This window comes from Taurulus bubalis (genome assembly GCF_910589615.1).
Source record: "Taurulus bubalis genome assembly, chromosome: 13".
In the NCBI taxonomy this organism is placed as follows: Eukaryota; Metazoa; Chordata; class Actinopteri; order Perciformes; family Cottidae; genus Taurulus; species Taurulus bubalis.
In genome coordinates, this window is record NC_136601.1 from 16,706,010 (window position 1) to 16,776,955 (window position 70,946).

The 70,946-nt window shown below is 42.1% G+C and overlaps 7 protein-coding genes across 7 annotated transcripts; all 7 read left to right on the forward strand.

The window, feature by feature from the left end:
* Window positions 1-704: 704 nt before the first annotated feature.
* On the forward strand, window positions 705-16,506 carry frmpd3 (FERM and PDZ domain containing 3; the record flags this gene model as incomplete). Its single annotated transcript, XM_079229049.1, has 15 exons — window positions 705-811; window positions 952-1,106; window positions 1,222-1,324; window positions 1,646-1,691; window positions 2,341-2,445; window positions 5,335-5,442; window positions 7,184-7,315; window positions 8,766-8,885; window positions 9,221-9,357; window positions 9,886-10,012; window positions 10,389-10,478; window positions 10,722-10,901; window positions 11,126-11,261; window positions 12,066-12,950; window positions 13,712-16,506. The coding sequence occupies exons 1-15, from the start codon at window positions 771-773 to the stop codon at window positions 16,504-16,506; spliced, it is 5,160 nt and encodes a 1,719-aa protein (XP_079085175.1). The 5' UTR covers window positions 705-770.
* Window positions 16,507-20,599: 4,093 nt separating this feature from the next.
* On the forward strand, window positions 20,600-25,198 carry prps1b (phosphoribosyl pyrophosphate synthetase 1B). Its single transcript, XM_079228339.1, has 7 exons — window positions 20,600-20,860; window positions 21,185-21,368; window positions 21,978-22,076; window positions 22,287-22,411; window positions 22,606-22,779; window positions 22,978-23,137; window positions 23,336-25,198. Exons 1-7 carry the CDS (start codon window positions 20,739-20,741, stop codon window positions 23,426-23,428), a joined length of 957 nt encoding a protein of 318 aa, XP_079084465.1. The 5' UTR covers window positions 20,600-20,738; the 3' UTR covers window positions 23,429-25,198.
* Window positions 25,199-26,238: 1,040 nt separating this feature from the next.
* On the forward strand, window positions 26,239-27,117 carry LOC306746191 (solute carrier family 25 member 53-like; the record flags this gene model as incomplete). Its single annotated transcript, XM_079229066.1, has 1 exon — window positions 26,239-27,117. The coding sequence occupies one exon, from the start codon at window positions 26,239-26,241 to the stop codon at window positions 27,115-27,117; it is 879 nt and encodes a 292-aa protein (XP_079085192.1).
* A 1,801-nt stretch (window positions 27,118-28,918) lies between these two features.
* On the forward strand, window positions 28,919-37,157 carry tmsb1 (thymosin beta 1). The gene is made up of 11 exons (XM_079229111.1): window positions 28,919-28,989; window positions 29,447-29,564; window positions 30,717-30,748; window positions 31,447-31,552; window positions 32,034-32,065; window positions 33,149-33,254; window positions 33,805-33,836; window positions 34,571-34,676; window positions 35,590-35,621; window positions 36,064-36,166; window positions 36,800-37,157. Exons 2-11 carry the CDS (start codon window positions 29,462-29,464, stop codon window positions 36,826-36,828), a joined length of 681 nt encoding a protein of 226 aa, XP_079085237.1. The 5' UTR covers window positions 28,919-28,989; window positions 29,447-29,461; the 3' UTR covers window positions 36,829-37,157.
* A 3,410-nt stretch (window positions 37,158-40,567) lies between these two features.
* LOC306745455 (SLAIN motif-containing protein-like) lies at window positions 40,568-51,741 on the forward strand (the record flags this gene model as incomplete). Its single annotated transcript, XM_079228245.1, has 8 exons — window positions 40,568-41,187; window positions 44,248-44,384; window positions 46,309-46,431; window positions 48,207-48,347; window positions 48,465-48,788; window positions 48,983-49,126; window positions 50,312-50,597; window positions 50,748-51,741. The coding sequence occupies 8 exons, from the start codon at window positions 40,568-40,570 to the stop codon at window positions 50,800-50,802; spliced, it is 1,830 nt and encodes a 609-aa protein (XP_079084371.1). The 3' UTR covers window positions 50,803-51,741.
* Window positions 51,742-52,227: 486 nt separating this feature from the next.
* On the forward strand, window positions 52,228-58,528 carry znf711 (zinc finger protein 711). Its single transcript, XM_079229133.1, has 8 exons — window positions 52,228-52,344; window positions 53,465-53,551; window positions 53,657-53,755; window positions 54,212-55,084; window positions 55,195-55,341; window positions 55,491-55,670; window positions 55,977-56,111; window positions 56,212-58,528. The coding sequence occupies exons 3-8, from the start codon at window positions 53,677-53,679 to the stop codon at window positions 57,390-57,392; spliced, it is 2,595 nt and encodes an 864-aa protein (XP_079085259.1). The 5' UTR covers window positions 52,228-52,344; window positions 53,465-53,551; window positions 53,657-53,676; the 3' UTR covers window positions 57,393-58,528.
* Window positions 58,529-64,542: 6,014 nt separating this feature from the next.
* kctd12b (potassium channel tetramerisation domain containing 12b) lies at window positions 64,543-65,394 on the forward strand (the record flags this gene model as incomplete). Its single annotated transcript, XM_079228226.1, has 1 exon — window positions 64,543-65,394. One exon carries the CDS (start codon window positions 64,543-64,545, stop codon window positions 65,392-65,394), a length of 852 nt encoding a protein of 283 aa, XP_079084352.1.
* Between the last annotated feature and the right edge of the window lie 5,552 nt (window positions 65,395-70,946).

A 70,946-nucleotide genomic window follows, 5' to 3' on the forward strand; every position in this document is an offset into this window, starting at 1 on the left:
AGTGTATCCCTGCATAATAATCAACACTGCTGTCGTGCTCTTTATCCGTGTGTCTGTTGTAGCCCATCTGCACCATTAGCATCACAATCAGTGTCTCATCTTTAGTCAGCGACGATCAGAGTTCTAGATCCCAGATATGAGCAAAAAATCTGGCTCTCTTTACATCACACAATCATTTCCATCCATTTTTCTGCAACAAACAGAAACCCACGTGTCACATACACACTCACACAAAGTCTTTTAGTAATCTTGCTCTCACTGCCTCCCACACAGGCATCTGTAAAAGAGCATGTGTGGTTCACAGCAGCAGCTTGGTCCACACTGGGAGAGGTTGACAGATTCAGAGACCTTAATGCCTTAAATACTCTGTCTAATACTCTGTCTGAATGTTATAGGTCTTTGATAATTGCAGTTTCTCAGAAAGGCTGGCTTCAAATGTCATATGCTTTTAGACACACAATTACCTACGATTTTACTTCCATCTTGTGCATATTCGCTGCAACGCAGAACCTTGTGAGGAGCCAAATGCATCCGATTGCAATTTTTATGTTCCATTTTTTCTATTCTTTTATCTTTCTGTGCAGCAGCGTTCCAAAATGTGGTCAGGAAAGCTGTGAAAATGCTTCAAACGAGTAACATACTGTGGAGAAAACAGGGTATATTATTTCTGAGATTGTCTCCTCCTGTCTATTGTGCAGGTGAATGATTGCGAAACAGAGAGCAGCCATTGCAGTGCGACCCTGTCCCATGCTGCTCCCTCCTCTCAGGGGATGGCAAAGGTCCAGGATGGACACACGAACGCATGTGACAGGTACACTGCGCTACACATGACCTTGACACTTTTTCTCCACATAAAGACAATATTTACAGTAATTTCAAATAGGATACATAATAAAGCATGTGTATATTCATTTGTCTTTATATTTATGAATGTGTGTATGTCCTCTGCAGCTCTGCAATGTTAGAAGAGAGCCAAGATGGTATGGACAGTGGTACCCTAAGTCCTACCTCAGCTCGTCAGGTCACCATTCAGCGCCACCCGACTCAAGGCTTCGGCTTTATTGCAGGCAGCCAGAGGCCCGTCATTGTACGCTCCGTCTCTGCTGGTTAGTGTGTGCGTGTTTGTGTGATGAAAAAAGTCCTATGATGAGTCAAATTAAAACTTTCCTTTTTACTGTATGTTTATGACTTGGTATGCTGGCTATCAAATCTCATCTGCAGACGGCCCCTCCTTTGGCAAGCTTCTTCCTGGAGACCAGATCTTGGCCATTAACGAGGAGACGGTGAGCGACGCGCCCCGAGAGAGAGTCATAGACCTTGTAAGGTAACATCCTTTACTGTCCCAGGAGGGAGGGAGGGAGGGAGGGAGGGAGGGCTAGGAGGATATGATAGGGTATGGGCCAGGGAACCAGCAACACAGGCAAGTGGAAGTAAAGTGGACGGGTGAAGAGGGTGGATCAAAATTAGCATACTGTGTCTGATTGCTGGTGGTGCCTGACATCAATACAAACCTGTGGATGAGACAGTCCTTTTGCAGCTGAAGGACAACAAGGATATGGCAGATATAAACTGGAGAATCTCTCCAAATACCATGCTGTCTGTGGCATTATCTAATCCCACTCCACTCTCTTTTGTCTTTTCATAGACGCTGCAAAGACACCATAGTTCTCACTGTGCTGCAGCCCCATCAGGTAGTATAATGGGAAACTCACTCTTTTTCATGTTTCTCTCCCTCAGGAATTATCTTACTCTTCATCAGTCTTTTCGTGTCTCTCTGAATCGTAAAGAAACACTGTACAGTATTCTGTTCCAACAGTGCGCACTAATGCAGTGCACAGATACATTAGTCTTCAAGGCCATGCCTTCCATTAGAGTAACTTATTTTTCTAGTAATCCCTATAAAACAGCTTCACGCAGGCACATACACAAGACCTTATTAAATATCATATGTGTGTGCATCCATTCATATAGAATAAATATAAATATAGCTCTTATTTAGTCTACTAACTGAACTGGATCATTTTAGAAGAGGAAATACTGATGTGAAAATGCAAATAGATTCTTTTTTTTATTTAATTATTTGGAAGGGAGTAGCAGTTCTGCAGAAATTTGCATATCTGTTGGCTCTAACATCTTTATTGTTCTAAGAACAACATTTCAAAAACTATTTAAACTTTTAGCAGGTAAGTTTTATGTTGAAAGTAGGCTTCCAGTGTCGCATTGCAGCAGCAGCTCTCCAACACACATCTCTTTAGCACTGGCAGTCACAGGGGATTTTCTTTCATTTTGTGTCTCTTTATTCAAGCTGATTCAAGAGTCTCTCTCTCTTCTTATCCTCAGTCACCTAAGTCTGCCTTCATAAGTGCAGCCAAAAAGGCCCGCCTGCGAACCAACCCGCCTAAAGTGCGCTTTTCAGAGCAAGTGTCCATCAGCGACCCAGACTCAGTAAGTTCAACTAGTCGTGTCTCTCTGAAACATGTGCAGGCAAACATATCCCATTACTCTGTCCTTCTTTCTCCGGCTGTGTATTTCGTTTGTTTGATTAACAATTGCAAAGGCCTCAAGTATCCTCTCTCCGTCCTCTAATTTCAGGCTGAACTTTTCAACTATGTGAGTTTTTGGCCCAGCAGTTTAGCCTTGAAGGAGAAGCTATTGTAATGAAATGTTTTGCCAAAAAGGAGGCTCTTGTCTTTTTCTTCCCCATACGTTTTATTTCATAGGTTTTTATTAATTATAATATAAAGAGATAAATTAGTTACCTCAAAGGTTTCAATCATCTATGGGGAGATATACAGTTGCTTGCACTGTAAATAAAGAAGATGACAAGAAATGGACAATCAATGAAGAATCAGAAGTTGGAGGGCAGGCTATTCCATCGGTCCATTTTCTATTTACCTGAACTAAATGGAGGATAGAGAACAGGATTGCTCATCACACGGACCACCAGGTCTCTTATAACCTTTAGGTAAAGCCAATGCAAGGCCGACAGTGTAAGGCCGACAGCTCAAACTTGTTTTTCCATTACAGCTCATTTTACCATCCACTATAGCCTGGCAGCATCATTAGTCATGTGAACACAGACATTTCCTTTCTGATACAAAAAATGAAGACTTCAGTGGAAGTAAGAGGTATTCCCACAAACGAGCAAAGGCCAACGGCTCCATTAATGGCACGAGCAATACTGTACGAGAGCTGCGCTTCAAGCCTCCCTGATCTCTTAGAATTGTAAATCCAATTGATCATTGCTCAAGAAAACACAGGGCACTATTGATGCAAAGGTAGAAGGGAACTGTTACGACTGGCAACGATCAGAGGTTATAGCCAACACCCCCAATGCATGGCAAGATATTTCTAATCAGGAGCCACAGGCTGCTATTGATCATCTGAAGATCTGATCAGTTTTGGCCAACATTATTGAGGAAAAAGTAAAGGAGAAGGAGATGAGGCTATGGCATTGAGCTATGATTTGCCTCTCCTAACACTTTTTCTGCATGTGATGGCTAAAGCTCCCCCTCACTAACAAGAACAAAGGTAGTGGCTTGCAATGGGAAGTGATAGACCTTGTGGGAAGAGAAAGACCTTCACTGGTTCACCCTTGCTGTAATGCTGCAATATAGAGAAATAGCTGTTCACACACAACTCAGGCTTTAGTCGCTTCCAATCTGCACAGAAGAACAGCTTGTTGAGCCTTCTGAGTGTTTGAGTTCTCTAAAAACAGACTGCCGGGCATCTGTTGTGGACACAGCTCTCCATTTCAACTAAATGCTGAGATACATTGTTGCAGTAAATCCAAATCCCTTTAGTGTCATGAGTAATGTCTGCCTACTGTTTTTTCCACCATCAGATAAACAAGTGAAAGTTCACATTGCATGCATCAATGCGGCCATCATGCATTATCTCACACACACAACCTGAAATCCATTTTCAAGTTATACACCTTTTTGTTATCTCACAGACACACACCCTTTTAGTAAACTGGCATGAATACAAACACACACCTATATACACACACTCAACCTCCATGCCAGATGGTTTTATTTAGTTCTGGCCCAGAAATGACCCTTTGCTAAGCCCCTCCCCTTGCTGCTACTTTGTCAAGCTGTCAGAGCTACCTTGGAGCCCACACTATCACTAACTGCACTCCCTGAATGAATATTATCTAGTTTTCGGGAAAACTAAAAAAGTATATTCAGAAAGAAGCAGACAGAAGGGTATTCAATGTGTGTTTGATGGATCTATCTATGTCAAACTGATTCAGCAGTGAAAACAGGCTAACAATCTAAAGATAGAGACTGAAGGCTACAGATCACATGTGTAAGAGTGAACCAGAACATCACCTGGAGATTGAGACTAAGTAAAGGAACAACACTGTTGAAGTAAAGCCAGATAGGTCTTGTTTACTGACATTAAAAAGCAAAGGCAGCATGTGTATACATTCAGTATACCTGTTTGCTTGCGTAGCATAGAATGCAAACTAAAATTAACTTTTCAGGTGTTTTTTACAAACCTAAAACATAACGTTTTAGAGACATACATCTCCGTCCAATCTCTCAGTGTAATGAGTATCACTATTACACAATGTTTAACCATGACTAACTCCAAATCCACAAAGCCAGCCTGAAAATAAAGAACATCTGAGACAAATGCATGGGAGTCTATGGAGCAGAGACTGATAGTCGCCCCAATCGGAGCTGATCAATGCTACGCTATGATTGGCCAGTCTGTGTTTTGAGGGGACTTAACACAGGGTCAATTAGGAGAGATTTCATCTGGGCTGCCTCCTTGCTATGCATCCTCAATCTCACATTTAAACCCTCAAGTATATCTGATAACATGAAGATACATCCCTTTCCTCTGGTCACAACTGTGGTTCTTTGAAACTACATAATGGGAACCGAGTCATTTTCTTAAAAAGCCCTCAGCAAGATTTTTGCTGCCCGTCACATCACATCCCAGCAATAATAAACTGAACTGCATGTCATAACTTTTCTTCTAACGAAAGGTTTGAGTAACCTCCATCCACGAAACTGTCATGAATGGCATACATATTGAATGGGCAGACTGGAGAAACTTAATTAGCCCTTCTTTGATCCTGATGCAATGCATGAGGTGGGCATCCTAAGGCAGAGTTTTGCACCTTCTAGTACAGTATCTTTCCCTGTTTGCATGAGACACATCTGTTTCTTAACACTTCTCCTAAAGGACCTCCTCCTTTTTCACTACTTGTTTTGCAAAGCGTGGAACTACGATTACAGCGGATTGATTTATATTGTACAAATAATACCTTGTTCTCTTACTAACCCAAAAGGTGTATTCTCCCTCAATCTCTTTCAGACAATGCTCAAGGACGACTCCTTGCTACTCATACCAAATGTGTTGAAGGTGTTCCTGGAGAATGGACAGATTAAGTCCTTTACATTTGATAGCCGTACCACTGTTAGGGTATGTATTCAATACAGCTGTGCACATTGGAAAGGCAACTGAATTCCAACATTATTGTGATTTTTACATTAAGCAGCAATAATCTATTTTCATATTAACAATGGGCTAAATAACATGTTATGTGTAATGGCAGTTGATAGTGATAAACCCAAAGGTAATTATCAGACAACTCTGCAGTTCCTGTCAGTTCTATGGAGGATTTTAGTTAAGAATCTTTCTATTTTTGTTCACTCTACCTGCATTTTTCCACTAAATAAAAGTACAACTATAGTACCTACCCTGCACCAAATGGCAGACGGACAAAGATGGCTTCTCGCTGGCAAACATAGTGGGACATTTAGCAGCTAAAGAGCTGAATTTCTCAGGGTCTGGTAAAGGCAAAAAAAGAGCAAGATGGAGAGTGACTCCAAATGGATGATAATGTCTTGAAGAAATGTTACAACAAACAATCATTTGTCATGGTTATGTTTACAGCTTGATTGGCTGCCCCAAGTTTGCCAAGAAAAATCAGCTAGGCCTATTGTAGGTTTAACATTTTGGCGTATTATAAATACACCCAACATGAGCATACCATTGTTCCTTGTTGATGGCTTTTTCATGGATTTTTAGGCACATACTCAGGCACATATGATTTCCTATATGTCATCAACGTCTGAACACTGACCAAGTCAAGCGTCCTCATTTTCAAGTTTATATTTAATAAGTAATTGTTTGGAAAAACTAAATAGTTTAATTTTGTGAAACTTCACTTAGCAGTTTTGGGAATTTATAATCTCAGTGATGTGATTAGAGTCATGAATCAACAAATAAATTAAATCAGACAGGGGTCATTTATTTCTCTATGGCAGCCTCTAAGATGAGTCTGACATCTCAGAGCAGACTCATTAGACAGACTATTAGATTTCACAAATCTCTCCTCTGCTCATGGAGGGAAACCGAGGGAGAAGACGAGAAACACTGCAGCACTTAAAAGGGGAGATGGAGGAAGCTACTCAGGTCAGCCTAATTAAATAGAATTTCAGCATAATAAGAAGGCCCGGATCAATAAAACAATGCCATAGATTGAATCAATGGCAAAATAGGATGCCCAATTGTATGCACATTAGACTGTCTGTCAACTAAAGAGGCTTTTCTGCAATGTTTTAGGCTACAATCTGTAGGATTATGTGGCCTTAATGTTATTTAATGCAAATTGCACAGGTCAATACTGTTAAAATTGCGTATCCCCATTTTTCCGACAGCAGTTGCTTAGGTCACATCAACAATGAATGATAATTAAATAGTTCATGGTGAGCAAACCATTAGTGTACATATTTTACAGCTCTTAATGAGCCTCCACACAGGGTTACAAATTACAGCAACATATTTCTACAATAGAATATATTTTAATGTCCATGCCTCTAATATATTAAGAGGGCAAAATAATAATGAAACCTTATCTTTCGGCATAGCCTAGGGTAAGCTGTGATAAACCGGAAATCTCACCTCAGAAAGTGTTCTCTATATATTTTGAAAGAGATGAGAAAAGTTATACATCATTCATAGATACTGATCTGCAAAGGAGCAGGCATTTGCCCTGCACACCCATGAGGGATGTCAATTTGACAAACTACCCTACAAATATGGAGTTAATTCAGGGTGAAAATAGGCTTTAAGCGTAAAGAAACATGTGCACTGGTATGCGTTCTTACTGTGAAAATTAATTTCAATGTCTAATCGGTTTCCATGTGTCCTCTTCCAGGATGTGATCTCCTCTCTGCAGGACCGCCTCTCACTGCGCTACATTGAGCACTTCGCCTTGGTGTTAGAGGCAGGTGGTCTGGACCAGAACCAGAGGTTGCATCTGCTGCAGGAGAACCAGCCTCTGACACACGTAAGAAATTCAAAACAGGAAAATGTGTGGAAGATCATGAGAAAAAGAACAGTTTCAATTGGCTGAATTGTTTGCAAGATTAACAGTATGAAAGTATTAACAGCAACACGGAGCTTTATGAAATGTTCATGGGGCAGGGATTTCATATGCTGTGGCACTACTGCCTTTCTATTGGTCAGCGCATACGTCATAAGTGTTGAAAAATGTGATATTGTATTGGTCTTGCACACGTAGCAAAATGGTTGATAGCGCCCCCTACAATATTTTAAGCAGCCCCAGAATTACGTTTCACCTAGACGTACAAAATGTATTTAATATGTTGGAACATACAAAAAAGCCTCTGGAAGTTAAACTGTAAACGTAACAGGAAGGGAGACATTGAGATAAATCTGTATTCAAGGCATTTTTTTTTTTACATTTCCAGGCACTGTACTTTAAAAAAACTCCTCGAGATTTCAGAAGATCTACATCAAATTTGGTCAGAACAATCTTCGTTTTCATGGAACTATGTAGCTATCGTGTGGCGGCAAAAAAGCACATTTCACCATGAAACAGGAAGTTGTTGTAATTTCATCCAACATTGTCCAATCTGCTCCAAATTCCACTTGCTGGATAAGAGTCTATGTTATCCAGAGTCTACACATCTCACGGCCAATATTGACTCATGGGCATAGCGCCACCTCCTGGCAACAGGCTCTGTACTTTCACAGCCTTCTCCTCGCAAATTAATCAGATCCATCTCAAAATTATCCGGAAAAGCCTTAGAAATGAAACATAGAAGGACGGCTGCGATGGTGCCATCAATGTTCTTATTGCCTTCTTTGTGAGTGTGTGTGTGTATGTACGTGTGCATGTACGCATACGCCTTTTGACCTAATATGGTGAGATATAGGCACAACTAAATGTCATCTAACATGTTGATCATTTCTAGGAAGAAGGCTTGTTCACCTGCTCCTGAATGTCTCTGACGGTGGAGCCTTGATATCCCGAGAGATGTGTGTTGTTTGTTGTGTGGGTGGGACATGTGACTATAACATATATGTTCGCAAGTCGTTTAGAATTATTTTGCTGATTACAATGATTTGCCAATATTGACTCAGTCAAACCGCCACCTACTGGCTTAAGGAAGTCAGCCTCATGTGACAATCCAATGTAAATGAATTTTATGAATGTTTTTGAATGCTCTGCACTTCATATAGAGCAACATTATGCATGTTTAGCATGCAAACTCTGCAAAGTGGACACTGGAGCTGATGAAAAATGTGGAATACATTTCCCCCAAAGCCTCGCACTATGTGCAGTTTCTGACGGTCGCAGAAATAAATGACTGCCTCAACGGGCCAGTACTAACGATGTGCCTTGTTTACCTCCCAGAAATTCTATTTTGTTATGTATGACTAATGCCAAAGATGGACTTGGTTATCTAGCTGATATTGTTGTATTCCCTCAGGTGGTGCATAGAACCTATTTCCAAGGGATGAAGTGTCTGTTCCGCATCTGCTTCTTCCCCAAGGACCCTGCAGATCTGCTGAGGAGGGACCCCGCTGCTTTTGAGTACCTCTATATACAGGTAAAGCCCTGGATTAAAAGGAGGATTTACAAGGATGTCATTCAATCATGACACTGTTGGAGAGCCGTCTCCTTGAAGAGCAAGGGCTTTGCCTTCTTTAACTGATTTTACAGTTAGAAAGGTTGCATATTCCACAGTTAGGCGGGCTGAATGGGCCCTTGCAGGCTCTCCAAAAAACGCTTTTAGGTAAACTTCAGATATCCAACAGTCTTATGAAGTTGGAAGCAGTCCCTGGCAATTAAACGACTGCTAATACTTACATAATTATTCCAGTCTTTAACAGTGTTGTTTGCAGTCATCTTTGTACAAAACAACAATTCAACATGTCCTAACAGAGTCGCAATGACGTCATCAAGGAACGCTTTGGCATGGACTGGAAATCTGACATCACGTTACGATTGGCTGCGCTTCATATCTACATCACTGTGTCCTCCGCGCGGCCTAATCAGAAGATCTCTCTCAAGCATGTTGAGTAAGTGCACAAACTAAATTAGCCTTCAAATGAATTTATAAGGAATTACAGACTAACAGTGATGTATTGCATTTTACCTCATTAACAATTCTGTGTACCATATCAGTGAGTCCCACAGTGAAGTTTGTTCATTCAATAATGTCTAAATGATTAATAATTAATCCCAATAGTATTACAATTTCAAATTACTCAAGGATCATTTTCCCCAGGTCGTTATGAGACAAAGAAATCCATTGCTTTGTGAAATTACATCTCTCCCTCAAATTTGCTCATTTATTCTCCAAAACCTCAACCTTGCAAGTAATTAGCTTTTGTCATCACAACCACAGAAGCAGAACAGATCCACTGTAATAGACTTAGGGTGGCCATGTTGAGCCAGTAGTCAAAAACGGTGTATGCTTGGCTCACTGTCTTCCCGTGGGACAAAACCTTTGTGTTCTCAGTGGGGACATTTTCCCCGGACTCTGATTAACCAATCCACTGTTGTTTTTCTCTTGTGTGTATACTCTTCCATCTTTCTCTTTGCAGAAAAGAGTGGGGACTAGAGCCTTTTCTTCCCCTCACTTTGCTTCCAACAGTCAAGGAGAAGAATGTGTGCAAGAGCCTGTCTCAGTTGCTGAAGACCTACCAGCATCCACCACCGTCGGGCAATAAGGTTCATCCATCTAAAACATATCTAGGCAATTATTTGTGGAGAATTTGACTTACTTTGGGTATAATGCCATTGGGTATAATGCCTATGCATTGCAAATAAAGACCTCTCACCATATTGTCATACTATTGAAAACTATTGACATTTCAATTTCAACAATTTGCTTTGCTTCTTTAGGAGAGATTTTAATTTATTGTTTTCTCTGGTAATGTTTACTTGATAACTAGTCGTTTTTATGAGGAAGTCCTAGATGTAACTGTTGCATAACACTTTATGATCCACATCTATGGCTCAACAGTGCCCCCAGGAGGAGGTGGGAAGTGCTGGAGAAGGCTTCCTCTCAGAGATGAGCGTTTCTTATTTATTATTCTGTTGACAGGTCCCTCCTCTCCAAGGAAAGCTGCAGTATATGCGTGTACTCAACGACCTCCCACCTTTTGGTGGCATACTGTTTCACACTGTTGGACCGGTAATACATGTTTGAATCTTTGTGCACAAAAATACAAATGCATCTCTTTAGCTGTATTATTTGGTCCATTCAATTTGTGTTTTTGAAGGAGCATGTTGTTGCACAAGGAGCATGCTTCTTAAATGTACCCGTTCAACATTTGAAAGAATTATCTAAACAGCGGATTTTTAAAGGTATTATGCAATGTTCCAATATACTGTATTAAATATAGACAATTCCTTGTACACCTCTTCTGTTCAACAGGATGAGAAACAATCAGCTACAACACTACTTGTGGGTCCTCGACATGGCATAAGTCATGTTATTGACCTGAAAAACAACCTCACCACAGTTCTGGCTGAGTTCAGTAGGGTTGTCAAGATCCAGCTCTACCGAGAAAGCCAGGGAGTGGCTCGTGTCGAGGTGACAATCCATGAGGCCAAGGTATTACAACACTAAAGATGTACACTATAAGTATATCTGATTATGACAAGACACCATTTTGCAGCAGGAAAAGTATGTATTTTGTATGCCCTCTCTTTGGAGTTCAACATTGTTGAACAGTTTAATACATTTTATTTCATCAGGTCATTACAAAATGTGCAGGCAATGCTCATTGCCTGTCCCCTAAATAGTCTCCTAATTCCCCTCCCTCCCACCCCTTGCAGCCCCTGGTCCTTCTCATGGAATGGCCTGAGGCCAGTAACTTTGCATGCCTCATCTCTGGCTACTACAAGCTGTTTGTAGACCCCAAACGGACCATCTACTTCCGGACCCCGGGTCAGTCTCAGCTGACCAAAGCAGGTACGTTAGAAGGCTATTTGACTTGTAGGGGTTCATTTTAAAAACATGTTCTTCTGAATAAGCAATATACATCAAGAAATTATAGAAAATAATGTGTACTTAAAAGCGTATGATGGAACATTCATGTCACCCATTTAGAGTGTCTTTCTTTCTGCATCATATTAGACAATGCATGTCTAGCAATGTTTGGTAATCATTTATGTTTAGTCTACATGGACATTGATCTGCTTCTTCATTGGCTGAAATCATCACCTATAGAAACCAGGTTACTGGAACTACCATCCCATGGCGCCCTCTGCTGTCGCTCCTCTCATCTCAATCTTGACTCATTGGAATGGGATACTCCATATTTCTTTTCCCAAGAATAATTAACATTATGGAATTGTACAGGTCATTAGTTAGTTAGTTAGTTAGTTAGTTAGTTAGTTAGTTAGTTAGTTAGTTAGTTAGTTAGTTAGTTAGTTAGTTAGTTAGTTAGTTAGTTAGATAGATAGATAGATAGATAGATAGATAGATAGATAGATAGATATATATAGTATACTGATCAGACGTGAAAATATCTTCTGCCATCTGCTGTCTCAACCTGTCGTCCACATAAAAGAAGGATCATCATACCATCACATTCCACAAGAATTTAACTCTCCAACCTTAAACAAACTTCAACTATCAACATTCATCTCTGAAATAACAAATAATCCCCATGTGACCACCAGCTGTCACCTCTGCTTTCCCATCTGGATCTTCTCAAACGCCCTAGTTTTTACCACCTCAAACTTTCCCCTGCTCTGACAATTCTATCCTCAGATTACAGAAGCTCCCACCATGCTCACCCACGTTCTGGGGCAACCAGCTTGCCAAGTGGAGGGCGCCGAGTGGACGAGCGGGAAAGCTCACACAGGGAGTCAGGGTCTTCAAGGGCCCTAGTTCCGGCAGAGCCTCAGCATCTGGGCCTGTGTCATGTCCACCTTCGAGAACAACAGCAATTTCAAGAGCTCCAAACACACGCTGAAGCTGAACTCGACATCAATGAAAACTTTATTTCCCATGAGCCCCCTGGGCGGCCCCGCACTAAGTCAGACCCAACCCAGAAGAGTACAGAGGAAATAGCTGGGATTTTAGAGAGCCAAGCAGTGGATAATGCAGGATTCAGAATCCGATCCCAAACAATGTGTCAATCACAGAAAACTTCACGATACTTTTGTGACTCCTGCAAAGCCAGACATAAGGCAGAGGGTCTGTCAACATCGATGAACAGTAGTGGGAGCTCGGGGAAACACTGCTCCAGTGCTTGTGCCTCCCGAGATGGAGGCGCTGTTGACCTCATGGCACTTCCGCCTCCAGGGAACGAAGAGGAGGAAGAGGCAGATGGTGGTGTAGAGAAACCGCAACCACCACCACCTGCTGCTATTGCTGCCCCACCACCTGGCTTCAGGGACAGTTCAGATGAGGATGACCCAAAGAGAGGGAGGAAGGCTCGAACCAGTGCCAGCTCTGGGGTCGCCTCTGGGAAGCTGGCCCAAGCCAAGGAAGATGTGCCTGTAACACTAATTGATAATGTGGCCACGAGAACAGTCCGAGATCATGCCCAGGAGCTTGACGACGCCCTGGTGTCCACCTTACAGGCACTAGAGGCGTTGGCAGCCTCTGAAGACTACCCCCATCACCCTCAACAGCCAACACAGACTGCAGGTCAAAAGCCTCAGTCATGGCAAAGCTCACATCTCACACACAGCATTAACAGTAGTACTGATCCAATAGTGTTCCAAAGTGTTACTTTTACACAGTACCTTTGTAGTACACCATATTTGTATTATCTTGTGAAATGGCAAGACAATCAATCCTGTAATCTTTTAATTTTGTGGTCGCAATGAATGTAGAAAAACTGAAGAAAAAAAAACAAATTAAGATAGAAGGTTCAAGACAACCGAAGGTTGCTGAACAAAGTGACAAATAGCCCAAACTAGAATTATATTGAAGTTAATCTGAAAATACCATGGAAGAAACAAAAGCAGTAGCTGTTAATTACATAATGTCATGCTCTCAAAAACATTTTAAAAAACAAGCCCCCAATATAAAAAAAAAATAACTTTTTACAAATGAAAAAATGCCAATCAATATCATGAACATTGAGTAAGAACATTTTCTAGTCTTGGCACATTTATCCAGCACGCATGTTCTTTCAAGTTGGGTGAGGCAAGCTCACTGTTGTATAGATCGGTCTAGAAGGGGGTTGTATATCTGACCCCAAATCACTGATTTTGGGAACAAATTTTAACTTTTCCAAAATGTATTTTGCTGTCTTGTAACACACGTGAATTCACTCAACTGAAAATGGTTCAATAACTTACTGACTAGAGTAAATACAAATATAAACTTTCAATATATTTGTGTTATTAATATGTATTGTGTCTTGATAATCCTAACAGTGTGCTGCTTGCCTTCATCCTCAGGGCTGATTGTCTTAGCTGCCATTACACCCGAGTCATCATTGGACTCAGGCCATGAAACCAACTCTTCTGAATTGGCTGACGTTTCCGAGATGGTGTCGGCTATGAAGCAGAACCAGAACCAGGCCTACCTGCTGGCTCATCACATCAACAAAGAACGTATACTCTGCCGCCGTGACTTTCCCCTGGCTATCCCTGGCTGCACTGCAAAGACCATTGGGACTGGGACCTTCTCTGTGGGTCAGATTCGTGCTGGCTGTCCACCCAAGCAAGTCATTCTCAGCAAGACTGTTCCCTTTAAAGGTTGTCCCAGTCAAGACTCTGCAGTAGTCAGTGTTGTGACAGAGCAGGGAGGCAATCAAGAGACTCTGACTGAAATGAAAGAAGAGATGAAAGCAAACCTTGAGTCCACCAAAGCAAACATCCCTGATCGCCCTTCTAAGTCGCATGATGAACTTAAAGTGGCAGGTGCTTCACTGAATGATCAGAAGTTATCAAATTCTTCTGGGGAGACCTTGGGCCAAAATTATTCGGATGGTAAAAAGGGGAAGACAACAGCACCTCTTATAACAAACCCTAGCAACAAAGCCTTACCTATCCTCCTACCGGTGGACAGAATTGCCTCCGCCAAGATTTCTCCCACTAATATGTGCCAAGATGCCAAGACTGCCTCTAGTGAGACCATGAAGCCTTCAAGCTCTACAGAATTTTTGCCAGTTGATGACCTTTTCTGCACATGCCCAGTGCAACAGGAGCCTGGGCCTCCACTAAGGCTAAAAGACCCACAGGTTCAGAAGATAGCAGTGTTCCAATCCTCCTCCCCCACAGATGACGAGCGTCTTCGGGCCAAAGGCCTTCAGCTTGCTAACAGCAAAGAAAATGCAGTGAGAGTAGGAGCAGATAATAGTTTGGCTAAACCCAGCCCTCAAATACAAACCAAGCACTCCCCTTGTTTGCCTGTAAAGGCAGAGAGAAGAGAGGCAGCTGAAAACAAGACTGAGAGTGCCCCAAGCAAATCCCACCCCGAGTCACAAAAATACCCCGTAAAATCGCTACCTATTTTAGATGACCTGACAACACCCAGCTCCTCTGTAGAGAAGGTCTCCACTCTCCCTGCCAGAGATTCAAAGAAGCAATGCAGTGGTAAGGGGAAGTCCCAGCGCAGTGCTCCTTTCTTGAGCTTCAGAAACCTTCTTTCAGCTACCTTCCCGGCACGAATGCGAAGAGAAACAGATGAGCGAAGGGCTCAGTTGCAGAAAGTCCGCCAGTATGAACTAGAGTTCTTAGAGGAGCTCCTCAAACCCAAGTCATCCCAAGGAGAATTTCTGCCCCAGGGATCCTCACCTGTGCCCCCAGGCACTCCTTGTGCCTGCCAGCTCCGCACCAGCCCTGTCCTAAAGGCTCCAGGTATATCCAGGGAGCAGCGACGCAGCTGTGACTGTAAGCGAATGTGTAGGGGCATGCGACTACCTGACACACCAGTTGGATCCACAACAGAGACACAACACAGAGGCAGAGAAAGACCTATCTCTAAAACCCCTCCAGCCGTCTCTAAAGCACCTCACATCCAAGGTGCTTCAAGGAGACCTCAGACCTTGGAGATCAAGACCACACGAATACGTTCTACCAGTCTGGAGTCAAGAGAGCCTAGGGGAGAGCAGGCTTCCTGCTTGCCCACCTGTACTTCTCAAACTGATAGCATGGAAGCTCTACAATATAAGAAGCTCCAGAGGCGATACAGCATTGGAGAGCTGGATAACAGCACTAGCACACCTGTGTATGCTGAGGTGAGACCCAAAGCCAAGAGTCTAGAGAAGGAGATGGAGAGAGTGAGGGCCACAGGGCTGAGGCTCCCCACCCCAGTAGAGCCGGTCCACACGCAGTCTCACCAAGTAGAGGGGAAGGGTAAAAAGGGTGTGTTTTTCATTCAGGGAGAAGAGCTATTGCGTGAAAGTAAAGAAGGGACTACTGAAGTGCTGCTGACCATGCCCAGTGAAGACAGTGATGACAAGGATAAATGCTGCTCATTCTGTTTCTGCTACAGGAAGTGTGAGGCTGCAGATGAAAGCAGTGAAAAGGATGAGCTCTCATACTCCATACCCCTTCAGGTCCTTCCTGGTATGGAGCTGGACTCGCATACTTTTCCTGTTGTGAGCAAAACACTCCAGGTTCTTGATGCAGAGGATTGCAGTGTGGAGGAAGAGGAGGAGGAAGAGGAGGAGCCACAGACACAGGAAATTGACCTGAGAGCCTGTGGTACAATGGAGGGGAGCCTTGCACGGGTACAGGCTTTACAGGGAAAAACGTTCAGCTTGCCTGATGGTTTCCTAAATGCCCAGTTGGATGCTAATGAGTTGCTCGCTATTCTGCGTCAGTGTGCTAACGGCCCTCAAGCTGAGGGCGAGGCTCGCCTTCAACCCTCACAGATTGCAGAGTACAAACAGGAGCTGGCAGTGCGCTTCAAAGAATTCCGAGCATCTTGTCGACGAGTGGCAAGTGTTGAAAAAAGTCCAACACGTATGCTTGCTGTTGTCACGGCCAGCTTCCAAGTATTGTGTGAACTAACTCAGACCTACATCAAATTGGTCAGGGGGGTTCGTTCAGAAACCCAGAGGCTGCAGCTGTTGAGAAAAGTTGAGGAAGTAGCTATCAACTACACTTTGCTTCTGCGTGCAGCAGAAGAATCAATGGGGCACTCAAGCAGCTTGCCGACAAAATCAGTGAGCCCTCAAGTTTCCTCCAACACGAATAACATGAGCTCACTCACTCGACCCATCAAAACTCTGCCCGAGCAGTAAGAATACATCTGGCAGGGACGTAATGAAAATCGTCCAGAATGTGGGTGGCTACTCTATCCAAATTAATTATTTGTTTATTGTTTACAATTTTTACAAGACATGCAATGACTCATCCTCAGTAAAAATTGCAATGCAGCTGTTCCATCTCATGTTTACAGGCCCTGAGGTAGCCTCGTGGATCTTGTTTTGAAATATAAAGATACACCAAACTAATGCACAATGGAATAAGAACCCTATAACAGACTGGGTGATACAGGGCTAATCACCTTATATCAACATTCACAATATACATAAGTCATTGAAGTATAATATTTTATATGTGATGTATATTTGGGTTGTGTCTACTTAGCAAATAATATAAAGTTTTGTGAAGAAAAAAAGTGAAGAATATATTTGAAATGTATTGAGTTAAGAGAAATATAAAGATTATAATAAATCATCAAATAAATGTATGCTCTGGACAAAAATACTTCAGAAATCTCGTCAAGTAGCGACTCCTGTAAATTGCGTAGTCCAAAGCGTTGGCTGGTTAGATGGTGATGTGTTTGTTTTTTGAAAATATTAACTGTTGTAATGCAAAATGGAGATCTCTGTTAGCTATGGTGACAATATCTGGCGTAGTGATGATGATGAGTAAAAATGTAAGTGACAGTGTTGGAAAATGAAAACCGCTGAAAGACGACGATGACATTTTTAACTATATTGACTGACAGAGGCCCATTCTATCACTATAACAGTGCAGGTAGGAAACACACCCGCTCTGGGCAGACAATGTAGCAGAGACTCAAGTCAGTCTTATTCACTATACAGTAATGAGTGTCGTTACCTCACTCAGCTGTAGAGAAGGGATACCCACACTGAACTAAATAACGCACGGTATATTTTACATCATCACTGATCCATGGCTCACTTGCAACTCACTTGTCCTGAAATATAGTTTTAAATATAGTCATCCACTTGTAAGTGGGTAAACTTACCACTAGGATTTTGCACAACCTCTGAAATTAGCTCTGAAGTTGAAATATATCTTTTAAATGTTTGATTAAGTGTTTTTTATTCACACTGCTGCTGAAAACTTCACTTGAGTCCACATTACCAGTTTTACATAATCCATCACCTCAAAGCTACAGTTTACAAGTTTCAAGGATCCTTTGTTTTCATTTCAGGTTTTCAGATAAAGTATAAACTAATTTGCTTTCTATGTGCTGTAATACATTGTGCAATCTAGCAAATATAAAATAAACACACAAAGTAGTTTTCTATGTATTTTAATAAAACTAACACATCTGTTTCCTGTCTGAAATCTTCTTTGCGTCTCATCCTCTGGTTATTCCTTGAAATTAGTCAGAGACTTTATATGTATCGGCTTACCATGTATACTGGACATACTGTTAAGAGAGGGTGCTGTGAAACCAAATCAAATTGTGACGACTGGCCTGTCACAATACTACGAAACACAATATTGCCGTTTCTTGCACAAAATGTATTTGTCAGTTCTTTGGGATATAATGTGGTTGTCCAATGAACTACAAAGGTTTATAAAACACTGTTTATGAGGTTAATATCCAGCCTGGGTAATGGTATTTAAGTGTTTGTTGTTTGGCTATAAATAAATGGGGGATAGGGGGGCATTTAAATGCAAAAAAATATTGTATTTTCTAGCCAAATTATGGCTTTATACTGCTGTAAATCTGAGCCACTTTTTTGTTTTCAGCTTTGATGATCATTTATTAATATGTATGTGACTATGTGATTTATCTTCAATTTAGCAATAATACTCCCCATACTATAACACCTTTCATTTTACACAGAGATTGACCTCCAATGTATCAGTATATCGGCTTTGTTGTACTACTTTTCTTGGTTTCAGAACCCATTGGTAGTGTTCACAAGCACTCTCTTTTAACGGTTGGTCTTTTGCTGTTGATGTGGCATTTTCCAAAGGCATATGCAGCATTCTCTCTTTCACTGTACTGCATGTTTTCCTTTATATATTAAGAGTTTCAGGGGCAACTACTTTGGCCATTGAAGGTGATGATACTGATTGTATAGATCATTTTCCATTTCTAAAGTGGAAAAAACAAGCAAAAAATAAATATGTCAATGTTTTTCCAATGATATTCAGTATTGAAATGTATTATTCTACACAAATGTAAATAGTAAGTTAACATATTTGAAAGAATAAGACACTTTTGAAACATTACCTGTATCATTACGATTTATCCTAAATCTTCACTCTTTTGTAAAAAGATAAAACATGTCTGTAAGGTAATTATTTATAGTAGTAATGTAACATAGAGACTAATAGCAAAACATATATTTTAATGAGTATATATCGAATATAAAGCATGGGACATGTTTATTTTTATAAACAAAAATATCAGACAATGTTTCTCCTATGCTATTGAAGATTTTAACATTCTGATCAACATTTTCTGTGGTTTGTCATTGTTCAGTTGCTTTGCTAAACTATGTGGATTTGTCTGTGTTTCATTCACACAATGAGCCTGCCATGGCTCAATCCATTGTTTCTTTATGTGCACCTAATTCATTCCTGTCTTTATTTACTGTCAATGATCTTGTCGTCACTGTGGTCTTCTGTCTGTGTACAAAGTTAACTCATGTTTTACAAGCAATAAAGTATATAATATAAACTCTTTCAGAGAATTTGGAAATGACATTGCATGCCGTAAACTTTCCGTAGTGACAATGTGTCCATTAGAATGGCTTCAAGCCAATGGCGTCCAGGAAAAGATAAAAAGACAGAAAACTCTATTACTGGTTCTTGCTGCTTGTTGTTGACTCAACAGTGGAAACCTTGACACAACACCGACTACTGGCAATAAAATGGTTTTGTGTTGTTGACATTTTAGATATTTAGAAAATATATATTATTCCTAAACATTTGAAAAGCAGATTGAAGCTGAGCCAACCACCAGACTCTCTTGTGCCAGACTTTCTTGCGCCTCAAGTTTTATCATCTACAAAACTGGAAACAAGAAAGATAATCCACCACAAATTCAGCTGTCTGTGGTTGTGATGAGTTCTCACACACCAGTCAAAACTAAACACATTAATATACCACTGCTAATAGTTAACAGGCGTTATTGACTGTAGGCATTGTGACAGTGTCACAGCAGGAGGTCTTGGTATTGGGCATGCTGGCTCTAATCTCCCATTTCCTTGGTTTATAAGGCCTACTGGGATATTTTAATTGATGTCACAGCCATTGACGTTATTAGTAATGCCTGTGATGTTCCTCCTTTGACAGGATAAAAAAATGCAGTGAAAAGGCCTACTTACCACTTCTGCATTTTGGTGAAGGACATTTGTCAAAGTCCCAAAGTTTGGCAGGTTGTTGCTTAGGTCCTAGAAGGGAGTTGCCAGCCAGAAACATGTCATATAGATTTAGCTGTAATGACAAACCAAGGAGAATGAGCAGTTGTGTTACCTCTGAATCTAGACAGCCTAAATATAACTATATCCAACACGTGCTTTGGCCTACAGTCATTGCAGTGGAGGAGGTGAATACAGAAGTCTACATTTACTGCAGATTCCACATCTATAGACATTTTCTTAAGGCAGACATTTTGTAGGAAATGCACAGGTGAAATGTAACATGACCATGGCCCAGTTGTTGTAGCTGTCCTAAGCTTCTCCAGTGAGCCAGCATGCACCGAACAGGAACTCAGTGGGATGCTACCATAGTTAATGCCAATATACACATGTGCTTTTCCGCTGTGACATGTACAAATGTCACTCGTGTTACCTTATCTTACCAATATCCGTGTTTGTTATGAAACAATTTTGAAATTGTTCTACTAATTTTTGGCAATAACAAGAACAACTCTAGGACAATGGGCCGTTAAAACTTTGTGTGTCTGTAAAACATTGTATTAGCGTTGACTGACAATACGCTTCTAATTTGCAATAGCTTGTAGCGATGAAGACTTTCCGTGGTCGTACCTCCTCGCTCCCGCGCTCACGTGCCCCTGTTCTTGGCTTCCCCTACCGCGGAGTGACGTCACCGCGGCAGAACGTAAAGGAAAGCGTGCGCGCCGCTCCGGGAGGAAGAACCGCACGCGTGATGTGTGGGACATAATGGTGGATAGGTAGGGAACAGTCTACAGCTCGATAAGAGTTGCTTATCAACCGTTGGCCGATCTCCAGTTGTTGTTGTCTACAGCTGCCGCTACGCGCTTGGACTGAACGACGCCCTGGACCGCAACAAAATGCCGAATATCAAAATATTTAGCGGGAGCTCACATCCGGACCTGTCTCAGAAAATAGCAGACCGCCTGGGTCTCGAGCTAGGGAAGGTCGTTACGAAGAAATTTAGCAACCAAGAAACATGGTGAGTTGTGTGCAGGTGGTGCTACTTCATAGAGGCGCACTGACAAAGGGAACGTGTACCCGCTGCGCAAACGTTGTAGCCTTGGCCATACGTAGCGTTATTTTAGAAACATGGTGTCATGGTGAAATTGCCGCGCATGTTTTTCGGAACTTGTAGTCCACGCATGGCTTGCTCACAATGCTAACAAAGCCACCGTAGTCCCCGCAGTAAACTGCAGCTATAATGCTATCTCCTATTGAGTGGGGCGCTTTCCCCATGTTTAACATCACGCGCCATTGTTTACGGCACTGAGAGCTGTTCGTTTTGTCGCCTCTCTTCTGGCAGCGTGGAGATCGGGGAGAGCGTCCGTGGGGAGGACGTCTACATCGTGCAGAGTGGCTGTGGGGAGATCAATGACAATTTGATGGAGCTGCTGATCATGATCAACGCCTGCAAGATTGCCTCTGCCTCCAGGGTCTCGGCTGTCATCCCCTGCTTTCCGTATGCCCGGCAAGACAAGAAGGACAAGGTGGGGGTGAGGGATATCTGTCTAATTACTTCTGTCATGCCATTTGCCATCCAGCATCATGACATGAAGCCTGCAGCCATGCCCATCAGTAACCACCCAATAAGGCATATGTGCTTTTTAATTTGTTTTTCCCTTTCTCTTGTTCTTTCTGCTTTGCTGATTCAACTGCACTTCCTGTTTGTTGTTTTGTTCTTGGCTTGTTGCTATTTACTCCCATTCCAACATTTGGTTGAATTTGCATGAATGGAATGTTTTACACTTTTAACTACCAAATCACAATGTTTGTTTTTTTATTGTCATGCAAGACCCCAAATCATCCAGGATTGTCACGAGTTTGTTATGTAGCACTTAGTTTTGTTTTTCCTATGTTAAAAGCCATTATGCAGTTGGGCCAAATGCATTTATTTTTAACTTATTTGACTGTTTAACTGTACATGCCAGTGATATTATATATATTAGATATAGAGTATCAATAACTAATTTGAGGTCTAGAGTCTAAAAGATAACACTACTGGCATAATTTTATGCCAGTAGTGTTATTTTTAGAAACAAGCCATGCTTGCCAGTTCACTTTTTCCATCTGACTGACGAGATCTATTTTCATTGCAGAGCCGCGCTCCCATCTCTGCCAAGTTGGTGGCCAACATGTTGTCGGTATCAGGCGCTGACCATATAATTACCATGGACTTGCATGCCTCACAGATACAGGTGAGTAGTACACAAGTAGACCTAAACAAATGCATCCTATTCAGTATCCTGCTGATAATCTGTCCTTTGGGGTGATATTTGTTGACCTACATTAGAAACTTGACTTCCACAACCTGGTTTATATAGATGTCAACAAAGACAGATATTAGCCTTGTGTTGGTCCTTCATGCTCAGCTTTGGTCACCCAAGTCCATGTACCCTTCTTTCCAGGGGTTCTTTGATATCCCTGTGGATAATTTGTATGCAGAGCCAGCTGTGCTGAAATGGATCAAAGAGAACATCCCTGAATGGAAAAACTGTACCATTGTTTCACCCGATGCAGGAGGAGCCAAGAGGTATGCCAGTAACACTTGCCGTACTGTAGGTGTTCTACCCTTGAGCATCTCCTCTGGAATTGACTTTAGATTAAACTTGTGTGGGCTTTACTTATCTCTGACAAGGTTCTAGTTTGACGCGTGTGTTTACAGCGGTATACACTTTGGCATGCACACTAGCTTTGACTTGTGGACATTATTCTCTCCCTTTGCAGAGTCACCTCCATAGCAGACCGGCTGAATGTGGACTTTGCCCTTATTCACAAGGAGAGGAAAAAGGCAAATGAGGTGGACCGCATGGTTCTCGTTGGAGACGTGACCGATCGGGTTGCTATTCTAGTGGATGACATGGCTGACACATGTGGCACAATCTGTCATGCTGCTGACAAGTAAGCCCGTATATTTACCTCCTGCAATAAAAACATTAAGAACTTTACATCATAAAAAGCCTTGATCTCTGACAAGAGGGTGACTGTGGTTTCCATGGTCCTGATGTCAAGCTAACTTTGAAAGATCATTACTGAGTTAAATTAAGATATAACCAGTCACGTGGAGTATTGTATTTTTTCTCTTTTCTCTCTCTATAGACTAATTTCTGCTGGTGCCACCAAGGTGTATGCCATCCTAACCCATGGCATCTTCTCTGGCCCAGCTATCTCGCGCATCAACAATGCCTGCTTTGAAGCTGTGGTGGTCACCAATACAATCCCTCAGGAGGAGAAGATGAAGCATTGTCCCAAAATACAGGTCAGATTACAGCATTTATCATTTTGATAATCTATTTCTTTTAAGTGTCACCCAAAACCCAGAGTGAGTCGTGAATTGCATAATTGTCTAACAAAGAGTTCTATTTAAAGTTTTATAAAGCACAATTATTTCTATTTGATTCAGTAACCAAATATCCTGTCTTGTTATATTCACAACCCATCCTCTCTCCCTCCCCAGGTTATTGACATCTCCATGATCCTTGCAGAGGCCATCCGTAGAACTCACAACGGCGAGTCAGTGTCGTACCTGTTCAGCCACGTTCCCTTGTAACAGATGATGTCTCCCGTCTACGTGCGCTGTTGCACCAAATAAGAGAAGAGGGAATTCTCCAACCCAAACACACCCATTAGCAAAGATGTTCTGCTAACTAACTGTGAAGAAAAGAAAGGGGGAAAAAAAAAAAAAAAAAACTGTCATGTCTGTTAGTACTAATGCTGACCCCCTCACTTAAGTCCCTTTTCCCCTTGAGCAGTGTCCCTTTGTGTCTGGGCACCAAAGCAATCGCAACCTACCAATTTAGGCCAGCATATTTATTGTACTTGGATAAATAGTTGTTTATCCACTGTGAACTTTGCCCCCCCCCCCCCCCCTTCATAACATGTAGGTACAGAGTATCTCCTGACCATTTCACCTCTCCAGAGGGTTATACTACGAAGAAAGTTAAACGGAGCCAGGGTTGTTTGCCTTAGCTGGCTCGATAGATCAGAGATAATGGGAAATGCGTCAACTTGCTTTGTTGACCCAGGCTTTCTTTCTCACACTCCAGCATTTAGGTCTCACACCATACGTAATGAACGATCGGTGGAGATCACTTTAGATTTAGGCCAAAACAAATTGAAATTAATTTGATTGAATATTAACGGTGTTAAATGCCAATAGATTATTTTATTTTTTCTAGTGTTTTAGCAGTGTAAAATGAACTTCGGCAAATCAGGACGGAGCATAAAAACATCAAAAGCAGTAATGAAATGGTTTGAAGGAATTGTACTGCATTTCATATGCAAGTAGAGGTCATACTGATTAATAATATAGTAAACTCCTTTGGCTTTTCTTCAAGCCAATGTCGGAAAATGGCCATCAGTAGTCCAGTGAGAGCAGCAACAACCTTGAATACAATAAAAACAAACTGTATTCTTACTTAGATTTTGAACTGTGTTCAGTTTCATAAATAACGTAACGTTATGGCTCTAAAAATTCCCTCAGACAAGATTCTGTATCTCATAGATTGGCGAGTCACGGCATTGTCACTATTCCTAAAGAAGTTGATTATTTAAAGCTAAATTTATAGCAAATTGCCAGCTAAAACTACTCCGGATCAGGTTGGTTCTGCAGCATAACTTCCCATGGCGTTCTAGCCAGGTTAAAAGAGACGTCTTTGTAACGCCTTGCGAAACAACTAATCTCGCTTCCTAGTACAGCCCTCAGGTTTCGTTTCAATATCGGGTCAAAGAGCTTGTATAAATATCCCTGGCAGGTTCCAGTGGTCAGGAGATGCGTCTACCATATAAAGCTGTTACATTGCTTTTTGTTACAATGAACTTTGTTGTTCCTGTGTTCTCTGCAGTTTGAAAGAATATAATTGATGAAGTGAATGTGTATTGAACTAGTTTACAGTGCCACTGAAGCTCCACTCAACCCAAGAGTGCCTCAGCAGTCAGACATATAATTAAATTTTCCTCCAGCACCACCCCCCTATGTTACTCCCCATTTTGGTGTGTTCATCTTCTCACTGGATGAAGAGCGTTCTTGTCTGGGATGTTTATTTTCAACTCATTGAGTGGGGTGTGGCCAGGATTTTCCCTTAAAGGTTCTACTTGATGGGCTATTTATCGAGAAGCTGTCTGGGGTGGGGTTTTTAGTTTGGGGTCTCTGCAGGCTGGAGCTTCCGTAAGAAATGGTCATCTGCTTTTTTTTTTTTTTTTTCTTCATGTTGGTCTTTGTATGGAGGAAGGATTTGTCATTAATGTGCATCTCCAAATGTTTGTTTACTTCCGTTTGGTGAATGCACCGGTTATCTGAGGCTGCGTTCTTAATAAAATAAATATGCCTAAAATCTTAAAACTGGCACTTGTTTCGTTTCTGGATGAGTGCATCTTGCATGTAAGCAAAGCACAATTTATTATGCATTTAAGCTCAATATGAAAAAGTTAAATATGACCAGGACTATAGATCTTCTTTTTCTTCTAAAAACAATGCACAATAAATTGTTGTAGTGGCTAGAAACTAATTTCCATCTGCAGTCCCTGGGTATGGCCTTTTTTTTTTCTGGGATTTTGACCCTTGTGTTAAACAAATTTTCCATGTTCAGTTTTTCCCAGGCAGCAATTGATGGTCTGGAGACTGGTCAATAATGCTTTGAAACATCATTTAGACTATCATTGTTAATGTTAAATCCAAATATATTGTCTGATATTAGACCCGTCACGTCTGTGTTTGTCAAAGGGTAAACTAAATAAAAATAAATAATGGCAGTAGTAGGTCTATTGTTATGATTAGACACACCCTTGTTCCGAAGAAAGAAAACACTTTGATTGAGAGGCAAATGAACCAATCGCCAACCACGTGACGTAGTCCGTCTTGGCCAATAATTATTCTAGAAGAGGCGGGCCCATCACCGGCAGCTTAATGCACAGTGCGCCCTTTCATCTTGATACCGAAACTGTTACATGTTTTTAGATCAGGTTTGACTTCCGGTTATGTTTCCCGTATTCGGGTAGAAACGAGGAGAATTACCCGAAATTAACTCTACGCGTGCAGTGGAAGAAAGAACAAATATAGACGCCCGTGCTGCCTTCATCTTTCTGCAGGAGACGGAGGACATTTGAGCAGATAGGCTCTATATATTTAATGTTTTTTTTTGTTTTACTGTTTACTAGCTGACCAAGTAAGTAAAATGCATCTCAGATTTGTTATGATCTCAAGACTTGTTAATATGATAATACTTGTTAAATTAATATGATTTAAGTGTAATTTCTTTGGCTGTTCTTCTTCCCTCAAATTTCAGTTTTATTTCTTCTTTGCCAGTAGGCAGTCGGTGACAAGGAAATGATTTGTGATTTGCATTTTTGCTCCGCTCAAGGATGGCAGGAAACCCTGATGAACAAGATGAACGTGGCCTCGGGGATCAAATGATTCGTTTCCACAGCTACTTGCACGGAGGGACCTCCAGCTTGCTATCCACCCTCCCCACCCTCATTGTCTTCCCTGTCTACAAAACTATTTTCCGTCAACAAATCCACAACGCATCTGTTCACCGGGCAGTGGGACAGCTCCTCAAGGAGGGACCTGTAAAGCTCTACAGGGGCGTGGCCCCGCCATTACTGATGAAGACCCTGAGTGGCACGCTGCTCTTTGGCCTCCAGGACACCCTCCTCCACCAGCTCTCCCTGTCATCCCAACAAGCAATCTCCTCCTGTGCCCTGCCTGCCCTCGCTGGTTTTGGTGCAGGTTTGGTAGAGGCAGTGGTTTTTACCCCCTTTGAGCGCGTCCAGAATGTGTTGCAAAACGGCCAAAACGACCGCTGTCTACCGACGCTGAAGAGCGTTCTTGTCAGGCTGAACGCACAGAGGCCGGCCTTAGGGTACTACAGAGCCTTGCTGCCCATCACAGCCCGCAACGCTCTCGGCAGCTCCCTCTACTTTGGCCTGAAGGGGCCGGTGCGTGCTGTCGTTGAGGCACAGGGGCTTTCTCCAGTGGTTTCCTCCTTCATCTCCGGGACGCTGACCTCCATGGCCACCAGCTTGACTCTTTACCCACTCTCTGTGCTAGTGGCAAACATGCAGGCACAGGTGGGAGGGGAGGTGAAAGGGGTCATGGCTTCTTGGAGGATGCTGTGGGAATCTCGGCAGCGGAGTGTTGCTCTGCTGTACAGAGGAGGTTCACTGGTTATTTTGAGATCATGCATTACATGGGGAATCACCACTGCTATCTACGACAGGCAGCAGAAGCGTTCAGGCTGAAGAAATGCCAATAAACAAAGTATTTATTTATTATTATTTTTATTATGTATTATTTATATTCTTCATGAAAATAGTTTTTAAAACTTTTCATCGGAATTGCAAGTGCAGGGTCAAGGACATGATCCGTCATGAATCGTATCAACAAACAGAACCAATGTATCAGAATGCAGACGCAAGTTCAAGTCACCACTGCCAAGGCTTGAACGGTGGTTTCTGAGGTGCTCAATAATTTATCGCAAAGAACGTTAACGTTAAGTTAAATATATTGATAATATAAAAATGGTGCTGGGGAATCAGGTGCCTTGTATTTTTACCGTTTCATGGGGAATATTACCCGTTTACTCGTCATACTCAGGTTAGCAACAGATGAGTAATGTCCTCTGTGGCTTTGGAGGTACTTTGCTTATTTGCCATTTGTATTTTTTTGTTTTTATTAACATTTAGAAAGAAGAAATTGCAAGAGAGAAAAGTGGGAATAAATGACATCCAACAAAGGTCACCAGCTCGTATAACAGGATGTCCATAGAGTTCTCTAAACTCTGATCTGTGAGGGTGATCTCGGTTTGGAGACGATGACAATGGATGGAATAAATAAGTGTTTTCACAATGTAGCCGATTTAGAAACACTATCTGTTTGACTGTGAAAGAAACATGTCTACCACCTGTCTGTTACATCCAAGTATACTGTGAAATGTGATGGAGAAAACATTTCTATTGAGTTTGCATTTGATACTAGTTTTAGTTCCTGCCACAAACACAATAACTTGTACCGGAGCCTGCTCTCGCTCTTGCGACTCATTCCTCCTTTCTGTACTGTCTGATTCTGCAATTATTTAGGAAGTGCACCAGAGCGGCCTGTATTGGAACAAATACTGCACTTATAATTGTTGCAGGGTTTAATATCCTATCATATTATATTCAATATAATCATGTAGTGCTTTTGCTGGCAATAATCTTTTTTCACAAACCTAGTTTGTGAAACTCCTCGACCAGATTCATTTTTATGGTCAGAAACTCGTAACCTTATTGAGACAATGAAGTCACCTTTTCATCCCTTCCTTACACGCTCTCTATCTGTGCATGTTTGTGTGCTCAGGAATGGTATATAACTGAGCCCAAAACCAAAGTGAATTTGTGCTTCTCTGCTGGACGTTCATCGTTCTGCAGACTTGTCCCTTCCTGCGCAGGAATAAATGCTCAGAAGCATAACGGTTGTTGTTGGATCTCATTATTTTAAACATTTCATCCGAAGCTTTTCAGGAATTAAGAGCCCCCACCTTTGCTCTCCATGTGTTTAAATGTTCTTGTTCATGCAGACTTTTTCTCAGTATTCCTTATTTCAGTTTAAAAAGACTTACACCGAGACGGATAATAAGAGCATTTCCACCACAGAAATCAACAGGGGATAACATCATCATCATAATAATTGCAGAATACAGACTTTTCTCTCTCAAAGTGCATTTATAAATGAATCGTATCCATCATGCTTTTAAAAAGTTTCTGTGATGTTCTTGATGTTTTCGTAAATCATGTAATGTCACAAGCCGTCCACTAGATGGTGTGCGTGCGCGTAAAATACAAATAAAAACAGCCACATCCACCATAATGGAAGTTCAGCATTACGCTACGCAGGTAAGGGGAGGAACGATTGCAACATTCCTCAACAAGAACGGGCAGCTGTTGTGCATGCCCAGACACCAACATTGTCCAATCAAAACTCGTCCACTGATCTTTGGGAGCCAATAGGAGCTAGAGCATTGGTGTCCATGTTGGCGTGCAGAAGGGCGTGTTCCCTCTACTTTAAGCGTTGGCTTTGGACATATTGGACAGACGCATTTTACCTGCAAAGAACGCTACGCACTTCTGCACCAGGTACAGTTTTTCTGAGTTATCGCTGTTTATCAGATCGTACACTTAAAAAAAAAAGCATTGTAATGTAATGCAAACTTTTATGTCAAGGAAATGTGTTTTTGTTTTTTTTAAAGTTAGGTGTTAGTCAACATTTCTGCTACAGGCCAAACATTTTCCTCGACAAACTTTTCCTCCTCCGTTATACAGTGGGGTGTGGTCTGATAGGACTTCTGCTCGCAAGCTGTTTCCTTGTATGCGTTTGTTAATCACGAACAAGGGGGGTTATGTTATTTCTGGTGACTGGTTTATATAGTTCCAGGGTTTTTTTTTTTTCTTCTTCCTTTTTTTTTTTTTTAAACCCATGTCGGGTTTAGTGTGCATACCTGTGTGGGACTGAAGACTGCTGGCAACGTCTTCAGTGATGAAATAATAATAATGGGATCGTGTTTTTCTTGCTTTCTCAAACACTTTTCTCCAGGTAAACTCTTCCAAAATGAGCTCTAAATGTCCAGTCAGTAAGGAGGTGAAGACGTTTAAAAAAAGTAGTCTCAAGAGGACTGAAGTGCAAGAAAAAAACCCTCTTCCAACGACTCAGGGTACGTGTACCAAGAACCCGCCCTTCTGCCAGGTTTCAGCTTTTCCCCAGCTCCTTGTTCGTCACAGCTAAACTCCTTCCTGCCTATCTTCATGAAAGGCAACTGCAAACATTGCTTTACTGATTAACTGCAGGTGCACACCCTGCTACCTGATAGTTTGTCCTTGTTCTGTTTAATTAATGCCAACCTTTTCAAAGGAAAATGTATCAACAGATAGCTGTCTTCCCTAAGAGGCTATAGAGGAAATGGGGTGTCATGCTAGCCATTTGTGGAGTGAAACAAAAAAATTGTTGTCACTTTTTATTAGAGCAATAAATCAGTGACCCAGACAACTTACTGCACAATAAAAAGGCCTCACCTCAGATAAGCAGGAAGAGGAGTTTAAACTGTGTGTGTGGGCGTATTGTGCTCATCTTGTTGAGACATAAATCTGTTAACACAGTTGCATTGTTGGGACTCGCTGTACTTTTGGAAACGAGATACTTGTATTTTAAGGTAAGGACTTAGTATAAGGTTAAGAGAGGTGTGTGTGTGGCCTCTGTTTAGTGGGCATTTCAATTCTCTCTTTATATACATTTTATGAGTCCCAACAGGTAGACTGTATAGATATCAGCTTTGGTCTTGCAATGATGATTTTGCTGTGGCAGAGAGGCGCCCTGCTGCCTGGCTCTTTTTCAATCGGACTACAAGCAACCTCAGTATCTACTGTTGTGCTAGTTTGTCTCATAAAGGATGATGTTGGGTTGCATTATGTGAGTTAGAGAATCCAGTGCTGAACATTCAAGACATCCTATTTCCTAGTGTACTTATTAACCAGTCACTTGACATTGTTCTCAAAAGTGTAACTTTGACATAATCCATTGTTTATCTCCTTGTGTGTTCAGAGTTGAACCGTCTGTTCACCAGTGAGTGGAAATTCAAATTTTACACGCCATCTAGAATATTTGACACTGACGCTTTACATAAAAGTGCTTTAGATAAGTTAAAGTGTGGCAAACAGCCCTGGCCGTTATGTCAGTGGGGAGGAACCAAAGCACTGAATCAGGTGGCACTGCATGTCATGTCATGACATGTCAGTGTTTTTCTGAACCTACGGCTCAGTTATAGATTGGTCCCCTCATCCTTGTCTCTGTCTCTCTTGTGATCACACAGTGATTGAGGATGAGAAGATAGCCATCGACGAGGTAAGTACCTAAAACATACCTGCCATGATTGCTTTAATTCAGTCCTTTGCTGTTACCTGCTCTCCTTCCAATTATGAATCCTGTCAAATATCTCCACCTTGGTTTTCGGTGAATTTCTCAACTGTGTAGTGTTGCAGGCAAAAACATGGTCTGCTGTCTTTTTTTTTTTCTTATATTTTCTGGAACAATTGCAGACACTTTCCTTAAATACAGTGCGCAAGCCTAGGTATCATTTTGGATGCTGATTTTTAAAAAATCAGATCACCAGAACAGCGCTTTATTCATGTCAAGCAGGTTAGACTACTGCTCTATTCCCGGGATTATTCCGTCAGTACGACAGCTCCAGCTTATTCACAATGCAGCAGCCAAAGAAGTTCCAATACTCTAAATTTGAACATTACTCCTGTACTGAATAATAATGCATTTAATTTAATACGTGCCTTTAGTCATAAAGTAGGTCCATGTTGTTTCTTGTGACTGGCTGACATAATGCCAGGGTTCAGCCCAGTACTGTCTTTTTAAACTGAGGTTGAGCTTAATTTCAATACTGCACCTCCAGTGACTAAATGATGATGGGATTGTGTGTTTATTCTTTCTCGTACATTCTCTGAAAATTAACATAACATGATAAAATGTTTAAAGTATTTTGATTTCAATCATTGCTCTTTTCTGTCAAATTTTTTTTTTTCTCCATTTAGAAAGTTCAGAAGGAGAAACTCAATGAGAAGGTGGAGGAGTTCAAGAAGGAATGCGTGCTCAAGAAGACGGTGACAAAAGAAAAAAACCCTCTTCCAACTACAGCCGGTAGGTGTTTAAAATCATCTGATCCACCCTTGATTATGTTTCTTCAGCTCCTTGTTCGGCTTTGTGTTGTGCATTGCTGCTGAAGTAATAGACAGACATTACATGAAAGGGTCGATTTTACACACAGAGTTAAGTTAACGTTTCATGGAGAGTAGTCTACAACCTGTGAAAATGGTTGTATACTGGTGGTTTCCAATACCCATATTACCATACTATTTAGTATGCAAAAACAAATATTTAGTGCGTCCCAATACATGGTTTGTCGCATGCAGTAGGCCAAAAATACCAGGATGTCCTAATTCATCCGCATGCATTTTGCAGTATACAATCCAGCATTCTGACCCACAATCCTTTGCACACTGGATGTATGAGAAAGAGGGTCAAAGCTCAATGATGATCTTTGATGACTGCTGATGAACCTATGGCTCAGTTATAGATTGGTCCCCTCATCTTTGTCTCTGTCTCTCTTGTGATCACACAGTGATTGAGGATGAGAAGATAGCCATCGAAGAGGTATGTACCTAAAACATACCTGCCATGATTGCTTTCATGCAGTCCTTTGCGGTTACCTGCTCTTACTCAAATTAGGAATCCTGTCCGTCATCTCGGCCTCGGTTTTCTGTGACTTTCTCAACTGTATAGTGCCACAAGCAAAATGCAAATGTTATGTTCTCATGAAATGTTTATTTCCCATGCAGATGCACTTTCCTAAAATACAGTGAGCAATCCTCTATTATTTTTGGATACTGATCTAAATTTTTAAAATCATATCACCAGAACAGCAATTTATCACTTTAAACCAAAATGTTAGCATTCATATCTCAAACGGATTCTCAGAAAAGGATTCTCGCATTCATGTGAAGCAGGTTAGACTACTGGATCGCTCTATTCACAGTATTATCCATTCAGTAGAAAAGCTCCAGCTTACTCACAATGCAGCAGCCAGAGACATTACACATACTTTACATTTTAACATATTACTCCTGTACATGATGATGATAATAATACATTTAATTTAATAAGTGTTTTTCAAAAAACTCAAAACACAGGATAAATATTGAAAATCATAGAAATAGACACTGTACTGAAATCACTTCATTGGCTCTGGCTACAATACAGAATCAACTTTAAAATCCTGCTAATAGTCTACAAAGCACCTAAATGTTTAAGTTTATATCAATAAAATTGGCATTTCCATTCAATGACTACACATGAATGCAGATCAATGTTCAATACAGCATGTTTCCCTCTAATCCCCATATGCATGTGGAGCTGAATACCTGTAAAAACAGTACAGTGTAACACGACAACACATACAAGCTATTTGTTCATCGTGAGCCAGTACGTCATAGAGTAGGTCCATGTTGTTTCTTGTGACTGGCTGACATAACTCCAGGGTTCGGCCCAGTACTGTATTTTTAAACTGAGATGGAGCTTGCTTTAATACGGCACCTCCAGTGATGAAATGATGATGGGATTGTGTGTTTATTCTTTCGCATGCATTCCCTGAACATTTTTATCATGTCATGTTAATTTTCAAAGTCTGTTTTTGATTTTAATACATTTTTTTGCTCTTTGTCAATTTTTCTCCATTAGAAAGTTCAGAAGGAGAAACTCAATGAGAAGGTGGAGGAGTTCAAGAAGGAATGCGTGCTCAAGAAGACGGTGACAAAAGAAAAAAACCCTCTTCCAACTACAGCCGGTAGGTGTTTTTAAATCTATCTGCTTCGCCCTTGATCATGTTTCTTCAGTTCTTGTTCGGCTTTGTGTTGTGCATTGCTGCTGAAGTAATAGACAGACATTACATGAAAGGGGCACTTCATAGATTTTACACAGTTAAGTTAATGTTTCATGGAGAGTAGTCTACAACCTGTGAAAACGGTTGTATACTGGTGGTTTCCAATACCCATATTAACATACTATTTAGTATGCAAAAACAATATTTAGTGTGCCCGAAGACATGGTGTGTCACATGCAGTAGGCCAAAAATATCAGGATGTTCTAATTCATCCAGATGCATTTTGCAGTATACAAACCAGCATTCTGACCCACAATCCTCTTTGCACTGAATGTATGAGGAGGGTCAAAGCTCAATGAGTAATGTTATGACAAATGAGTATGTCCATTGAATGAATACTTGTTTTCTTGTGCTGCTAATTAATTGGCACTAATCTTTGAAAGTTGATGAACCTACGGCTCAGTTATAGATTGGTCCCCTCATCCTTGTCTCTGTCTCTCTTGTGATCACACAGTGATTGAGGATGAGAAGATGGCCATCGAAGAGGTAAGTACCTAAAACATACCTGCCATGATTGCTTTCATTCAGTCCTTTGCGGTTACCTGCTCTTACTCACAATGCAGCAGCCAGAGACCTTACACATACTTTAAATGTGAACAGATTACTCCTGTACATAATAATAATAATGCATGTAATTTAAGTGTTTTTCAAAAAACTCAAGACACGTGATAAAATAGAGATAAATATTGAAAATCATAGAAATAGACACTGTACTGAAATCACTTCATTGGCTCTGGCTAGAATACAGAATCCACTTCAAAATCCTGCTAATAGTCTACACAGCACCTAAAGGTTTAAGTTTATATCAATATAATTGCATTTCCATTTAATGACTACACATGAATGCAGATCAATGTTCAATACAGCATGTTTCCCTCTAATCCCCATATGCATGTGAAACTGAGTACCTGTAAATAACAGTACAGTGTAACACGACAACACATATGAGCTATTTGTTCATCGTGAGCCAGTACGTCATAGAGTAGGTCCATGTTGTTTCTTATGACTGGCTGACATAACTCCAGGGTTCGGCCCAGTACTGTATTTTTAAACTGAGGTGGAGCTTGCTTTAATACTGCACCTCCAGTGAGGAAATAATGACGGGATTGTGTGTTTATTCTTTCTCATACATTCTCTGAAAATTAACATAACATGATAAAATGTTAAAAGTCTGTTTTTGATTTCAATATTTTTTGCTCTTTGTCAATGTTTTCCATTAGAAAGTTCAGAAGGAGAAGCTCAATGAGAAGGTGGAGGAGTTCAAGAAGGAATGCGTGCTCAAGAAGACGGTGACAAAAGAAAAAAACCCTCTTCCAACTAAAGAAGGTAGGTGTTTTAAATCTATCTGCTCCGCCCTTGATCATGTTTCTTCAGTTCTTGTTCGGTGTTGTGCATTGCTGCTGAAGCAATAGACAGACATTACATGAAAGGGGCACTTCAAGATTTAAGAGTTAAGTTAACGTTTCATGGAGAGTAGTCTACAACCTGTAAAAACGGTTGTGTACTGGTGGTTTCCAATACCCATATTAACATACTATTTAGTATGCAAAAAATGATTTAGTGTGTCACATGCAGTAGGCCAAAAATATCAGGATGTCCTAATTCATCAAGATACATTTTGCAGTATACAAACCAGCATGCTTTTCTGGCTATTCTAACCCACAATCTGCTGCACAGTGGATGTATGAGAACAAGAGGTTCAAATCTCAAGGAGTCATGTTGTGACAAAGTAGTCTGTCCCAATTGATGCATACTGTATGCAACAGCACATACTTTGTTATGGAAGCTGCAGTATGTTCATACAGAAAAGAAGTGTGCCATTTGCAACATAGTTACAATGTCTACTTGGTCTGTCTTAATCTGATGTCATCTGGAATAGCGAGTTAGACTTGAAGACTACAAATTAATCACAGGAAGCCTGTGTCAAAAACTGGGAATATGCAGTTTAGAACCTCCTTTAAGGTTCCCAACTTTGTGACAGTGCAGTATCCTTTAACTTCTTGCACTGTAGTCTGTACAAATCTGATAATCTTCCACACCATCTTAAATATTTGACACTGATGCTTTAGATTAGCATTGTTCTGTGTATTACTACAGGATGATGATGTCTATACAGAGTACTATGTCAATTTGTTTTCTTGTCCTGTCCATCAACTAATCTTTCAAAGTTGATGAACCTACAGCTCAGTTATAGATTGGTCCCCTCATCTTTGTCTCTGTCTCTCTTGTGATCACACAGTAATTGAGGATGAGAAGATAGCCATCGAAGAGGTAAGTACCTAAAATTATTTCGGATACTGATCACAATTTTGAAAATCACGTCACCAGTACAGTGATGTATCACTTTAAACAAAAATATTAACATTCATTTCTCAAACGGATTCATGCATTAATTTCAAGCAAGTTAGACTACTGTATCGCTCTATTCCCAGGATGTTCAATACAGCATGTTTCCCTCTAATCCCCATATGCATGTGGAGCTGAATACCTGTAAAAACAGTACAGTGTAACACGACAACACATATGAGCTATTTGTTCATCGTGAGCCAGTACGTCATAGAGTAGGTCCATGTTGTTTCTTGTGACTGGCTGACATAACTCCAGAGAGTTGTGTGTTTATTCTTTCTCGAGCATTCCCTGAACATTTTATCATGTCATTTTTGTATCTGTGTTTTTAATCTCTTTCTGTCTTTTTTTTTTTTTTTTTCATTAGAAAGCTATGAAAGATCCAATCAATTCGGAGGTGGAGACGTTCCAGGCAAAGTCGCTCAGGAAGACTCAAACAAAAGAAAAAAACCCTCTTCCAACTGCAAAAGGTAGGTCTAGCTGATCCACCCTTAAACCTCATCAGAGTTTGTCCTTGTGCTGCTTCATGCTAATCTGACATGAAGCAGCAGGAAGAGCTTAGGTTAAAGTGTGGCAAACGGCCCTGGCTGTTATGTCAGTGGGGAGGAACCAAAGCACTGAATCAGGTGGCACTGCTGGTGCATTCTACATTACTAGACAGCCTGTGAACACAATTGTATACGGTCTTCTGTGGCTCTGAAGAGTCTTTCTTAATCTGACGTCAGAGTGATGTCATCTGGAATAGCGGGTTTGGCCTGAACACTCCCAGTTTCTGACACAGGCTTTCTGTGATTAATTTGTACTGTGGAGTTCCAAAGAAAGTTTCCATTAAACTAAAACGAGATGTTATTGAGTTGCATTATGGGAAATGGAGGATCCAGTGTTTTGGGAGCTTGCCCCCATACTATACACTAAAATGTGTGATATCTTTGCCTCTTTAGCTTTCATTTTAAGATTTTGTTTCTCTTCCAAGGTTGCTAATGTTTAAACACCATGCTATATTGGTTTGTTTTTTCTTGTCCGGACAACCGTTGAGGACTAATCTTTTTTTCCAGCATCAGTTATAGGTTGATCACCTCTGTCTCTCTCTTGTGATCACACAGATATTGCAGAAGAGAAGAAAGCCAAGTGACTGAAACACACCTGCCATGATTCCGCTCTCTCTGTTACCTACTCTTCCTCTAATTTGTAATCTTTTCTAGCATCTCTGCCTGGTTTCTGTGCCACCATGCTTGATTAGGAATGGTGTTTGGGCTGATGCTAAAGGGTCAGATCTGTAAGCTCATGTAGATGTTTTTTCCATGCTGTTTAGAAATGGCTGAACAAAAAAGAAGAGAAAAAATGAGTTAATGGGAAGCCATATAAGAGAAGGCATTGTTAACGTTCAGAAAGTGTGAAAAATGAAAAATAACACATGATTTTTTTTTTTTTTTTTTTTCTTTCTTAATAAACATTATGTATCAAAAATGTTTGAGTAACATCACGTCTTTTGAGTATTTGAACAGATTTTCTCATGACAAAAGTATTTCTAATGTAAGTGCTGGACATGGTTTAAATCGGCAAACATGACTGGCAAACAGAAATAATAAAAATAGTAATATTGCAATATGTATCCCAGACCTCAAGCAAAGTAATATTGCTGCTTAAATAAGTATTTCACTGCTGGAAATATGGTACTTCCATTTAATTGGGCTGTCTATGCAGTCGAAGGCCACCGCGTGACTCTAGGCCTCTTCCTCTTCCATACTCTGTCGTTCCTCCGCAGTGTATTCTGGTTTATGTACGAAGTAGGCCAGCCCCCAATGACCAATTCCAGCGCTAGGCTTTACTATGCCCCTCTCTCCAAGCAGCCGTACAAAAAATACGAAAGTACAATCTGTAGTTTGAACTACAGCCGTAGAGCTGGAGAAAGTTGCGTCAACCGGTGGACCACTGCTGGAAAATGAGCGTGGACCTCCGGGTGCTGGTAACATGGAGGGAAGTTAAACTTTATTAATGTGTATAGTAGCCACGTTGTAATTATACAAAGCCCATTGGAAAATCACCAAATTCTCCCTTAAGTGGTCAGAAAGGAGCTTTTGGGCAGGTTGGGTGCACTGGTCTGACCTTTAAGCTGTACCAGTTGTTTGTGCAGCGCTCTTCTATCTTAAAGGAATTAAAGAATTCACAAGGGCAGTAAGTGTCTGACATGAGACAAGAGGTGAGTATTTCAAAATAAAATGGGATGCATTGAATGAATGACATGACACAAATAAAATAAATAAATAAAACTGAAGAGAAATAGTTTAAATAAATGATCTGTAAAGTAGATTGTCGTTTAATTAACATGCATTTTGTTTAATTATTATTAGAAGCCACAAGGTTCAAAGTAGACTTGTCATTCTCTTCATATACAGTACTCAGGGGAACAATATTGTTCCAGTGTGCACCATAAGGTAACAATGGAAACAAAATGCAGTAGCTAATGAAGGTTTCAGTATACAATTGTTGCGTCTTTCACCATTATGAACAAAAGTCAGGTTATTAACACTAACAACATATTTATAGAAATGGAAACTTCCTCTCCTGTTATTTGACCATGTTTGGCTGATTAGAAAAGGATTTTAAATAAGTATGTTGCAATATCCAAGTTTTATGTTTGAATAATAAATCTATGTATACCACTTGTTTGAGCATGCATAGCCTGTTTGCCTTGGCTTCACATGAGCAACATATATTTAAAGGTAATTTTGAATTGTTGAGGGATCCCTTCTCAGTCAAAACCTCCATCTAAAATTCTAAAGTTACAACAGGTCTAAGCCTGCTGCAAAAAAGGGAGTGGATCTGCTACAGGTGTTATACATTCCACATAGCCATGAAATATCTTTGTTGGTACATTGAGTTTTATACACAGGGGTGTCATATTTATACTTTTTGTTTTTTTTAAAGGCATATAATGTGGTGCAAAATGTTTACGTTGTTCTTGTATCTTTGCAATATGAATTTGCTTTCGGGACGCATCACATGGACCAGTGGCTTAGCCTTTTGTTTTATACCGTGTGTGGATTGCTTAAGATAGGGCAGGCTGTTTCTACAACAAGCCTGTTGAAACATGCTCATACAACAGCGTGCAGGTACTTGAGAGTGAAGACATACTTTCTACTATCTACTATAATTGTCTTGGGTTAGAATTATGTTACCAAAATTACAAAGACTAATCCAGATTTACAAATCCCCTGCTGTTGCAAGGAAGCTTGTAAAGCTCATGAATACAAATTTAAGGAGATGATAGCTTTCATGAATCTGCAGAAACAGATGGTATGCCTATTGTTTTTTTTCTGAATGGTCTTTCAGGATCAGTCATGTCTGTGCACTGACAGACTAGACATTGCAACACCAGGAGAGAAAGCGCACGACTAAATGATAGGAGGTAGACACAGACTTATGATTTTATTCAGCGTCCTTAAAAAATATGTTTAAGCCGTATACTGAAAACCCACAAACTTTTATTTGTAGATTTATGCTATGGCATTGCCTTGTCACAAGTTTACTGGTTATTGACTGCCCTGCCTATATTTGTATTGTCTGCTGTGTTCAATTAAAGTGCACGTGATTGTTGTCTCTTGCAAAACAAGTTTTTAGTTTTTTTTAGGAGCATGACTAATACCATAATAATAATAATAAAATGTTTTTGTATAGCGATTTTAAAAGGTACTCAAGGCACTAATAGAGGCAGCAAGAAAGCAAGAAAGACGACAATAGTGAAACATAAAAAATAGTATCACAGGTTAAAAGCAGAGTAATGGAGAATGTCTAAATGACCTTTGTCCAACAAAAAATAGTAGTAGTTTTTTCTATGGCTATCATTCTTTCTCACTGTCATTGATCTTTGCAGCTACAATTTGTTTCTGATAAAACATTGTAATTGTGTACATTTTGTAAACAGCGACACCCAACGGCTACAGTACAGCTGACAACATCTGACACTGCAGTACCACATCTTTCCCAAAGGGGGCGCCAAATGACAGAGAAACTCCACAGGGGGCGGGGCTAGCGCTGCTGGTCTGTTCACCGGGCTAACTAAAGTCCATCAACAAGCTAGTTAACGTTAGCTGTGTGCGATGCGATGGACTCCATCGGTGATGCTCGATCATCAAGAAAACATGGACTAGCTAATTGAGATTCTTTCCGCTGTGTTGACAACCATTACCGAGGCCAGGACCGTTTCAGGTGGAGGTGATTAGCTGCTCCATCCATGCAGTGGCTGGTGCTCAGGGGGGTTTGAGCTCCGAGTGGCGGGCTCGCTGGGACGAAACAACACGGCTCACTCACCGGTACGCTTGTTGTTGCTGTTAGCATGCTAGCCGAGCCAACGTTAACTAGATATGATGTATATACTACGATGTAGCTGCTGCAAGTCCACAGCTCGGGGTTGGGTTTGATGGTGTAACATCATCATCCTCTTGTAGCTTCTTGCCACGGAAATAAAAGCTGCAGACTTAGAAACGTGACGACGAGGGAGGGAAAGAGAGATAACAAAAAAGTGGTCTGAATAATGTAAATACATGTAAAACGAGTGTTGGCTGACATCGCCTCGTGTTAGTTAATATGACGTTCAAGTGGCGGACTGATACCAGAGCTACTCCGTGTGATTCACGTCCAAAGCTTAAGTATCTAAATCATTTTTATATGATTCATATGTTTGTTTTGCTGCAGTAACCATGTGTTAAGTTGTTGTTTTACGAGTCCCAATTCACTAAAAAGTGTAGTCGGCAACATACCATGAGCCTGAGTGCCACGAAGCTTGGTGCGGACGTGTTAATGTGAAGACATGTGGTGTGTTGTCATGGTGCAGATTATAATCCTACTCTTCCTCCCAATAGAGAAGGAGCATGGTGGTCCCGGACAGTGCCACCGTTGTCCCCCAGGCTGACAATGGCAGTTCCACTGGCCTCAACGAGAGCTCCGAGCCTGGGTGCGAGGAGGAAGGAGAGGGGGGTCCGGCAGCGGGGGAGCTGGAGGAGGTGCGGAAGCTGCAGGAGCTTGTTCGCAGGTTGGAGGTCCAGAACGAGACCCTGCGCAACAGGGGGAGCAAGACCATCGTCCACAGAGACGCCAGTGGCAACAGCAACCTCACAGACGCTGTGTACATCAACGAGAGGTTGACTTGCGAGGAGGTGACCAACTCCCACCTCAGATTGGAGCGCGGTGGCGAGCCGGGCAGAGCAGACTTTGAGCTGTCACCCACTCAGGACAGCAGCAGTGGTGAAGACATGTCCCCTCTGCTCAGGGCCAACTTGCTGGATGAAGAGGAAGACCCTGCATGTGGGGGTTTTCTCACCTTGACCTGCAGCAACGGAGCGGCCCAGACCCCAGAGAGCCCTTCTCAGGAAAGCTACGAGTCAGAGACACTTGCAGAGAGCGACTCAGGTCTGGACCAAACGGCACTGGATGAAGTGGATGTCCTAGATTTGGAGGATGAGTGTGCAGACGTCGAGGGCGATGACAGATGGTATGTTTTGTTATCTGAACCGCTCATCTCTGGTCAGTAAGATATCAATGCTGGACCGATCAGTGTGCAGGATCTTAACATTTGCAGACGTGATAGAAAGCAAGTCAATCATAATATGAAGAAGAGGGATCTTCAGAGGAAGTATATTTCTGGCAGCACAGGCCACAGCAATGCCATATTTTAAGTTTGCTTGTTTATAGGTAGAGGAGCCCCTTCAGCCAGATGACTCATTTGCGCTCTTTCATTTTAACCTCTGACCTTTTAAGTGTTACTCACCCACAGGACGTGAGTATGCACTGTTGTGTAGCAGTAGGTTATTTGGGTTTAAAATTTGAGTAATTCTAGGCTAAGACGATCCACATTTTCCCCTTTATCCACATAATCAAGGAGAGTCTTTTCTTGTACTTCCAGAGCTTTGCTCAACTGTGGCAAACATTTTGACCACTAACTCTGAATATGAACTGTAATCAGGAGGAAATTGTGTTAGTGGAGGAGAAAAGAAAGAGAAGAAAAACACTAGACCGACAAGGAGTAAAAGAAATGAGCAGCCAGCCGGAGAGAATACATTTCGAAGCCGTTGATGTTCCGACAAAAGTGAGAGGGATTTGATTGTCCCATTAAAATTAACTGTCTGACCTGGGTAAATAACAGGCGTGATCTATGTGCGACCTGTTTGGCAGGTAATGAAGAACACAAAGCTTTTTTTTGTACCAGACGCAACAGAGACGCTGGTATTGTTTTCGACTTGTAAGTCTCTGTGTGGGTGTGTCAATGTGGCAGACTGGCTCCAGGAGACACCCACTGACTACTAAAGAAGTGTTTTATTTTTTTAGTACTTTGCCAGGACATATTTTGTCACCACATTAATGTCACAACTCTGCAAATGCAGTCATAAAACCTTACGTGTGTAGTTGAGCTCAAAATGAAGGCCAAGTTTGGAAGACTGCCGTGGTCCAAGCAAGGAGACGTCTACTTCGCGCCCCTGGCCCGCCTTTGTGTTGCAGCTGGTGGGACCCCATCGCAAGATTGTCTCTGGTTTTATTTATGTCTAAGGCAAGCATGAATGAAAATGCTTGCAGTACCAGAAGTGTTCCATCAAGCTGTTTAAAAAATGATTATGATAATTGCCATTATTGTCGACCCGGCATAGTTCTCCATTCATTAAGCCTCGTTACACAATGTACTATTATCTGCATTAGTAAAAAGCCTGTTTGTTGTTGGACAAAATGAACTTTGCTCATTTCCTCCAGTTTAATTTGCAGAATATCCCCAAAATGACCAGTTATAGAGGGCTAATTACAAATAATCCATGTTCATATGATGCCAAAAATTCAGTCTAGACATGTTTGCTTATGCTGTGCATGTTGAGCTGTCTCTAACGGGTACCATATTGTGTTCCTGGTGGTTACTTTAGCAGCTTAACAGTCAGACCATTCACGACTTATGTTCAGTTTCACATCATTAGCCTTACCATATGTGCTTTGGGAGGTTATCATAGCCAAAAAATCCGGTAATCCTAACGGCGACATAATCTGATCGGCTCTGGGCTGGATGCTGCCGCATGGCTAAACTGCTTTGAGTGGGATTGCACAGCATGTGATCTGAGGCCCCCTTGCGTGGCCAGACTGAAACACTGGAGCTGAGAACAACTGCAGGAGCGCTTGTTGTTTTTTTTTGTTTTTTTAGAGAGAAAATAGACCGGCATTGGCAGAGTATCCGCACTGTTTAAAATAGTTCCGAGACTTGATTGGACCTGGCAGAAACTGTTTCAACCCCCGCCAGGTCAATTCAAAATTGCCATTTCCATTTTGTTCTTACATCATGGTCATTTTCCCGTTGGACGTTTTTAATCACACACAAACCTAAACTTAAAACCTCTGTTTTGATCTCCTCACAGTGATACAGTCAAGGAAAATAAACCTGACTTTGCAGCATCGACAAAAGTTATCCATCCGTCCTCTGTGGTTGAACGCTGCTCAGTTTAATAATGAAAGGAAGAACACCTGTTGTTGTTGTAGCTGTAAGATCAATACTGTAGGGTTTGTTTGAAATTAGTATAGAATAACTGTAAACGTATAGAAGATACAGAAATAACTGTAAACTTCATCCACATATGCTGCTGTACTTATTTCTTTAATATTATTATAAAAAAACATTGTGCTCTGTTGTATTTATTTCATTATTGATTTAGCAGAAGTCAAAGGCACACAGAGAAGCGGTGCTCTCTGGCAGGATGTGTGACCTGAATATTGCTCTCTGTTTTGTTGCTCATTCCAGTGGGAAATAGATGCTTTCGTGTTTGCCCAATGGGAAGATGATTTGTCGTTGATTGGCCCAGAACCAGTCAGTCCGGGCCTTTTGTGTGTCCAACTCAAAGGGAACCGCCCATGTGACTGTCGGTTCAAAGCTTGTGGTGAACTGATGTCTGTTTGCTCTCACTGGGACAACACTGAACACATCACAGTTCAGACAGCGACCGTGTGTGGCTGCATAAAAAAACATCATTGGCTGGTCGTTTGTTGACGTGATGGTTTTTGGCAGCTATTTCCAAATATAACTCTAGATTTTAAATTGTACTTCTTTTCAGATTTGTCCGCCTGACTGTGGCCCGTAATGACAGGATGAGCTTGATATGTTTGCCGGATGTAAATGAGGCCAATGTGCATTTGTCATGTTTGAGGCTGTGGGAAAGATGTATTACGTAAAGTATTTGCTCACTCCCTGTTTGATCAGATTATGTCATTCACTTTAAACAAACCAGCTTGTTTGTTTTGTGAGGTTTTTATTTGCTGCTTCCTACACTGTCTCATTCAGTGGTTGGGAGTTAATTGTGCTTGTGATCAGCCCTGCTATCCTATGTTGTTTGTTGGGAGAAACATTATTACTGTGTGCACATGCCACGCATACTTTATAGTCCAATAATTCACACTAATCTCCATCTTGACAAGCATATTTGATTAAAAAAAGCCTGAACTGCCTTTTCCCTCCCTTTTTCTTCTATGTATTCCTATCCTAATCCCCTTTTGCATTGTTTTCTTGTTGTCTCACTCTTCTTTACAGGTTGTATGTGTCTCCAAAAAAGCAAGTAGACGATCAAGGCCCAGAGTCTCCATTGAAGTGGTGTCGGCAGGCTCTTGACCATCGCAGCCCCGAGACAGAAATAGCTTGTCGGACCCTGATCAGCCGCTTGGACCAGAGTATGTGAACATGTCATTTTTTGTGTTCTAACTCTTTAAATACTTATTATGCTGTATTTGTATTCATTCCCATAAGCCCTCAAATGAACTATCTTTCAACAACGGCTTTCAAAATATGACTCACATTTTTGTATGTTATGGTCTTTGGGTCACATGTTGCTGCCTCCAGACGTGGTTGGCCTAAATCGAGATTAAGAAACCTAATTCAGTACAGGGTGATGGTCTCACCTACCTCTGTGAAAGTGCTGCTTTCTTATTTATTGCTCATGGCTATTGTGTGCACAGATCAGTGTTTGTTTCAGTTGTATGCCAAAGCCCGAGTACTCAGTGAACATGGTGTGTACGTCTCTACGTGTGGACAGGTTTGTGCCATATATTATTTACCCTGCTCGCAGCGCCGACTTCCTGCATACTGCAGAACTGGAACAACAGGGCTATTCACACCCGGGCAGAATGACTACATGAAGTCACAGACTGGGTTGGATTACTTCCCCCCGAGTCAGCTCTCCTTTTTTAAACGGCAGCAGCGGGCCATGAAACTGCCTGTTGGCGTAGAGACCTCACAGTTAGCAGTAAAGGTGACTTTAAAAAGTGAGTTTAAAAAAAAAGAAGATGTTTTTCTAAACTTGACCCGACAGTACATATGCACATACATACATATGCCACTGTTGATTCTCAAAGCTTTCAAAGAGATTTACACCTGCACCTGTTATTACCCTGAACGTTAAACTGCATTACTGTGGTTCAAGCAGGAATGCTGGTTAATCCGTCTGATTGATGCTATTACACACAGCCATGCATTGTGTTTATTTAATTAAATCGCAGGCAAATGACACAAGGCTGCTACAAAATAGCCATGCACCTCTACACATATCAGAGTAGTCGGTTATAACTCAGTCTTTATTTATGTGGGAGACATCGGATAACTGGAGTTTATTAATTCCGTGCGTCACAGCTATTTTAAAAAGAAAAATGTCGTCTTTGATTTTAACGCTGCTGTCACATTTTTATACGATGTAATGTATTTCCAACATGAAATACAGTACAATTATGGCTTAAAATCGTGTTGGATTGGGCAAATTGTATCAAAGTCCTTCACCAAACAATTATTTATATATATTGGTTCTAAATAACTGTTAAAGTACAACACAACAGCTACCTCTGGCTGCAGTTATGAGGTGCTGTGTGTTCACATTGTGTTTCTTTGCATCATCCAGACAACATGATTTCCTGGAAGTCCGATTCTTCCTTTGTTGAAATGTTGTCATGTGTGACTGTTGTTGGCTCAGCTGTTGTGAAACGTTGCGCTTCTGCACCTACAAGAAGCAAAATAGCAGGTGCAGGTTGGGAGATTTTCACCCAGTTCGTGCGCCCAAGACAAACCGCTTTTCACAAAAAATGAGGCCCTTGATGTAATTAAAATTTTTCCAACTATACCAATAGTTGAAGGCCAAGTTTGGAAGACTGCCGTGGTCCAAGCAAGGAGACGTCTACTTCGCGCCCCTAGCCCGCCTTTGTGTTGCAGCTGGTGGGACCCCATCGCAAGATTGTCTCTGGTTTTATTTATGTCTAAGGCAAGCATGAATGAAAATGCTTGCAGTACCAGAAGTGTTCCATCAAGCTGTTTAAAAAATGATTATGATAATACAGTACAAATAGTACAAATAACTTTTGTTATATATGATGTTTTTATATTTATTTATCTGCATGTTGTCCTTTATTCAGCCAGGAAGGTCTTATTAAGATACAATATCTCTTCTTCTTCCAGGGAGTCTTGGTCAATATGGCAGCATAAGTAGTTTCACATAAAAACAATTCCATATGTTAGTGAAACAAACAATACATTGAAGCATTTCATCTCTTTTTTAAAGTGTGTATATTCTTCGCGGAGGATATCTAATCTCTCCTCTCCTGTTCCCTGCAGCGTCTCGATGGAGGAGCATGTACAGTAGCCCATCAGCAGAGGCAGGCTCGACAGGCTCAGGCCTGATCTCTCCTGGGTACCACAAATCAACTAACAAATCCCTACTAACCTGTGGCAGCTCAGGTATGGCATGGCATTAACACACGGTGCTCCTCATTTTCTGCTCAACACAACAGTGGGATTGACTCCAGTTATTGTGAGGATGTAGGTCAGTTGCTATGTGTGTGCACTAATGCATAACAATTTGTTCCTTTGGGATCTGAATGGTAATTCCTAAAGACTATTCTGGCATTTTTGCATGTTTTACCCAGTTTACTGTGTGCCGCATATACTGCACTTCAAAAAAAAAAAAGATATCCCAAAACATACTATAAGTTAGATTGATTTTCTACTTCTACCAGGCAGACTTTGTTTACCATTCATTATATTACTGGAGTCTTATATCACAGACTACATTATGATCCGTTGAACAGCAGTGAATTTAGGACATTTTGGTAGCTTCTTGCATGACAAAGGTTGCTGATGATATACACATGAATGCACCCCTACGACACATCTGTAACACTGGAATGTTGGAATGTTTGTAACTCAGGGGATTTTTTTTTTTGGCAATGCTAACCTGTGTGAAATGTGTTCTGCTGGTGATCTTGACTTTGTGGTGATTGGTACAGTTACTTTGCACTTTTGTTAATCCTCACATTGTTTCACATTGCCTGGCAATTTGTGCAGAGATAAACAAAATCTGAATACCCTGTACATAACAAATCTTTGCATGAACTTGTCAATGCTTGGCTTGTGGTTGGTGGCCCTATCTAATCCCAGACTTTTTACATAACCAAATGCCCCTGGATGATGTTGTCATTTCCCATTTGTGTGAGAGTTAGGCCGGCGTCAGACAGACATGCCTGGCGGGGGAATTTAGCGTACAGCTTTTCCTGTGCATCATCAGTAGAGACGGTCCTTTCTAGACTAATGCTGCTTAAAAGTAAAGTCTGGTGGAGAGACGTGTTAATTTAAACATACCAAATGTGATTTGTCGATATTCGCACCTTAAATTCGTATATATTGGCCGGGTTGGTCTGATAGTTTACATAAAATGCGTATCCACCTGGTGAATATTAAACTTAAATCTAAATTTGTCCTGAAATGGGCAGCGCTGAGGTTGGGGTGAGTTATACCTCACACACCTCCCAGCTGATTGGGTCTAATTGAGCTGCTGATCTCCAATACTTCCACATTTTAAAAACAATCTTCCTAAAAAAAAAAAAAAATTGCAACACTGTAATGTGCTACTCTGCTTGGTTACCTTGAGGCGATAAAACCATCGTGTGAACCTGATCAATCAGTTCCTATCATCTACTGAGCAGAGTCTGACAGATCCTGTTAGCCTGAAATCTTTTGTGATCAATTCAGTTACCACATAGGTGATGGTCTAACATGTGTCCCTCTCATTGTATGCCTTTTTTAAAAGGGGGTCCATTAATCAAGACAGTACCTTACTTAGGCCTCGTATCAAATCTGTTTTGGGGGGGCTGACGTCCTTTTTCTGTTCATTAATCTTGGTTTGAAAGTTAGTTTTAACATTCTTTGATACAATCGTGTGGCTGTGCAGTGTCAAACAGGTTTTGACCTGGCCAGGTATATTTCTTATCTGGAGAGCTTGTAACTGTTATAATACCGGTCTTGGTAAATGTTTTTTCCACAGTTCGTTCCCCTGGCCTTTATTTGTTCAAACAGACCACATGGACATTATTTCAGTATCTGCTTTTATTTGAGAATTAGAAATAATTCTGCCCAAAGTAGAGTCCTCATGAGTGTGATTAATATTGTTCCCATTTATTTGTGGGATGCAGCTTGTTTAATAAATAATAATAAATGTGCCCATTGTGTTTTTACAGGTGGCACTACCATGCACTCTGCCCTGAGCTCGCAGTCCTCCATAGACAGTGAGCTCAGCACCTCTGATGACTCCATCTCTATGGGCTATAAGCTGCAGGATCTCACTGATGTCCAGATCATGGCTCGCCTACAGGAAGAGAGTGAGTAGAGGTGTTGTGCACACGGTGTACTGGACATCACGTGTCATTGTGTTTCCCATTTCTAAATTCCACAGCTGCCTGTATATGCCGTTTTTAACTCTATAACTTTGGTGTCAGGTCTGAGGCAGGATTATGCCTGCACCTCAGCATCTGCATCACGCCGCAGCTCCACAGCCTCGCTACAATGCCGGGGCGGCACCTACAGCGATCAGGAATTTGACAGTTACAGCCTGGAAGACGAAGAGGACGAGTTTTGCTCCATGCCCCAGCGACGACATCGCTTCACCCCTTCGCCGTTAGGCTCACCCCGGTGCTTGTCCCCCTCCACTTCCAATCACGGTCAGGAATACAGCAGCCGACTCGGGGCTCCACGCACAAGAGCACCCAGACGATCCCTCCAGGGCCCCAGTGCAGAGCTGCTTAAGTTTGCCAAGAGTGAGGGTAGGCTATAGTCAATAATTCAGCATTTATACCCTCAGTCAAAAAAGATCAGAGTGGAAAATCACAGATTCTTGTTGGACCAAAGCTGTGATGGCACACACACACACACACACACACACACACACACACACACACACACACACACACACACACACACTGATGTTGCTAAATGTGTATTGTATGTGTGGTTACAGAAGAGTTGAGGCACAGCATGCCTAATCTGGCCCCCCGCACCAGCCTACGTTCCCTGGAGGCAGTCAGAAACAGTCGCAGCATGGAGGCTAACCTCCAGAGCTCTGGCAACCGCATGTCCCACCTGACTCACTCCCCCTCCACAGGTAACCCTACCCTCTTCCTGGTCCTCACCATTTATCCAACATACTGGTACCTTCCTTTGCATTGCCTATTCTCCTTTGTTGTGTCACTTCTATCCTACCGCCTTAACCTCTCGAAGCTCAGCATGAACACAGGTTTGAACAATATTCGGGAAGAATCGCCTTAAAGCTGCTCTGTGGAATATGTGAGCACTACTAGTGCTATGGAGCAGTTCTCTTCATGAGTAGGTCCCCAGTTTTCTTGTATCTTGCACATTGGTGACACGATACATATACTTGGCAATGGTTTCACGTTATTCCACTAATCTACTGATGGTAGTAATGCACCAAGAAAAGCAGCAGTGCACTGAAAAAGGCTGTTAAGACTGCTAGCAAACAAATGATTCAATGCAGGTTTCAAAATGTTTTTTTAATTGGCTTTGCCATTATTATTTTTAGCGTTGAGTTTTGGTGAATAAATGCAAATAGAACGTTAAAAAAAAACTCAGTAATACAATCATTGTAAATGTTTAGAAAACTAATTAAAAGGGCACTGAAGGCTGTCAACAAAAAAAATGCTAACGTTTACAAACCGTTGGCATGTGCTTACTACAAATCTCATGCAGTAAGTAACAAAAGAAAAAGCATAATTTAGTGGCATTTTGGAAAAAAATCCATAACTTGCTCTGCTCATGTTTTTCACATGTGAAATGAATATTCCTAAATATAAATGTTGAACAAACTCAACGTGTAAGTCTTTGATGGATATTGATATTGCTGATATTATCAGAAATATCTGATCTTGATCTGATGCATCAAAATGGATGTATCGATCTAACCTTGATAGTCTCACCCTAACAAGTCATGTCATCTATAACAAACTATACACAGTATGGCTCACAAGTACTTAGGAGTTCCATAAACCAGCCCATATTTGTTCCTGGTCCTTCTATGACATACGCCAGGTAATGAACAGTCAACTGTCCTTTCACTCACCTGCGACATGATTATTCTACTAGTTTCCTCCAAATGTGTCCTTGCTGCTCTTCCCAGGCTTACCTCTAACTCCTACATGCCACACACGGGGTTTGGATTTCAACTACAGCACATTTATCTTTTGTATATATCAACATGTATTTGAGTTCCCTTGTCTGAAAGAAATAGCTGGTCGAGATTCTATTATCCCACTGTGCCTTTCTTCCACTCAAGGTATGGCTTCTAGTCGACTGCGTGGCAGCGGCCAGTCACCTCTCTCCCTGCGGACTCCAGTTAAAGCGGTGACTCCTGTGGGCTCCATGGCAGTTGGTCGTCAGCCTTCCAGAGGTCTGCCTGTAGTCCAAGCACCGCCTGCAGGAGGGGGCCGCCGGGTCCAGTCACCAGGCTCTGCCAATGGTGGAGCATACATGCCCGGGAGAGCCTCCGCTGGGGCAGGTAGGGCTGGTGTGGGCCGAGGACAGGCATCTACCCGGAGTAAACTTTCACAGCCCCCAAGGAGGTGAGTGCTCAAATGAAAAGCTGTGAAGGAATGTTGAGAAATTGAGGAAAATGTACTTTCAATAATGTTAAATGTGCTTTTATGCTATTCAGATCATCACAATCGGATACTTGGGCTCTTGAATGAAGATTACTTGTATTTTATTGACAGGTCTTTTGGCATGACTAAAATGTCAGATGAATCCTGGAAAGATGGCTGTTACTGAGCCTAGCCGGTGATGAAGGATACCCGGTGATGAATGATACCCACTGCTGCGACCCTCACCTGACCTCTTCCCTTTACCTCTCATAGTACTCTCAAAGAACACGGCCACTGTGTCGTACGACCTTTCGGTCCCCATTTCAGACTGGAGCGCTGGGCTGCACTGGATTTGTAGTCGAGACTTATCTCTTTCCCTCGCATGAAACATTGTCAACCCACACAAAGAGGATGTGTAGGCAGACACGAAGGCATACATGCACACTCCACTTGTGATAGACCAACTCTGAGCTTCCAGAAGATTTGTTTGTGTCAATTTTACTTATTTTTCTATGGTAATTGTGAAAAACTGCTGGAATATTAAGGGTTGTATCACTGTTCTTGTGATGTAATTGAAATGAAGACAATTTTAATGAAGATATAGGTGGTTTGTTCATTTTTTGTGTGCATTCCTACTAGGTTAAGGTGCTGAATGTTGCATGCTTGATTTTTTTTTTTTATTATTTGTTATCCTTATCATCATGTAACTGCAATATGATCTGTGTGAATTTATGAATGTTTGATTGGTTCATTGTGATTATCTTTAAATATGTGTTGTACTTGTGTTTTGCTCTTTGCTTACACAGCAATGCAACTCCTGTAAACCAAACTGCCCTTACAAATAATAAAGAAAAAATGGAAAATATGGTTTGTGCCAAGGTGCATTTCAGCTGCAAAACTCTTTCTAATTCCAGAAGAATCTTCAGTAATTAAAGGTACTGTTACGGTGCTGCATTTTTACTGCATATCAATATTTGGTTTTGAGTGTGCTTTTGGATACCACTGTAATGAAGAAAATGTTTATGCACTAAGGCCTTGTGCCTTAAGACAGCTATGCACCCTCATGCTGAGTGCCTCCGACAATTAGGAGCTGTAATGAAAATGAATAATAAAGTCTACCCTGAAACTATAATTGCAGCATTTCTGTTTTTACCTATTATGCAATCCATGCATGCTGAGTCAGGGGTCCGTTTGTATCGCAGGCTATTTAGTCAAACTGCAATCCATCTGCAGCACAAGCAGTAGCAGCATCTCCCGGATATTTCCTGGATGCATGACCAACCGCCTCACAAATGAGAGCTCGACTACCCCACCCCTTGTGACAAAATGGCCTACAGGCCTCATCCGTGCATACAAAGTCTGAGTGCAGTTTGCAACTACATTAAAAACATATATAATTCTTGATGTGATACTGTTTTAATTATGTGTCCCAAAACCGGGCATAGATATGTTTCCATTATGAGAAAGCCTGTGTTAATGTAACTCTGCTCTCTTATGCATGACGCAAATAGTAAGGGATCAGCGGTAAACGAGGCCACGCATTGTCTGCCCCCCGCCCTCCCTCTGCTTGTCAGGAAGCAAGCTGATTGGCCGAGGCCTAGCAAAGGGTGCCCGGGGATCCAAAACTGCAGGCCGCACTTAGCTTACCGTCAAAAATAAACCAAAACAATAACAGACAAAACTGAGAAGGGGGAGAAACACCGATAGAGTCAGAAGACGACGCTATCAGGTAAAATTAATTTGAGTCGGTTAGAATGGCATGCGGAATAAGACGCAAGGGCCCAGTCGGCCGTAGCGGGCCTCTTTCAGCCTTTTGGAAAAACAACATGGAAGATAATGCGGCACGAGCGCCTTCACCTAGCTTAGCAGGCTAGCTAGCCGGTCGGGCGGCCGTCGTGGCGCAGATCAGAGCGACAATGCAAAACAAATTATCACATAAAGCATAGTGGGCTGTTGCTTGTGCAAATGACTGTCTGGTGTTGTAACGTTGTGTGCAGTTGAGGTTTCCTTGGTTAAATAAGATCGGTTGTTGCGTTCCTTGAATTAGCCTTTATGCTAAAGCAAAATGGCGCTGGGAGGAACGGCCCTAGCTCGCTTGCTAGTTAGCTCTGGTGGGTGGAGGGCGGTAGCCGCCTTAGTATGCATTGCATAACGTCTGCGGTACTTTCATTGGCGGCCATAAACTCGGAGCATGTGTAGTTGTATGCGGAGTCTGGAGTACGATGCTGTTTTTAAACGACAAAAGTGGCAGCATCGTATTAGGTGCACCCCGATGCGATATATCCGTGGAAATCGGGGACCCATATCGTCACTGCAGATCTTTGCGGACGTTAACGGTCCATATTTGGCTAATTTGGAGCAGTCATGTGACGGCAATGCACGTCCTCTCATAAAAACAAGCAGGACTCATCTTTTAGGCGCAATCAGAGCTGCTGCCTGTGAGCTCATCCTCCTGCACACCGAGCGGGACAAGCCTTTGTCTCGGCTGGGCTGCAGCCATCAGGCTCAACCAGCTCCAGGTGTATGGCTATATGTCCTCAGGTTGAAGCTGCCTGCAGTACTCTTCATAAGCAATGGATGGAGCCACTGGTCAACAACACAACTGCCCCCTTTCTCAGTGGCAACGGATGGAGTTGCTCTGCCTTGTGTTTTAAGGTTTCTCATACAGGGGCCACTATTTGTGGGGGCACCAGTGTCCTTATTATAAACCTGAGCCCTTGTAGAAATGCTGTGTGTTGTAATGTTACAACACTTAAGCATCACAAAATAACTCATTACCTCTTTTCTCTCTCTTCAAACATCAGTGCAATGCTTAAGAGTAACAATTGTGTATTTGTTTTCTTTATCAGAAGGATGGATTAATTTACCTTGATGGAAGGAAGCACATCAAGTATCCTATTGGTTGTATTCTAAGGGTGTTGTCATCAAATGTGAAGGTATGTATTAAATACCGGCCTTGTTAAATGGTACTTTCATTTTTAGTAATGCACATTAACAAAGGTCAAGAAAGCAGTTAACACAGTGTACACTGCAATTTTCAGTATTTTTCCAGAGTCAAGACATGGATCAAGGAGGAGGGGTGTTGGAGCTGCACACCCAGGAGCTCAAGATGCCCCACGCTATGATCATGCAAGACTTTGGTAGGTGGTCAAATAGGATATGGTGAACCAATAATCTCAGCATGCAAAATGTAATCCAAGATACATTACCCCACAAGTAAAAGTAAAGCTAAAGCCTACAGGTCCTAAATATATAAACTGAAAATGCCTAAAAGCATGTAATTACTGTATATCATGACAGTAGACCTCCCCCTACACTTAATAATCAGGTTATTAGTGTCACAGTTGCCAAGTTGACAGTGTCAATGCCATTTAACTTAATCTTCTACCTAAATAATAAAGTCAAAGTGACAAAAAAAGGTCAGTCGACAGCATACCAACAACAACAAGAAGATGATACACCTTCACAAACATTTGACACGCTTCTCAGATATGTTTGCTATAGCTAGAATGTGCAAAAACAGTGTTTTGCTTTATTTGTCATTTTGTTTTTTTAACTCTTTGTCATGCACCGCTCTCTATGTCTTGTGTTTACAGTTGCCGGAATGGGGGGCCTGGCTCACATTGATGGCGAGCACATTGTGGTGTCTGTGCCCGAGGGTATGCTTCTTTCTGATGTGATGACGGACGAGGGCATCCTCCTGGAGCACGAACTTGAGGTGGAAGGCCTGGAGACTCACGTGATCCAAGGCCTAGAGACTGAGGTGGTCGAAGAACTGGAGACTGAGGTGGTGGAGAGCTTACATGCCGATGTGGACTGTTTGGAGTCAGAAGTGGTGGATGGACTACAGACACATGTAATTGAGCTGGAGGCTCAGGTTGTCGAAGGCCTAGAGGATGAGGTGGAAGTGGAGTGTCTGGAGGCCCACATGGTGGAGGGCCTGGAAAATGAGGTAGATGTTGAGGACCTGGAAGCTCACGTTGTCGAGGGCCTTGAGGAAGAGGTGGAAGTGGAGGGTTTGGAAGCTGAGGTTGTCGATGGCCTGGAGGTAGACGTTGAAAGTCTGCAGTCTCAGGGTGTCGAAGCCATTGAAATGACTGAAGACATGGTGTCCTCGGAACACAGTGTGATCATGCCTGATAATATTCTGGGCACAGAGGTTGCAATAGAGGAAGATATGGACCCTCATCATCACCATCACCATCATCATCATGTCCTAACTTCAGACCTCATTCAGAACTCAAACAACCACCATGATGACATGCCAGACCAGGTGTTTGTGGCGGAGCTACTATCTGAGCACCAGGACAACACTCTGGACCACCAGCTTGTGTCAGAAGGCTTGATGGTGACAGAGGCCAACTCCGAGACCATAATCCACCAACAGCTGCCAGCTGAGTCTGTTTCCCTGCAGACAGATGAGGATGATGATGCAAGAAGCAGCTCTGAGGATTACCTCATGATCTCCTGTAAGACAGTTTGCCATATGATAACTTATATTAATAAACATTATTCTTATGCAATGCCATGTTTTATTATTGCAGATTTTTGATAACTATGGCTATTTGTGTTGCTTTAGTGGATGAGGTAGGAGAGAAGCTGGACATAGGAGACACTCCCCTGGAGATCAGCACTGAGGTAATGGAAGACAAGGAATGTAAAGAGGAGGACGGCTCTGAGGTCATCAAAGTCTACATTTTCAAAGCTGAAGCGGATGACGATTTAGGCAAGTGACTTTAAGTATAATCAATTAAATAATTTCAACAACACAAGTAGATACCATCCTGTTACCCATTTAGACCGGCTGCAACTGATGCGTTCCACTGAATGTAGTTCATAGCTTTGATTTTAATTGTAATTTTTCTCTCTTTCCAGGTGGAACAGAGGTAATAACTGAGGATGATTACCAGAACGGCCATCCTGACCTGGAAGCTGCATCATCGGGCAGACTGGGAGTTGGCCGTGACAAGATGGTCTACATGGCAGTCAAGAACCATACAAAAGAAGAAGATGATGATGAGGACGACAGTGATGAGGATGACGATGATGACATTAGTATGTTCCTTAATGACACAGCTTTTAGTTCATTTTGTCAGGTTGTGTGGCTGTAATAAGTAGAAGGCATCAACCTTCAGTCTTTGACTGTTGAAAGGAGATCAGTAAGAGGAGGCTGCTGTACAGCATTCTTTACTCAACAACAAAACATTTTTGTCTATTTTCTCAGCAGTTAGTACAGCTAATGTCATAGCTTGAAATATTAAACATGTACATGGCAGTTGCATGAAGCATATTTTCAAATACATTTTAGCATGAGAAGTGTCTTTTATTTTGCCGATAATGAAATCTGAACGGTCTGTGCAGGTAATACCATTGATCAGGTGAAGAATGGAGCTGCTACACCATATCTTCAAATCCGAGAGGGGCTGGGTGCCAACCGTGTCCTCAAACCCAGAACTAAGAAAAAGAAGAAAGGAGATACACGACAGTCTCAGACTGGTGTGTACAGCATACAATTCTTAGATGATAAAATCTTCATGCTTTGATAATTTCACATTTTTAAAAGGTTGTTAACAGCATTTTTAATCATCTCTTTCAGCTGTTATAATTGGACCAGACGGTCTGCCTTTGACTGTCTACCCCTGCCACCTATGTGGAAAGAAGTTTCGCTCAAGAGGCTTCCTCAAATGTCACATGAAGAACCATCCGGACCACCTGCTTAAAAAGAAGTACCAGTGTACAGACTGCGACTTCACCACCAACAGGAAGATCAGTTTCCATAACCACTTGGAGAGTCACAAGCTGCTGAGTCACAACAATGAGCGCTCTCCAGAATACAGCGAGTACACGCGGCGCTACCACGAATCCAGCCCCTTGGGCTCTGATAAGCTCATCGTCAAAGACCGGGAGCCCAAACTGCATCACTGCAAGTACTGCGATTATGAGACGGCTGAACAAGGCCTGCTCAACCGTCACCTGCTGGCTGTGCACAGCAAGAACTTTGCACATGTGTGTGTCGAGTGCGCCAAAGGCTTCCGTCACCCGTCCGAGCTGAAGAAGCACATGCGGACCCACACGGGGGAGAAGCCCTACCACTGCCCGCACTGCGAGTTCCGCTGTGCAGATCAGTCCAACCTTAAGACTCACATAAAGAGCAAGCACGGTGCAGATCTGCCTTTCAAGTGCAGTCACTGTCCCCAAGCTTACGCTGACGCACGGGAACTCCAGCGTCACATAGAGATGGTGCAAGGCCACAAGACCCACCAGTGCCCACACTGTGAGCACAAGAGCACCAACTCTAGTGACCTGAAACGGCACATCATCTCTGTTCACACCAAGGACTTCCCCCATCAGTGTGACGTGTGTGAGAAAGGCTTTCACAGGCCTTCGGAGTTAAAGAAACACGCGGAGACACACAAGGGCAACAAGGTGCACCAGTGCCGCCATTGTAACTTCAACGCTCCCGACACCTTCACTTTGAGTCGTCATATCCTGTCCTTGCATACAAAAGACCTCCCCTTTAAGTGCAAGCGCTGCCGGCGGGGCTTCCGGCAGCCCGCTGAGCTGAAGAAGCACATGAAGACGCACAGTGGTAGAAAGGTTTATCAGTGCCAGTTTTGTGAGTATAACAGTACGGACGCTTCTGGCTTCAAACGCCACGTCATCTCCATTCACACAAAAGACTACCCACACCGCTGCGACTACTGCACCAAGGGCTTTAGAAGGCCCTCGGAGAAGAGCCAGCACATAGCCAGGCATCACAAAGACATGTTGATGTAATGCCATTGCGCACACAAACACACTCCTCTTTCCTGAGTAAATCTGTGTCACACACCCAGAGGTAATTTTAGTGTATTAACAAAGAAATGACGCTGTTGCTGTTAATGAAGACGACAACATTATAATTGCCGTTGTGTGTTCTGTGTTGTTATGGGTGTAAACCTCCTCCCCCAGGGGTAATGCAAGAACACGTTTTAGATGGGGGGAAGACTAAAAAAAGACAGTGTGTACACTGAGTGGGACAGCTGTAAATTGTGTTTTGTTTTGTTGCAGAAAATCACATATGAACATATATTCAGGGTCTCAAATGTCTATATTTTTATACCCACTCAGCTGAAATGCTGCAAGATGATGACTGTGTCCTGTAAAACAAAGTGGTGCTTTGTGAACGTCATGCCAGTTCTTCAGATGATGTGAAATGAGCACCGGAGAAGTTTACCTCCATAGTACCAACTAGTATCTCTTTTCCCTATTAACCAGCTTTTATCCTGACATTTGTTTTCAATGCTATCTGGTCTTTAAGGGGCAGGGCCATTCATGAGTTCATAAATGGTTTTGAGTGATGTTGCCGCATTACGCACCTTAAAAAGATATTTCATTAAATCAAACCGTTTAACTTCCATCATTTTGGATTTTCCTGCCAGGTCTGAACACTTGGAGTTCTATTAAATTAATCATGTATAATATAGACTGTGTTCTGTTCAATATGTCTTAACAGTTAAATCGGACACCTTTTCTGGGCCGATCAGCAGTGTCTAACAATGAGGAGAAATGGTGCGGTTGGTATATTAGTAGAACAAAAAATCTGTGTGTTTAGTGTACACAAGCCATTTCTGACACAGATGGCTACTATTGCATCTGCTATGATGGTGCCGAAAGTCCACAGGTGTATTAGTATATGAACTTGACAGATGGTTGGCTTCGCGTTTGATAAACCCCTGCATTGGTTACATCTGACTGCCGGTGTAAGTTGCATATGTGTGACGTTACTATGGCACAGGTGTGCTCTCTCAGTTAACCACTTGATTGCAATCATGCCTTACATCTGTTGGTCTTCACCCCTTAAGCACTGATGAACACAGCCAATCAGAAAACAAGTGATTTTTAACTCTCAAACATGCTGTACCAAGACCTTTCTTTTAGAGATTGTGTGGTTGAGTCAGTAGAAAGCACTTTAATTACGTTTTTTTATATTTTAATTACGTGTGTGTGTGTGTGTGTATATATATATATATATATATATATCCACACACATATATGCATATATATATAGACACATACATATATATATATACACATACATATATATATGTGTGTGTGTGTGTGTGTATATATATATATATATATATATATATATATATATATATATATATATATATATATATATATATATATATATATAAACCCTAGATAATAAACTACAGAGATTTGCGAGTTGGTAAAAATTGTTATCTCGGACAAGTGGACACGATCCATTACTGCATCAGAACTGAATTGTCATTGAAAGTGGTGGGTAAACCATTTATTGTTTTTGTTCTATGGAAAAGTGATTTGGTTTTGTGTTTTGTTTGTGCTTCACTAACACGTTTCCCAAACCCTCATCCTGCAGTCCAAAATAATCAACCCAATCCCAAACATGGGAATATTCCCTTGAAGTCATTGGTCATCATATTGGCATTAGTCTTTAAAGTATGCACATACGCTGTCTCCATGAAATTCATTGTGGTATATATTAAAAATCCCCCGCATTTCGTGTACCTTAGTCTATATTTTCGTTCAGTCTGATTGTGGATAAACTACTGGTGGGGAAGAACCAAAATAAACAATTATCTTTTTACGCTTTTTGTCCATTCTGTCCTGCAAACAGGAATTATCTTTCCATGACATCGTAAAGACCCAGTCAGTAGTTGTATCACCATTTAACACAGATATATGCATACACGCAGTTTAAAGCGGTTGTTTATAGCAAATCTGTATTTTGTTGAAGCGTTGTTGACCGTGATTTTACATTTGTATCACAGATTGTGTCAAATTCACCTGAGAGGAAGGGACAGAATTCATGTTAAATTGTTACAGACATCCTTATTTCATTTAGTGGATTCATAGGCCGATCAAGGCGGACATCATGCAGGATTATAGTTTCGACACATTTGAGTGACTTCCACGTTATCACATCTGTTGACCAGTGAAATTGTCCAGGCAGATAAAAATGAAACACCGATCTCTCTCTATCGTCCTGTTTGGGGAATTTAAATAATGTGCTTTATCCACAACCTGCTTCAGTAAGTCTGTTTATTTGAGTTGTCGCAGTGGGTTCATCAACACAGCCACAGACCACATGTTTGTTGTGACTGTGCAACTTTAGTCATCCAGTGAGAAGTGAAATATGGCAGTACGCCTCAGTAACTGCAGTTCCAGCGGTACACAAGCTGTTTGTTGGTAAAAGAGAATTCAAAATTCCTCTTTATCACTAGCTCGTCCTCCGACACATCTGTGCACAAATGTAGGATTTACTGTGAGGAGTCTGAGCTGTACTGCTGAATGCTAATACTATCCCAGCAGACAGTTTAGTCTTCCACTTCGTTTGCCAAAGAATGAGATTGATACAAAAATCTTAAAGCTCCACACTTGAAAAACTAAAGCTTTTTTACACTTTGATTTTAACTGCTTTTTTTCCAACTGCAATGCTGCATTAATAGCATCTCCAGCCCAACAAGTAGATGCATTACATACTGTGCAAGCGGAGGTCTTTCAAGGGCCTCAACGAGAGACTAGAGCCGCACTAGCTTCGCAAAAGCAACCGTCCTGGAGGAGAAAACGTCCACACAGAGAGCCAGCTGTCACAGTTGCACCGCTCTCGAGCCTGCTCTGGATATTACATGCACATGAGTGAGTTTCAGCCTATTTTAGGAAGTCCTCATATACTCATTCTGTCATAGCTCTGCTTCTGTCTGGTTGTTGATGTCTCCGTCACGTGTGGGACGCAGGACCACGTTTTTTTGGGTCTTTTTTAATTAGAAAAATAATTGATTTGGTTTGAATCTGCAACTGACTGCTATTGTCAAGTGTGTATATGGATGGAGGGTGCGAGTAAGAGCAGTTACTTAATGATGGATCTGTCCAAGTCACCACAGTTAGCGAGGCGAAACAATGCCAGGAACCTCAAGCTGAAGCAGCTCAGGGCAATTTGGTCATCATTAATTGATTTAACCATGTACACCTTTTCCTAATGTGAAATGACAAAATGTCTTCAGTAAAAATAATCATTGGAAATTGGAAAACATCATTGATGAAAACAGGACCAAACCACACATTTATTTAAATAGACAATATGTTGACCCCTGATTGCGATCTGATTGGGTTTTGTGTGGTGATCAGTGTCAGTAATTTACTCTCTTCAAATTACTACAAAAACTTACTCCAGGACTGCTAATAGCGAAGAAAAAGATCAGTAAGAGAAATGGTGATGAATGTGGAACCACATTTGTCAAAGTCGTCTATATGTTGTGTTTTTATAGGGAGGATAAGATTGGTTTGGGAGTGGCCTTGAAAAAGGAGGAAACAAACTGATTGATTAAATAGTTTGGGTGTGACCATAAAAAGAGAAGCAAAGCCCTGACAGAAAAGACGGTGAAGTAAAGGGATTTTATTAAAAAGTTTGCAGTGGCACTACGAGTGTGTGGGGGTTCCCGAGACGAGGCGGCCTTCCAGGTTGAATGTCCACTTTAATTTCACGTGTGTTGTTCATCTGTCAGAGTGACTGCTGTCAACTCTGACTCAGCCTCATGATTAAATAAACAGCTTCATCTTTTTCCTTTACGCCGAGGCTCACGGGGGATTCGACTCCTCCAACACACCGACACCGAGCTGAGATGTGTTGCAGTCGTGTCTCGTTTCGCCTCCATGTCACCCGTCTTGAAAGATGTATGATGCCTCACACTGAGGGAAATGAGGCTGTGCAGATGGGATCACACCAGCACCGCAAACACCTGATATATGCAACCGCCTGTTCATTTTTTGTTGATCCCACAGAATATCTCATAAATCACTAACTGGTGCAGTTGTCAGCAGGAACCACAGAGATCAATATGCAGACATACCCATGAAATCCTCCCAAAGTAACTCTTTATATGCACCGCACTTATCCAAGAATTCAGCATGAGTGTGTCTGGTTGTCTTTCTCTGAATATACATGCGATTTAGCAATAGCAGCCGGTGCATTTTCCCATTTCCTGCCTGAGTCTGCTGATCCACTATCTCTCTCCCGAGCCTCTTCTCCGGCTATTCTGGATCAGTGAAGCATCAAACACACACACACACACACACACACACACACACACACACACACACACACACACCTGACAGCCTTTGAAGGCCATCTCTGTGATGAAAATTGACAAATGTACAAAGATAATCCAGCTGCTGCAGAAGGTCAAACTAATTTATTTGATGTAGTCATTTTGTCTATTTTTCTGAGGATCAATGAGCTATTGTCTGGATGCGATTAGAATGATGAAATTGACAGTAAAAATCCAGGGTCACATACTGATGTGCTGGGATTTTAGAGTCGGCGTGTGAGAGGTTGATGACTCCTACAAGAAACATTTCAGTAATTTAATCATTTCCAATCACTGGCATGGATTAATAGTTGACAATAATTTAGATACGGTTTTGCATCTGATTATATTTTGGCTATTTTGTTTTGAACTGTGCAGGATTCTGCCGTTACAAAGCATATTTTTTCATGCATATTCCAGTGAAGGGAACTGCAAAATGGAGCATGAGACTGTGTCATTGACTCCACTCATTGGCAGACACCACTGCCATATTACCTCCAGATCCTGCGGTGGCCCACATAACCAGAGTGGTCCGAGCCAGATTGTTGACGACAAGGCTGTAAGTGCTGCAAGCCAGCTGGAGACTGCGAGGTCTTCAGGGAAATCAGTGCCAGAATGCTTGGAGATGGGCAAAATTGCCCAATTAGTCAGAGAAAGGACTGTGTGGTGGACTACACATGCTTAAAGAGTGAAAAAGGGGAGACACACTGGAGCATACATGGCAGGCCGCCTGTTGCAGGTCTCTCTGACTCCTCAATGATCTTCATTGGTGTGTTTGTTTGCACTTTGACTATAGGATGTATCATCTCATGTACCTCCACCTGAAAAATGCTACACTTGTTTGGCCAAAAGTTATTTCTTCCGTGTGAATGATGCACAGGTCAACTAAAAGTTATTTATGTAAACTAAGTACTTCTCAGTGGTAGCCTAGTAAAAAGCAGAAGGAACAAATATTATAATTTTTGTACTCAATTTTTCTCCTTCACACTTGAATAAGTTGAATATATGCCCGCTTAAACACAGGAGTAATTAATAACATGAATGATGCCCCTGTTAGGCTCACTGGAATTGGTGTGGCAGACTAGACAGAGTGGGTCACAGCTGTGGTTACCCTGCTATGACATGTCATATGGCAGCTGTGAAAAGGGCCTATTGGAACACAATTGTCCGCCAAACCACTTGTAATGACACATATCATGCTCTACAGACACGTCTTTAACTCTGATTTAAAGCACACATAAACATATTCTCTTCAGCAGATGAGTGTGGAAACATCACTTTGGCGTCAAACTTTGCACATGCATAATTTCACCCAGTGATGGGTGGAATCACTGGGTGAAGCAGCACATTTTGAGTGGAGGGGGTGGGCTTTAACTAGAATAATAACAACTCATGTAGAATACCAACAAACTCACTAAATATCTGATCAGAATCCATCGTTACTGCTCTGGAAGACACAAACAAACTCCTTTTGAGTTTTCACTAGATGTCACTGTTATCCCATCCTTCATTGAGATGGGATAACAGACGGCACTGATTTCTAAATGTGTTGCCAAAAATAAATGCATCAAAATGAAATGTAAACCCAATTCCAAGTCAGCGGCTTGGTTTTAATGAGACTCTCGCATTATACGATTTGGGCAGTTTGATCATTTTGTTCTCAATTCAACTGTTTATTCAGTCCAAGAAACAATTGGGAGCACATTGTCAAATAAAAAAAGTATAAATGGATGTTGACACCACAGGTTTGGTTGTTGTTAACCTCCTATTTATGGAAGGCTTATTTAAGGGATGTAGGAATAAATAAATTACAGGATACACTCCAAAAATGAGACTTTCTTCAAATGGATTCGATGGACTTATCGAATCATTATAGTATATTAATTACATTTAAACTTTCAGGATGATGTTCAGAATGTATTACCCATGCAGCCTTTACGCATATACAGTAAAGGACCTGGCTTGACCATTTATACCTGTCTGAAGACAGGAGACTCTGACCTGGATCACAGCAGAGGCGCGTCACCGCGCGTGGGCGTGGCTAACCGGAGTGAATAACGCTGTCTCTCCGTTACGTTGCAGTAGAGTTGCCGTCTGACACGAGAGGAGCGGAGGGACGGAACAGCTGACCACCTCGCGCAAATTTGAACCGCGAGTGATGGAAATCTCGGAGAAAATTTTATTCTGCATGCTCTCCACTCACTACTTGGGCACCGTCCTCTTCATCTCGTGGATGTTCATATTCGGGACCCCCACAGATATCTCCAACTATGGATTGCTTAATTGAAGTTGGGCCACCTGATCCTGTTTGCGCCAGGACAACCGAACGAAATTAGAGCAAGAGAAGTCGTTATGGTCAGTTGTGCAAATCGTGCATTTCCTGCTCAGAGAACTGGTGTCAAAAGCAGAATTTAAATCTCAGGTAATTTGCGCGTAAAGGACGTGGACATACCCGCTCCATTCAACGCTGCCTGAAATACTCTGCGCTATGTTTTAGCGATTGTTGGAACAATCCGTAGTTAGAATAGAGAGTGTGTTTGTGAGACTGCTTTTTTTGTGCCTGCTTTGAAGTGAGACTGGCGGCCAGCTTTTATTGCCCGCATACCAATTGTGCGCTGCAGATTAGCTGCTCTGTTACCACGGGCGATCACCGCAGCGGGACCTACAATCTCTGAGCAACAGGCCTCACCAACCACTGTGAAGGGTTCCACTGAAAATCCTATTTTAACCCCTGTCATTTGAACTTTCACTACAACCGAGAGTTTTTTTTTTTAAAGCTGCATTCAAGTGCACCTGTGAGGCAGGAGTAAACCATGGCTTTACCAGACAGTGGCATATCTAGGGAGGAGGTACCCTTCCCAGAGATCATAGAGCTCAATGTTGGGGGCCAGGTGTACATAACCCGCTTTTCTACCCTCACAAGTGTGCCAGAGTCCCTGCTGTGGGAGATGTTCAGTAGGAAGTCAGCCAAAGGACTGGCCAGGGACACCAAGGGTCGCTTCTTTGTGGACCGTGATGGTTTTCTGTTCCGTTACATCCTGGACTACATGCGGGACCAGCAGTTGGTCCTACCAGACCACTTCCCGGAGCGCGGGCGACTGCAAAGGGAGGCTGAGTTCTTCAACCTGCCGGAGCTTGTCAAGCTACTCGCGCCCCAAATGAGCAAGCAGAACTCCCTTGGCGAAGAGGGATGTCAGAGTGACCCAGAGGACTCCTCACCTGGGATTGACACGGGCCGTAACCTCGGCTCCCTGGGGGCTGCAGCCGCTGCCTGTGCCAGCCTGGTGCCCGGTGCCATGGACGGCAAGCGGTCCGGATTCATCACCATTGGCTACCGGGGCTCATACACCCTGGGTCGTGACAGCCAGACCGATGCCAAATTCCGCCGGGTGGCCCGGATCATGGTGTGTGGGAAGACCTCTCTGGCCAAAGAGGTGTTTGGGGAGACCCTGAACGAGAGCCGTGACCCGGACCGCCCCCCTGAGCGCTACACGTCCCGCTACTATCTCAAGTTCACCTTTCTGGAGCAGGCTTTTGACAAGCTGGCGGACGCAGGCTTCCACATGGTGGCCTGTAATTCCACAGGGACCTGCGCTTTTGCCCATGAGCAGACGGACGACAAGACCTGGACCAGCTACACTGAATATGTGTTCTACCGTGAGTGAGACTATCGGCTTTGTTCCCCTGGTCCCCCATCCTGTCTCCAAGTGCCCCCCTCCCCCCGACTCCCACCCTCCAGCCTCCAGCCATCCTGCCCTTCTCTCTCTGATGGCTCCTGCACCAGTAGATGTACCGTAGATGTTGTGCCACTCCATCTCTCTCTGCAGCCTCTCCAGCTTTTCTCCTGTAGACAGTATCCAGCTGCTGCTCTGACTCTTCATACCGTCTCTGCAGGTCGAATCTGCAGCCCCGCCCCCTCTCAACCCCAGATCCTTTCCCCCTCATCCTCAGGTCCAGCTTTTGCCCTTGCTTAAACCACCGCTCCATCTACTTGTAGTTCCCGGTCCTCGACCACAGCGACCCCACAGCCTTTCCTGCAGAGACTGATACCTTCTATGTACTTCTCCCCTTTTGTACTCTATATATTGCATCTGCCTTGGTGAAGCACAATACTGTATCCAAGAGCTAATTTTGTTAAATAAGCACCCTGGCGTGTCTACATGGCTATTAAAGCAGTCATAAGGGCATGAGGTAAAGGGCTTTAAAGAGTGGCCGTGATGTGCAGTATACTTTGCCTGCTCACCCGAACAGATCGGACTCTCTCCTGCTTCTCTGAACTAAATGACCAAATAATTGGACATCTTATCAGCCTTGAGGGACGCGAGCAGCCCAAGCACAAGAAAGAAATGTAACACAGAAAATCTAATTTCCTTCAGTTTTTCTTAAATGTGTCTAGTACCATACGGTTGTGAATGTGCCATACAGTAGTTTCTACAATACAGTAGTAATCTGTTCAGCTGTTGTTATGAGTAAACAAGTTTATGATAATACAGCCACATGGACAGGGAAGAAAATGCATTGAGCTTTTCAATTTTCAAAAGGATAAGTAGATTGTGGTGTGTGGAGTTTTCTTTAAAAAAAAATACGCTGATTGGAAGTGAACAAGCAGCTTTGATAAACAACGATGGAACCCCAAATGTCACAAGATGTCGAGGACAGAAAGAAAAGAAAATAAAAAAGGAAAAAAAAAAAAGGTTGCCTGATGAGGTGTGTGTATTGATTGTGCAATAGAGCTTTCAGTGTTTTAATAACTCTCGCTGGGAGGGCCGAGGAGATGTCATTACGTCACTCACAGCCCAGCACTGCTCTATTTGTTTCATCTCCTTGTCCTTCTTTGACATTTTTTGCTCAATCAAATATTTAAGAGCTTTTTTATGCTGAGGCGCTTCTTGAGACAGGCTTACAACACGGCGACATGTTGTTTCTCCCCGTTCCCTGAAACATGTGGTCGTCACCTTAGCGGATCACGTTTTGAGTGTTCTGTAAACAATAATGTTATTCTTAATACTCAGTTTGGTATTAGTTTAAGCTGTTGCATATTTGATGATAGCTCTCACTTACTGTAAGTGAATAACCACAAGAAAGGGTAGGATTACGCTGTAGCCAGCCAAACCCAATGTTTTCTCTCTACTGTAGCAAGGGCACTGTGAGGGCAGCTTACAGCAAGCAGGTATGACTCAAGCGAGTTATGATCGACGGTCGTTTCCAGATACAGCCTCAGGACAGGCCTGCACATCATATAGCCTACCTCAGACTAAAATACAAACTGAAGGCACACAAAATCCAGCTGATGACGTGGAAATGCAGACGGAGTTAGGACTATATCCCAAACGTAGATGCTGTAACAAGATTATGAAGAAGAGGTTGAATTTGAGAAACAGCCGTTGAGGCAGCATAGTGCAGGATTTCTCCTAAACTGTCAGGTTGTTGTCCTGGCAGTGACAATAAATGTATTCTGAAATGTCTGGAAACGGCAATGTTGTGTTTCAGTGTGATGAAGTGCTGTTGACATCTGAGTTCATATGTTAGACCTGCTGCAGTGTGTCGCTGCAGCCGTAGACCACTGAAATGAAAAGTGTTCAGCAAAAAAAGCAAAATTGATTTGTCAAATAAAAGATGTTTTCTTTCTATTCGGGTTGTATTTTCCATTCATGACAAACATGTTTTCTAAGTATTGAATGACATTCAGTACAAACCAGGAAGAAAGTGACACATCTTTATCATGCTTCAGTTTTGTACATATCCTTTAGCAATAATACCACTCAATCACACGTAAACCAATTAAAATTTAAACCTCACCATTTCCCATTCAATGAAATGTCCTTGGACACAAACTCTAGTTATATTAAGTGTTTTTCACTCCACCCTCAGGCAAATCTCTCTCTCTCTCTCTCTCTCTCTCCCATCTGCTTTCCTACTTTTTCTCCACATTTTCCCCCCCGTTTTTCCCCCTCAGCCTGATCTTTTATTTTTCTCGTAGTTGACCAGAAAGACCGAGCTGGGATAGAAATGAGGACATGTAACATAGTAGCCTATTTTAAAGCAGCTAACGAAACACTTATGTTGCCAATAATTGACCTAATTACTATTTACAGTAAAAAAAAATCTTAAAAAGATGAGGCCTAAAATCCAGAACTGTGAAATACAGTTGTTTAGGCTCTGTAAGATTTGTTTGGTTTATGTCTGTTGCCATTGACAAAAAAACAGACACAGATCGACAAACACAAAAGTGGGCATAATGTACACTTCAACAACAACCAGGGTTATGTTTATCTAGGTGAGGCAGTTTTCTACCAAGGGATTAGCACATGCTAATTAGCTTAGTATGAGCCTTCTAAACCTTATCTCAGTCTGGCCTGAATAAAAGCAGAGCTGATGAGCTTCACAAAAACTGTTGAAAGATGTATGTGGCTTCCTTCCTGGAAAACAGATGATTTCTGTTGCGGTCTGGGATGCATGACGAATCCCCGGAGACAATATAGCATCTGCATTGTCTCTTCAGTCCAAACAAACACAGTCACAGACAAAGATCCTCAGTCACTGTCCTCCAGCACGCCGATGCAACTCGGGAGCGCAAAGGTCAGTCAGCACAGGCATGGAGAGACACGCCTCATGTGTGAAATTTCAGCCATCGGTGTCCTAAACCGCTCTCACTCTTTACCTCCATGAGTCGCCACGAGACTCGACATTCACAGTAGGTGTGTAACAAGCAGCAGCGAGGTTCACGGGCCAGGCTGTGATTAAATGCTGCTGTTCTTTTTTTGTCCTCCTTTAAAATAAATAACTTTGTTGTGAAACTTGTGGCTGAAAAGTGTACCACGCCTCCCTGGTGTGCCAAACAAGAAGCAGGTTCTAGTTGTGTCACCAGTGGTGTCCCTGTCCTGTCCAGAGTCTTGCAATAAAGATGTTTTACCATGAAATTTTGCTTCTCTGTCTTTTGGAAACAATCCAAATAGCAGATTGCATTGCTTACTAACCACACAGCACACATTTGACTTAATACATGTTAGTTTGTTTATACTGTTGTGTTCCTACCACAAGGTTTGAAGGTAATATTTCTCAGTGAGCTTGTGCAATACATTATTAAAATCTTGCCATGAAAGAGCAAGGCAAAAGGAAATGCACCCCGAGAGTACAAGGCTGTTCTCTCTCCCTTGAGGCAGTGATTTGACCCACGCCGTGTTCCTGTGGTGCTATTGTTACTCTACATGGCATGCCTTTGCGAGATCTTCTTTCCTCTCTTGGAATGATCCCAGCTGGGTCATCACTTCCCCTCTTTGGAAAAAGAAAGGAGGCGAGCAGAGGGGGAACTGGAACGGATGTACGTCAAAGGAGTAAAGAGATTGGGAAAATGGGGCAAGGAAGCAGAGTGAGACAGATAACCAGGTAGAAGTTAGATAAGAGTGGGAGAGTATTTCACTGGGATGGATTTGGTGTTCCCGTCTTATCTCTGTTCCTGTGCAACATGAAATGTTCTGGTATTCAGAGAGGTGCTGGCCCCGCCTGACAAACAAAGCCCTCACTGGGCCGTGCTGTAATGTGTTCCTCTGTGGCCGGTGTGCTATGGCAACACTCTCAGAGAGATTCAGTTCAACCAGGATGTAGATCCATAGGATTACTCAGTGTGGTGGGGATTAACATTAGTCGTGATTACAACAAAAGAAATTGGGAAAATGTATATTTCCAACAGAAAAATCATCCTCATATTGAGGTGAATCATGAGTTGTGCCTTTAAATTAAATATAACCAACCCAGGTTCCCAGACTGCAGCCTCTTAAACAGCATGAGTTAGAGTGACAGCACCGAGCGCCCCAATGAGTCATTTTCTCAACATCAGAGACCGGGTGTACTATCAGAGGCTGCTGCTTCTGTTCATTCAGCTGCAACCATCTGTGGCTCTGCGCTTGTTTATGTCTTCTCTGCCCCGAATCCTCGTTGACTTTTGAATCTGTGCGTCAGTATATTTTGGCTCTGGTGTCCTTGTTGTGCTGGTGTTTGTGCTTACGTGGATTTTTGGCTTGGATGAGTGTTGGGTTGGTCAGAGCCGGGTTGGTATGGGGGCCAAGTGGGGGCAATGAACTAGGTGCACTCTCTGTCTCACAAATATGCTGAGTCGGCAGTAGGCCTTTCTAAACACAGACATATACATGCGGAGAGGGAGGGAAGTGGCTCGGAGATGTGCACCAGCCTTCCTGCGTGAGACTAATGACTCGAAGCTGTGAGGTTTTAGATCTAATTGGCTGCCTTCTTTTCACTCTTCTTTGTGATCAGTTAAAAAGGCATTAGCAGGCAAACAAGCCTTTTGCATCCCGCATGCTCTCTCGGCAGCAGTAAACAGGAGAAGTCCACGCTTGTGTAGAAAACCATCATTGCTGCTAATTACCTGGGAGTAGTTTCGGCCAATAAGAGCATGTAATGGGTAACTGGAGAGAGCTTGCAGCAGCCTGAGGCCTCAGCTTTCTCCATCAGTATGTGACATAATGTGTGTGTGCATGTTATGTGTGAAAGTAAGCAGAGAGCTTTTGCATGTACACATATGGGAGTTCGAGCCCTACTGTGTTTGTCCTTGACGACAACATGGTTCGCCCACAATGCACAGAGTACAGTGGCGCTGGCTGCTCAGGGCATCTCTATCTCATTGTGTGTTGGGTTATTTATAGTGAGCCAGCCATGGAGTCAGATGTGTTCCGTCACTGCACTGCTCTATCCTCCAGCACGGGTACACATCTCCTCCTTCACATGTCTCCTGCGGAGAGAAGCTATCACTAAACATATTGTCCCACGAACTCCCGTCATGCAAGGTCAGGGGGTGGCCATGGAGCTGGGAGTTTACAAGGGACGCGGTCTAGTAGTTGAAAAGGAGCAGATCAGGTAACTAGTAATGTGCAGTACTGTGTCTCTCTGTAACTCTCTCTCTTTCTCTCTGTGTTGCCTCTTTATTATTCTCTTTGACTTTACAATTGTTTCTTTTCTCTTTTAAACTGACAGAAAGAATAAGTGACAGAGGAAAGCATTAGGGATGTGTGGAAATTTCAGAGTTTCAGAAACAAGTTGTATAGGATTAAAAGGGAAAGCATCTAAAGGAGGAGAACACAAGTGGCAAAGTTCCTCACAGACGGTACCATAGAGACTGTATATTTGTGAGCTCAAGGAGAGAGTCGGGTGCAGTTTAAAAAAAAAGAGGGTAAGAGGACAGAGAAAAAGAGAAATGCCCAAT

Excerpts from the sequence above, each read along its gene's own strand:
- prps1b (XM_079228339.1), top strand. The coding sequence starts at position 20,739 with ATGCCGAATATCAAAATATTTAGCGGGAGCTCACATCCGGACCTGTCT. Across the intron at positions 22,077-22,286 it reads TGCATGCCTCACAGATACAG|GGGTTCTTTGATATCCCTGT; the intron begins GTGAGTAGTACA and ends CCTTCTTTCCAG. Across the intron at positions 22,780-22,977 it reads ATCTGTCATGCTGCTGACAA|ACTAATTTCTGCTGGTGCCA; the intron begins GTAAGCCCGTAT and ends CTCTCTCTATAG.
- tmsb1 (XM_079229111.1), top strand. The coding sequence starts at position 29,462 with ATGAGCTCTAAATGTCCAGTCAGTAAGGAGGTGAAGACGTTTAAAAAA. Across the intron at positions 29,565-30,716 it reads CCCTCTTCCAACGACTCAGG|TGATTGAGGATGAGAAGATA; the intron begins GTACGTGTACCA and ends GTGATCACACAG. Across the intron at positions 33,837-34,570 it reads AGAAGATGGCCATCGAAGAG|AAAGTTCAGAAGGAGAAGCT; the intron begins GTAAGTACCTAA and ends GTTTTCCATTAG.
- znf711 (XM_079229133.1), top strand. The coding sequence starts at position 53,677 with ATGGATCAAGGAGGAGGGGTGTTGGAGCTGCACACCCAGGAGCTCAAG. Across the intron at positions 53,756-54,211 it reads TATGATCATGCAAGACTTTG|TTGCCGGAATGGGGGGCCTG; the intron begins GTAGGTGGTCAA and ends TTGTGTTTACAG. Across the intron at positions 56,112-56,211 it reads TACACGACAGTCTCAGACTG|CTGTTATAATTGGACCAGAC; the intron begins GTGTGTACAGCA and ends CATCTCTTTCAG.